This window comes from Vanacampus margaritifer, chromosome 12 (assembly GCF_051991255.1).
Source record: "Vanacampus margaritifer isolate UIUO_Vmar chromosome 12, RoL_Vmar_1.0, whole genome shotgun sequence".
NCBI classification, from domain to species: domain Eukaryota; kingdom Metazoa; phylum Chordata; class Actinopteri; order Syngnathiformes; family Syngnathidae; genus Vanacampus; species Vanacampus margaritifer.
In genome coordinates this window covers 13,676,247-13,748,335 of record NC_135443.1, presented here as the reverse complement: position 1 = coordinate 13,748,335, position 72,089 = coordinate 13,676,247, and the positions used below count along the sequence as shown (strand labels likewise).

Genomic DNA, 72,089 nt, shown 5'->3' with positions numbered 1-72,089 from the left:
AGAATAGACATTTTAGATGATGCCCATTGTCCAGACATAATGTGTAATTAATCATTTATAGTAACATCTTGGAACACAAAGGCTTGGGGGGCGAGTCAGACTAATTTGTCGGATGTAAAAAAAAAAATAGACAAAATAGACTTGATTATAATAACGATTGCTTCTTGTTATACATTCATTGTGCTGCAAATGCAGAATAGGTTCTGATTATTTACATGAATGCAGCGAGCTTTCACTTGTGTAGTGTTAGATTTCTAAAGACACAAAGATGTAGAAGTTCATCTTGCGAGGAACAAGAAGGAAGTAACCCTTCTCTCTTTTTTCATTCAGACTCATTTACATAAATAATTGAGGACTGTCTCGAACAGGCATATGTGGTGCCGAAGTAAGAGTGAAGCACAAAGGATTTCACTACCATGAAGTGGTGAGAAAGCTTTATGGAATGCTGCTGTTGTTTTCTACTTAATTGACTAAGAGATAAAATTCTTACTCTGTGTCCTGGCAGCCGCTTGGTCCTTCCAGGCTGACCCACAACAAAGTGAACATCTGCCATCAGCTCATTGTTGTACATTACAGAATTTCTGAAAACACAAGAGAGAAATGAAAGGACCATGAGAAATGAGAAATAATAATAATAAAGTGGAGTCTGAAACAGACTGTTTGTATATGAGTGCTAATATCGAAGATTTTTGTTGTAGACTGATATAATCCGATTATGTTTTTTTTGGGGGGGGCTGATATCGGACCAATATCCAATCGGATCGGGACACCCCTATTAATTTCTGAAGTCAAGAATAACATATTTTATTTAATTAGGGGAGGCATGGCTCAGTGGTAGCGTGGTCATCTACCAACTGGGAGGTTGTGGGTTCGATACTCAGCCCTTGTGACCATGTTGAAGTGTGCTTAAGCAAGTCACTGAACCCTAATTTGCCCCCAGTGGACCTGCATGGCAGCAGCCAACCATTGGTGTATGAATTGGTGAATGTGAGACTTTATAAAGCACTTTGGGCACCATATGTTGTAGATTAAGAGCATATAAAAAGGAGTTTGTTTACCATTTACTAGATTTGAACCATGGCTAATTCATATCCATATAAATAGGTATCATCTTGGGATAGCCTTGTTCAAATATTTAAAATAAAATAAATAAGATAATTTGGATGTTGCCTTCTTTTTCTTCTTCATTGTATTGGCAGATACTCCAAATCAAGTGACATGGACTCGGGTGCAAAAAATTTGATCAGAACATCCCTACTTTGTAGTTGTATTAACATTTTCTCCTTCTTTTACTGTAACGTGTGACGTTCCATAAATGAGAGAAAAACTGAAAACTATCTACAAAAGGCCCAACAATGAAGCTTTGTTCATGTATTATTGAAGAGAGGAGCTTGTCACTGTGGTAGGTAAACAAAATATTCTGGAGAGACAACAGCAAAGCTCGGTAAAAAAAACAAAAACATTTTGGACTGGACAGCTGGGTTTTTCTGCTGTCTGGCCAAAGTAAATATTTTGCCTTTAGGAAAGAACAATCTGGGCCTCGTGCCCGTCCAGCCTATGTTAGAGCGGCACAAAGGTGGTGTGAATAAGTATAGAGTTTTTTATTTTATTTTATTTATGTTTCTTTCTTCCTTGTTGAGGCGCCATAAAAGTGTCTGTTGCAGTTGCCTACCTTTCTCTGATGGTTGAGTAGAGTCCTTGCCAGTTACAGTTATGGATGGTGTTATTGTTGTTGATGTTCTGCTGCTGGTACTGCTGCACAGTGTTGGCAGGTGCCGGCTTTTTGGTAGGAAATATGTCCGCTGCCATCTTCTTCTTCTTCTTGTTCCTCAGAGTGATAATCTCATAGCAGACCGGGGGCAGTTTGGGGCTGCCACTGGCATTGCCTTTCTTGGAGCTTTTGCTTGACTTGCTTTTGACTGACTCAGGCAGCATTAAAAAGAAAGTCAGACATTTCATGTTCCTTCCCTTGGCATCGACCATGAGTGTGTTCAACTGCTGAGCAGTGGAAGCGCGCGCAGAAAGGACATTCACCGGGAGGAGACAACTGCGAGGGAGGATCTGGGGAGATGACAGCGCAGGTTGCACGACTCGACTCCACTCGGACGCAGTGCAGCACTCACTAATCCACTTCAAAACTTGCTTGTCTTTATTTCTCCAAAGAGCCAAGTCCACACTTGTGATCCACTTTTTTTCTAGGTGAACTCCGATTTGCTCTTGGGAATCCCATTGCTGGTTCAGGGTGATGAGACCCGCTCTTGAAATAGCCCTCTGCTGAGGGTTGGTCTGACAGCCCCAGATTTAGTGCTGCTGCAGTGGTTCTCAGACAGACAGCAAGGATGCCTCCATCCCCCTCATCTGCCACTCTTACTCCAGCTGTGTCTTTCTTTACAGCTCACTCTCTCCTCTTTGGAGCGCTTACATGTTCTCCTCAACACTTGCTTCTCTCGCTTCCTCCGTGAGCGCGGTCGTCATCCCGGATGCTGCGTTGGTGGATGCCGCGCTGCTCTGCCCGCCGCTCGTTCTGCTGACTAGAGAGATTAAATGGGAGAGCACAGAGGAGACTGCGCTCCAGCCCCCTCTACATACGCCCCCCCGCCCACAACCCGCACCCTCACCGTACACAGAACTCCTCATAATGCGGCCAATGGCGACGCATGACTTTCTTGATTGGCTCATACAGCAGAGTGCAGCGCATGCTTGAATATGTAATCGTCAAAGTCTCAATTAAAGAGACAGCTATCTGCCACAGGAATGATCGATTCCCTTCCTGATCTACTTCCTGGTTGCATTATCTAAAGCTATCACGTTCAGGCTGTAATTTGAAAGGGCAATGCTAATGTAAGGCTCTTTCGAAGGGTAATTTGATTAATTGATGCATTTTCTTACATTTCTGTTTTATGAAACGTGCAGATCATTTTTATTTTTCACTTAAAAAACCTTCTTGGATAAGACAACGAAATTTAATTTATCTCAGGCAATTTATTAGTGCTTCACTAATACCTGTCTTTTAGATCTTATTTACCAAACTGTTTTTAGAAATGTAGCTATGACCAAAATCATTAATCTTAGATCACTGCAATCCAAACCATGGCCCGGGGGCCATTTCCGGCCCGCCGTCCTTTTTTTTTTTTGCGGCCCGCAACATATACTATGCTATTTAACTCATTCACTCCCAGCCATTTTCACTAAAGCAACCCCCTTCAATGTTTTAGTGAATTTTGACAGATTTTGCAAGGTCCACAGAATACCGTGTTCTATTATTATAACAACAAGGAACCTACCAAAATAAAGATTAGAGTCTCTTCTTTCATCAGGAAAATAACTAGATTTGTATCTGTTTCTGTTGTGAAGCAATTAGCATTAGAATATAGCTAAATTTCATCATTATTCACAAACATGTTGAAAACACTGGCAAAAAGAGCTTGTTGCAACATGGCCCTGGCTGATCTCTTATTCTCTGCTGCCACCTGGTAGCCGTTTTTTGTAATAACTATGATTACGATCTCTTCATGTCAGCTGTAAGCTGTATCAAAGCCATCTGTATGCTCTAGCATTAAAAAAAAAAAAAGCATTTAAAAACGTATAAATACGTTTTTGGGAGTAAATGACAAAGTATTAAAAAACGTTTTGGGGTTTGAATGAGTTAAGTAAAAAAGAAGTGTGGGAGGGCCACAGCGAGAAATGTCGAAAAAGTTGGGGCGACATGACTAATGGTTACTGCCATTGCTACCTGAACTACCGGTTAACTTTTTTAAATATGCAAAGACACAAATTTACTCAACTTTATTTATAAAGTCCTTCGCCATCGCTGCATACAAAGTGCTGTACATGGAGTTAAAATCAATAATGCAATAAAGACAGGTACAAAAAAAAATTAATTAACAAATAGCATAAGAAGGTAAGTGAATAAGTACATGAAATAGATAATAATACATTAATAACACAAGATAACTTTAGTAAATGTCATAGGTAAGTAAATAAAAATCAATAAATTAATAACATACAATACAGCAGGCGTCATAAAACACTGGAACGGCACTGAGTTTCATGCTGAGTCAAAAGTCAAAGAATAACGACGTGTTTTAAGATGCTTTTTTTTTTTAAATTGGATAGAAAGTGGTATTGAATAATATTTAATGGAAGGTCAAGATATGAATCTCTATAAATTGATCTGATGTTTGCTAAGGATTTGTTGTTGCTTTAAATGTAATTAATTTGACAAGTTTGGGTTTTGGAGATGATTCATGCTATAGCCTACATTAATAAACAGAGGTGTGCACGTCAATGAATTGTGAGCGTCCGCCAATCGTCAGCAGTCGGGACACCCTTCCGTCATTGTCAGTCTGTAAACCAAATTGTAAGCGTCAATCTGTAAATTAACAATCCTCATCTAATTGGTCTCCGTCAATGTTTGCGTCATTCATCAGTGAATTGGGCATCCGTCAATGTTGTGCTGAAGGACAAAAACCCACTTCTGCTTAGTCCATCAATTTTTCAAAGATCCCCGTTAATAGTCAACAAAATGGCATCCATCATTGACAGAATACCCAACTGTGTTAATAAACATAACAAAAGCTACAGCCATATCAAATCAAATTGTAATTCCCTTTAATTTAACCAAATCCAATTGCTCCACTTGAAAACTTCTTTGTCTCGTATCATACACCATGTATCGAAATATGTATCAAAACATCTTTAATTCAAGAGAAATAAAAAAACGTAATTGTATGAGTCATTACTCGATAATGGTAATAATAATTAGTATTGTTCCGATACCGTCATTTGGCCCCCGATACTGATTTCGATACCCAACTTTGCAGTATCGACCGATGCCGATACCATACCAATATCTAAGTTTTTTTTTTCCCCAACATAAAAAAGCTGTCCTGCCATTGGTTCAGAGAATCCAAGGGCCAATAGGATATCTTAGCTCGGCATGCAGTGAACATGTCACACATCAGTGAATGTTGTACATGAGCAAGACACAAGATGCTGTATCCAAAGTCTTATATTAGCGACAGAATTAATGGTATCGGCATGTTACCTTTTAGTACTCACTGATACCGATATCACTGTTTTAATGCAGTATCGGGGCCTCTGCTGATACCAGTATCAGTATTGGAACAACACTAATAATAATGGTGATATTAGTGACAATTAGGGGTGTTAAAAAAATCTATTTGGCAATATATCGCGATATTACAGCGCGCAATTCTCAAATCAATTTGATATGCGATTTTTAAACATGAATTTTTTATGGGAATATTCAACAAAACGTCTTACTCAGGGTTAGGATTCACACATTAAGCATGGAAGAATGTTATATTAATGGAACATTAAGCCTTAATATTTTATTTCAGTGCTGTTCAAATATGAAACAGAATGCAACCTGTTTGCTAAATGCAGTGGCTCAGTTATAAGCCTGAATTTTCTGAAAAATAAATACATTTTCATACAAATCTTACAGTGTACATGTACAAGTTTACTGATTAGTATTTTCTAAATTTGAGTTAAAAAAAATCGCAATAATCAATTTATAGATTCGCAAGGAGATTAATCGGTATCGAATCGAATCGTGACCTGTGATATGAATCGAATCGCCAGGTACTAGGCAATTCACCCCCCTAGTGACAATATATATTTTTAACACATCTTAGTCTTTTGCCACATATTTTCCTTAATTGATTGCATGTATTGCATTGCATGGCATGGATCATCGGTAGGGTGGTCGTCTCCCAGCCAAGTGGTAGTGAGTTCAACCCTCAACCCTAGTCACCATGTTGAAATGTCCATGGGTAAGAACTTTTCTCCCAGTGGGACTAGACCTGATTTCGAGCTACTTCTTTTTGAGGGGGCAACTTCCTCTGCTGCAGAACGAACCAAAAAATAAAAGAAGAAGAAACAAAGAATTGTTCTTGTAAGTCATATCTGCAGAGGACTAGACTAAGCCATAAATGCAATGCACTTTTGCACAATGTATAATGCATGTTTTTTTGCTCCTCTTGTGCAGTTGGCACTTTACACAGTGGGGATTCTATTTAAAGCAGCAGAGTTAAAATGTTTTAAATGTTTGTGTGAGATGGTACGAGACTATAAAATGCTGATATTGTAATATTTATACTACACTTGAAATGTTACTATGCTTGAAATGTAATTTTTTTTAATATTTACTGTGCTTTAAAAAAGGTTAGAAGCAGTATTCCTGTCATTAATACTGCCTTGTTGTGCTGCCATTTGCAAAAACAAAAACCTCAAAGAGCAAGCCAGGGTGGAAAAAGAGTATTTTTTTTACCCACTTCTTTGTTCCGCAATATTGATTTTTCCATAATCCTCAATTAACTGTCTCAGTGTTTGCTGCACTGGGGAGCATTAGCCCACAAAGCCCCCTTATAGAGTACACGATGTAGAACGGAGACATTTGCTATGGTAACATGGGACCGACATTACAGGGCACGGTGCTCTCAAACGCCGGGCCACTCGAGATGTTACCGTGGAAACCACATCCACACGCTTCAGCAGGACAACAACTGACTATAGCGCAGTAAAAAACAATTAATTTGCACACTCTTCTTAGACGAGACTAATGGTTTACACCACGCTGTTTAACTAACAGGTTTATGATCAATAGAAAAACATTATGTGCAACTGTCATCCCAAATGACCTCCTGATTTCTTTGATTGCATTTGATCTCATTCATTAAAAAGTTCAATGTTGCTATTCGCACATTTGGAAGTTAGGTGACAGTCACAGCATCAACGTTCATCTCACACATTGTTACCACGGAGTGGCATCCCCCAAAACAGAAGTGTGATGGTGTAGTAGCAGTTAATCTTGTCCATCCAAATGTGTTCTAATTGTGTTCCTCTGCATTCATTATTTTATGCTCTATGAGAATTTGATCATGCTGATATAACCACAGTATGAGTGTGAGCGAGAAATAAATAGGGTGGTTTTCTGCTATAAAAAAAAAAATGCATGTAAGGCTCCAATGTAGTGAATTTCTTGGCTTGTTCACACTGTCAAACAAATTAAAATGTGCTTTGTTCTTAGTATAACACCCCTTAATTATTTTCAATGTGTAATCTTAGTGTTTTGGAAGCCAATCGTTAGACTGAAGGAGCAATCTCATATGCGGTGCTGATGGCTGCCTGCCAGTTTAGAGTTTGAGCACAGATAAGAACTCAACTTGCGGAAGAGCTTTTCTGCGTAGAGACACCTGCTGGGTGGTTTGGCAGAGAAAGCATGAGGCGAGAAAACAAACTGTGATGCAGGCCTGGAAGAAAGATACACACACTCATGCGCACACCCGCAAACACACTCAACTGTCATTAATGCCAAAAGCTCTGAAAAAGTCTTACATTTTGGTGCTTTTTGTGGTGCTGAGCTGCCATAAGAGGTTGCCGAAGCAGTGACATTTGCAGCGTTTCAAATACATACTGAAACATTTTTATAATTTTTTTAACAACAAAAAAACACACATTTTCACTATCAAAAGGCAAAATTAACAGGACTTTACCAACAAATAGCACTCCAATTATACTTCAGAGTGTATATTGGAGGCCAGAGACTGTAAAACTGGCCACAACTGAGAAAAATCTATTGAACTTTATTCTGTTGTGGTTTTAAGACTACAAGCTCCCTCTTTTAGTGCATCTGTGACTAAAAAACAACAACATGTGTTTACATTATGTCTGTCGATGTGTTTCCATTTCATGTGCATGTGATTTGGCTGTCAAAAGTGTCTTGCTTAGTGGTCTATAAATCACTGAATGGTTTAGGTCCTGAATACATTAAATAAATGCTAATAGGGTATATAATCCCAAAAGGGCTCAGCTAGCACAGAGTTCAAAGCAAACATGGTGAAGCAGCATTTAGCTTTTATGCTGCATGCAAATGGTGCCAACAGAAGGGAAATCAGCCCCAAGTATGAAAACTTTTAAAGCCAGGTTAGAAATTATGCTTTCCCCCTCATATGATTAAGGTATTTGAAAAAAAATCTTGTTCTTGCACGGTATGTTCTTTTATTAATATTAGTATTTTTTTAATTATTATTTTTTTTAACTTTGTTTGTTTTAAATATTTTTAAGTAAGTTTGTAAATGTATCAATCACTTTTTGTACTTTTAGATATTTCTTGGGATCAATACATCATATATAAACAAAATGTATACCAAAGTTTTAAGTATATTTTTGTGTTCATGTCATTTTCATAACTTGTCAGTGCAGAGTTATAAGCCATCACATAGAGGTAGTGAACATGTGACATGTCGCCCCAGCAATGGGTTAATTGTCACACTATATGAAGTAAGATGTCACACTGGATTTTGCAACTCATAAAACTAGGACAAAATGATCCTTATTCTTCTGTTGTTGTTGTTGTTGTTGTTTTAACAGCCAGAGAAATTGTTTATCATTGTTCTTGAAAATAGTCATTGAGCAAACTTTAATATAAAAATGTTATGAAACAGATTGAATAAAAATAAATAAATAAAGCATTTTAGGTAATGGATGTTCTGACATGTGGGCATACTGTAGGTCCAACAACCGGAAAATCCGTTTTTAAACAATGAAACAAAACCTGGCAAACTAATTTCCTCACTCTTCAGACTCATCTGAAGAACAATTCTGGCATAAACCGAGTTGCCAGAGGTGCATTTTTCATTGGCCCATTCTTTGCACATGTGACAACAAACCCCAAAATGACTGAGACAAGTTGCCCCCAAACTACCATGTTGGCTAATACTTAAACTAATGCTCTAGTTTAAAGTGGCAAGATGCCTGAATCTCTCCTCTAACAAGTCCACATGTTTTGCTGCTAGAATTTGTCTATATATGACACCTGTTTCAAAATATATGAAGTTGAAAATTTTTACTTTGGGTTGTGCAAAACAGATGTGCTATTCCCTTCTCAGACACTTCACAGCCCCTGACCATTTATACTTAAACAATTAGTATTCCACTTTTTCGTTGCGCCTTCTGGTGGAGAAGGAAATTGCAATGTGACAACTTACCCGTGATACAACTAGCCTACTTTTAATCATGAAGCACATTGAGTTACTGTACCTTGTGTATGAAATCATAAATATGCCTCAACACCTGACATATTTCCTTTAACCCCATTACTCCAATTATTTCGAGTCTAGCAATTAACCATATATTTACCTTTTATAGTATATAAAGTGCATTCATTAAAACTGCATGCCAAAGTGCTGTTGTGGCAAAATTAAATAGGTTCAATGTTTTGAAATGTCTTCCAGTGTAGTTTTCAAATGCTAAGAAACTGTTACAACAATTACTGTAAATACAAAACTAGCCTTATGACATTGAACAAGAACATGAACAAGCCAATCCTTGTCCTTCATTTAAAAAAGTCGAAGTCAAATGATTTATTAGGCTTGATCACATGACAGTGATACTATGATTGAATATATCTTTGAGAAGACTAAAATCGATACCGCAATCAGGATTTTTTTTTTTTTACTTCTAACAATGACCGTAAACATGTTAGATTATGTTAGTCATTCCTTTGGCGTATAATTAATTGTGTCACAGTCAAAAGTCGTAAATGTGTCATTTCCCTTGCTCAGTCATAAAGTAATGAAGCCTCATGGGAACCAAAAGCTCATCTAAATCACATCCATGGGCACTCTCATATGGGCCATTTTCACCATGTGGTACTTGTCTATGTTTGGACACAGTAAGTAATGACACATGTAATGAAGACCTTCGAACCCATGCCCACTGCCTGCTCACACGCTGACTCCCACGTTTTTCAACATTGCTCACTCTTTATACTGTTCTGCTCTCATATGTGAATGTATTGCCAGTCAGAAGGGTGCCAGATTTTACACATGTGTTTGATATGACCTGCCCTTTATATAGTTAGATACCGTAAATAGATGGTGCGCCTCCGTGTTCTTACTGTATTCAAGTTACTGAATTATTCTGTACCAACATCATTCTCTCCGCAGTTTCTCCCCAAAGTCATTTTTTTCTAGTCATTGTAATTAATCAATGTCTTTGTACAACTCCCGTCTGTTATGCCTGCTTTACTACCTATTATAAGAAATAATTAGAACTCACTATTTATTGTTTCCCTTCCCAATCATTGTAAATGTCCACAGGGTATACATATGCCATCACCGACAGTTGAATATAAGGCATGGTAACAGTTGTTAAGTACGACCAAGCCTAAAACAGAAATTGGCCGTTTTTAGTATTTTAGCATACATGGCCTTGTGTTTAAGCGACACTATAACACCCGCTGCTCGGACCAAAAAAATATGGAAAGTAATGTGTTGACAAGGCTGTTGTGTTGAGTCTTGGCAGCGATCCCACGGATGCTGTAAAAGCTGACCATATGGCTCATTCTGGAATGTGAATACATGTGTGCATCGCATGCAGCTGCACTCAAGGAGGCTTGGTCATAAAGTGGACTTCATCAATTCTTTACTTCATACATTTGCCGTCCGAGTTGTGCTCTCTGGGATAATTTATTTCAAGGTTCTTTGCAGAGTTGTGTGTTCTTGAGATAAAAAAAAAAAAGAAATAAGAAAAATCCTGACGAGGCAATAACAGATTTTATCATCCCAATAAAGTAGGGTGAAAGTGGCAGTGGGAGAAAACAATGGGCAATGATGGGCTCAGCTGTCCAGCGGTTATAAATGACATTACAGCAGAGGCATAGAAAAGCCTGGAAGAGAACAATACAATTTAAATACATATTGAAAGGCTTCAAAAACAGTATATGTCGCACAACAAATGATTTTTAAGATTAGGTGACTGGATTTATTTCACACTGCTGTTAGGACACTTTGGTACATTGGCCAGATGCTGTCAGGTGAGCACAAAGTGTTATATTGGAACATGAAATTCCATAGTGTGTGTTGTGTGTATGTGTGTGTGTTAATCAACAAACTGTGGGGCAAGAGAAGGTCAGGAGGGAGATTGGCTTTTTTGAACTGAGCGTAAACAGTCCCCGCAGAAAGCTGTGGAAAAGCTAAAAAGTGAGATATGGTTTTGCGGAGCACATGGGAGAAGCCGTTCAAAGCCCATTCTTAATCCATTTCTACCCCATAACACCCCCCAAACCCCCAACCACCCCTCCCCATCCTTTTCTATCCGTCAGCCTAATCTCTGACACTGTGTTAACATTAAAATGTTCACAGCAATTTGAATCCAGTATGTCACCAACACCTCTTTTTATTCATTTTCACTAATTACCTTGTGCTGCAATGAAAGCCGATGGCTTAACCTTCTCACAGTTAATGTTTCCTGATTGCCTCAGCTCCATGTGGGGGGCAAATGACCTTTTCTGAATTTATTACTGTATCTACCCAAACAAAATGGCACTAATCACAATAATGTGTTGGTTGCGTGTCATTCTATTACAACTCATAGCAATAAACAACAATAATGTGACGGTGTGAATGAGACTGTGATTGTTGTCTTAGTCTGTCTGTATCTCTGTCTGTGCCTTGATTCACTGTTGACCAGTCCGGTATATAGTCTGACTTTTGCCCACAAATCAGCAGGGATTGGCGCCAGTTCTTCATGACACTCAACAGGATGAACGCTATAGAAAATGGGTGGATGACGTAACAGTGACAGTAACATTTTTGAGTTTTGGTTCTGGTCTCTCATAAATGTTCCTCAATTTTACTCCATTCTTGCTCTTAAAGATTTTGGTTTGTTTGCTTTCTGTAGTCTGAAACCCCCTGGGTTGGTTTCAGTGCCACAACAAACACAAGATGGCTCTGATTTGTCAGCAGCTAGTGTAACAATGCAAATAAGGGAGGTTGTTTTCTGTGTGAGCTCAACTTGAAAAAAGCGTTTTCACATCGCAGTTTGCGGGTCAAAATTTGGATTTTGCGCCTCCTTCAAACAAAACTGAAAATCACAACTTTAGAAGTTTTTCCCAAACTGCAGAGACTTTCCTAAAAAGCATCGCTGGCCGAGGCAAGCTTAGCGGTAACCTAGCTAGCAACAAGCCACTGGCTAAAAGTGTGGCTAAACACATTGCCAACTCGCTCCTGAGTCAGTAATTATGACCTCCGTGGCAGTGAATAAGCTACAAGTTTTGTTTTCATAAAGGAAGATGATGAAAGATGGAGAAGCCATGCTAACTGCTAAGTTAACCTAAGAGTGGCACGGCTAGTGCGACTGTGCAATTAACACCAACATTTAGTGCTTGGGTGATCGATGACACTTTTCACAGACTTCTGGCCATTGAAGCAGAGACCATCCAAACTTTGAACAACAAAATAGCCAACAAATTAGTAAATGTTTGGACTCCTGAGAAAAAGCTTTTGGCTACTTGCTAAGCAAACGGAAATGAATTATGCTACGCTATGCCATACGCCAGCCAGGAGGAGTGGCCTAAAAGCTTAAAAATACATCTATAAGCAGTTCGGAAAATGAATGAATGAATAAGTAGTCAAACATATATTTTATATCATCAGAGGTGGCAAATCTAGTTTCTGCTTTTCCGGGAAAAAGAAAATGCTCCACAAAATTGGAAAATTACTCCTCAAATGAAGTCATTGATTAGCAAAACTACTCCTCATAGAAAAACTAAAATTCAAGCCGTGCAACTGAATGAGAAGCACAAAGAGATTGTAACAACTGTAATTGAATGGTTTTGTCTGTTTGTGGCAGTTAATCAATTACAATGATAATGTATCAAATTAAATATATCAAAATTTAACGGTGGTGCGTAGCCATGTGGCTGTGTAGGCCGATGTGGGATCTGCAGGTTTTATTACAGTACAGTGCATGATGTACGGGTAGGGTGCGAAGGTGCATCCTGTCCTCCCAGGACACACCCAGGATCCTTTGCAGGCAACAGATGTGGAAGTCCTCCAAGGTTCTTTTGCGCCTCTGGTGGGGAGTACAAACTGCCTTGCACCTCTGTCCTGTCAGCTTGGCGGATGATGATGTAATCAAGGAGTGGGGGTGTTGCCAGGAGGGTTTTAACGTGTTCTTCAGTTGGAATAAGGTGTTAGTGATGACCAGCCTTTGATCAGAGCAAAGAGTGAGGAGGCAGAGACCATTTTCATTGAGCTCGCCAACATCGTGCTGCCGAGCACATCCCTCCATAACGCACCGTCAGGGCCCACTCTTGCATAGAAATCCCTGATGGAGAAATGAGCTTGTCGGTGGAGGTTGTTGTATTTACGGCCGAGCGCAGGTAGGCGTAGGAAAGTTGCTTGCACTCGGGGTCAGCTTCAAGTGTTGAGGCATTTGCACTGATGAGGGTGACATGACTTCATCCGAATGAGGTATCATACTCTTACTTTTCGTCATGAGTGCATTATCCTCTTTTACCCGCTGAAAAGTAGTCAGTGGTGTTGTCTGTTTACTTTTGGAATTGAAATGTTTTCCATATCCAAGTGAGATTACTTCATTCACAACTAATCAAACAAACCACAACAAAGGGGAAGATGAACTAGAGTTTGAGCGAAGCAAAACAAACTCAACTAAACTTTATTTTATAATAGTGCTAATGTGAAAATAATCTTCGTACATTCATTTGTTTTGTTGAAAATCATTACATTGATTTCTAACTACATTCTCCTTGTGTGTTAGCTCGACTATGGGAATTCCAATTTGGTATGATTTCAGCTAGTCTAATGCGTTTGCAATAGACTTTTCTCTCATGTAATGCAAATATAACCTAAAAAATAGGGATGGTCGAGTACCTTATTTCAAGGTATTGGTAATCATGATGGTAACTGATAACAGTATTGGCCGCCTTCTTGTGGCCATTTTACAATCAGAAACTAGAAATTAGAAGAAAAGAAAATTGCAAATAATTTAATGCAATTTTAAGGACATTGCATATAGGGGCATATAGAACTTTCTTTAAACAATCTGTCAATGTTTTTTTTGGGGGGGAGGGGGGATTCTATGTATGTATCAAATGCTGCTTGTATCGGTACTTGGTATCTATTGGTATTGGTGACTACTCAAGGGTTTAGTACTCGTATTGGCGTCGGTCTGAAAACGTGGTATTGAATATCTCTAATAAAAATCATGAGAAATGGAAACCGAATTACAAGTCATATTTGTATTCATGTGTCATGTACCATGCATGAGGCTGCACACCATCAACGTAGAAAATGGTTGTGGTTTCAAAAAAATCTTCAATGGACAGCTGTCAATCAGTTTAATCCTTCTAAATCCAACCATTTAACCTTCACTTCCTTTGGATGAGGAGCCTAAACTGACTAAACAACACAAATTATATTATGCATGTCATTTTTTTCTCCTAGGTTTTGGGTTATTGATGATGAATCATACAGTATGTGATGGACGTAAACGTATCATTTCATAAAATGTGGCAAAATGTCTGCAATTGGTTGATGTACTTGCCTCTTGCCCAAAGTCACTAAGGCTGGCAAAATGTTATGATACACATATCTAATTCCTAAAAAATGTTTAGTCCATACATATGAAGCATTTGCAGTCACATATTGAGCAAGGTTTCTTGTACAGTAGAGCATGTGTGTTCTTTTGCCGCTGTATTTCACCCCTGAGTGCTGTGAAGCTGATTTATAATTGGCAGGGGCTCGTGGGCCGCAATCAGCATTACAGGGGCATGACAACATCCAGCTGTCCCCGACGTGCCGCCCAGGTCCAATGTAGCGCTTGTCTGCTCTGCTTCCTCACTCAGATGAAAACGTGCCCACACAGTGTCACACGCTGATTGTGCATGCTACCACACATGCACAATCAGCAAATGAAATATGGAAGTCAGTCATAGGGAAGAGATTTGTAGTTGTGATTGTGATTCAGATTTCATGACAAATGGCGGGTGTACAGGAATCACAGGGCACTTTTTTGTGAACTGTTACCATGATGCCTTATCGCAATCCTAATGTTTTTTTTTTTTTAATCATCCTCGTCCTTGTGCATCTTTCATCATTTCAATTAATCCTAACTTTTTCCCATAGTCAGGCAAACAACTTTTTATGGCGCACAGTGGTGTGTGTGGCTCAGGGCCTCTCTTTACCGTTTTATGCTTGTGTGGGTTTTCTCTGGGTACTCTTGTTTCCTCCCACACTCCAAAAGCACGTTAAGTTTAATGAAAGACTCTGTGGTGTAAATAAGAGTGGTTGAATGTCTGTGTTCTGTGATTGATTGGTGAATAGTCTTGCCTCAGGTAAAGTGAACTGATGTCCTGGTTTAATCATAAGTCTCGTTTTTGTCATGGTTCGGTTCTGTGAGAGTTGTTTTTTTGTTTGTTATGGGTGTTCTTGTTGTGTTTGTCTGTGGTTGGTGTTTTTGTCATGTGTTCCTGGTTTCTTCCCCTGTCTTGTTATGTCTAACCACATCCACCTGTGTCTTCCCTTCCCCAGGTGTGTCTCATTAGTGTTGGTGTTTTAGTCTGTTGTGTTTGTCCAGTCAGTGTGGGTGCATTGTCTACGTTATGTGTGGAAGTTCGTGTGTCAGGTCTTCGTCATAGCACAGCCAAGTCATCTTCGTCACCGCCAAGTCATCTTCGTCACCGCCAAGTAGTGATGGGCAGATGAGGCCTCATGGGGTGTGTGGCACTATCCCTAAACTGTGTTGACACAGTGTTAGTGTATCACTTAATAGCGACATCTGCTGGATTTAAAAAAACATTGCAGGCAACTTCAATAAAGACTGTGGAGACAGACGTGGTTAATTTACACATTTTAATTAAGAAACATCATCTTCTTTAGCATGTTTGGCCCGAGGCGATTTCGTCTCTTTGAGACAATTTCTCCTGCTTTGGAGAAAACCCTTTCACACGGTACCGACGATGACGGAGTACATAAACATTTCATCATTCATTGATTTTTCTTAAAGGGATACGCGCGCCGACACGGGGTTTCCCCTCTGTGTGCGCGATACACGCGCTGGCGCTTCCGTGTCATTTGACCCATCACTACCGCCAAGTCATCTCCGTCACCGCCAAGTCATCTTCGTCACCGCCAAGTCGTCTTCGTCACCGCCAAGTCATCTCCGTCACCGCCAAGTCATCTTCGTCACCGCCAAGTCGTCTTCGTCACCGCCAAGTCATCTTCGTCACCGCCAAGTCGTCTTCGTCACCGCGAAGTCATCTTCGTCACCGCCAAGTCATCTTCGTCACCGCCAAGTCATCTTCATCACCGCCAAGTCGTCCTCGTCACCGCCAAGTCGTCCTCGTCACCGCCAAGTCATCTTCGTCACCGCCAAGTCATCTTCGTCACCGCCAAGTCGTCTTCGTCACCGCCAAGCCGTCCTCGTCACTGCCAAGTCGCCAAGTCGTCCTCGTCACCGCCAAGTCGTCCTCGGCACCAGCTTCCACTTGCTGCCCGGAGCTAAAAAGATTGGATAATGGTGAGTGCATTGGATTTTTTAGCGCTGTTGAACTGTCAACTAAGCTAGCGTTTAGCATTCGCTAAAGTAATAACACAATATCCGGTAACCACATTGACTAGCAATTAGTATTTATTAGGTATTTGATGTTCCGTGATTTTTTTACTGTCTTGGTTTTTAGTTTTAAAAATATGGTCACCCTAGTCTCAGGTCAACTGTTATAGGATTTAGTTTAGCTGTGACCCTCAAAGAGATACTGTATTGTCCCAGGTTGAAGTCTACACTCATTATTTGTCTGGCAGTCTGGCTCTCACGTATTCATTTTTTCATCATTTTCCATCAAGTGCAGTACATATTATTAATTATACTAATACTTTTGTTCATTACTCAACCTGACTGAAATGCAGTTATCCACCCCAGCACCTTCCCGGACCCATTTTAGGGAATTGTATATGTGGTAATAATATGGGAGAATATTTTAAAATATTATGATCGCAACAGTGTTGGTGTTTCAAACAGTAAAACAAATAACAGCTTGTGGAATTCCTCATCTAGTTCCAAAATAATGTGTCCTGCCACAATATGGCAGGGCTCATAACAAGCATATTGCAACTTAGTTTTCATATTGAAAATGATAGCAGTAAACAGTGTGAAACAATATAGAGTCATTAGCTTATATGAATCTTGAATATGTGTTGTGTTTTTAGTTTGCAGTGGTGCAAAACTGCTTTTTTTCATACTGTGATGTGGTAGCTGTGTGAATTTAAGATATTAAAAATGCAAAAATCGAAATATGATAGTAGGATCATTGTGACTGCAATATTAAAATAATGCACCTCCAATTAATTTACGTGTCATTGTAATTGAGCATTATCATAGCAATTTATTTTCATGATAGTGTTATCATTTGATGGTGCAGGTGTACCTAATGTTTTGTCCAGTGAGTATGCTTTACAAGCTCCCACAATATGATCCCAGCAAATTGAAAGAAGCTTGAAGCATTACACAGTGTTCCTCAGTCAGATTGAGCACATACGGTACATCATCAAATCAGTGACTCACGGAAGCGTAACATCTTGAGCGTGTTCTCTTCACCCTCCCCAGTTGCCCCAAATAATTTACAATCTAATAATGCGGATCTCATATTGCTTATCTGTAAAATGGGAGCCCAGCTGGCAAAATCGAAGCTTGAACTGTGCACAAAAAAGGGGGGGAAAGATACATATTGTTTTTGTTTTGGCAATGGTTTGGTTTGATACAGCAGATTTTAATTGTAGCAATGGTTATGAAATACTGTAATGTTCATTCAGTGTGACATATGCTGCGGTCTGGTAGAGTTCTACAAATACATATGTGCCTTCAAATTACCATAAAACTATTCTTCTGAGAGGAAGATGGGTTATTTTTTCTGCTATATAGCAAATGCATAGCTATACTATGAGCCTCTTAACACTGTAGTCCATTCTTATACTACACCCACAGGAGCATTTTTGAATACTATATCGAATTATGGTTCATATATAAACATCTGGGCTGAATAGCAGTCATTTTAACGTAGAAAAAGAAATATCCATATTATATTTTCGAGGTTACTTTGTAGTGATTTGAGTCAGTTGACTGTCATTTAATTTGAATTGAATGTGTAATGTACGGCAGTTTATATATCGATGTAGGTTGTTAAAGATGTTTCATGAACTCAAGAAAAATTCTGTTTTGATCTCCTCAAAATACAGTACATATAATTTTAACATCCTAATACTTTTATTTGAGGCAAGCAAGCAGTGTATTTAATTCTTCCTTCAAGAGATAATATTCAGCCAAGGACATTTTTTGTTTTTTTTCTTTCTACAATGAATATCCTGTATACATCAAACTCAGTATATCTTTTACAGTGCTGATTAATATCAAAATGATCTTCACTGTATATTGAGGACTACATCGACACATTAGATTTACATGATAATTATGGCTTACACAGATGGGCAGTGGCTCAGAATATCACATTCTGCCACAGATGGGTTCGAGTAGTTAAAAGCTGGATGCATCTCCACAGGTTGCCTTGTATTTCAGCATGAATTATTTGGAATGAGGATGATCTCATATGGTGTCATTGGCTCACCAAGGATATAAATAAAATAATCCCACGTTAATTTTATGTCATACCAGAAAAAAACAGATTCTGATGACTTGATCCCTAAAAAAATGGGAAATTTCCCAAGTCACAACCCGTTCAAGAAACATGAAAAAATAATGACAGAGGGAGACAGAATGGAAAGCCTGGCGGGTCGCCTTTTTTCACTTTAGAAGAAAAAGAAAAAAATAAGTAATAAATTGCGTACTTATCTTTATTCCATTCCATGTATCATGTAGTGCAGTGGTTGTACTATGAACAAAGAGTCTCCCGGTAACCGCACTGGCGGTGCTGAAGTGCCATTTTCTTTTTCTCTTTCATGTTAAAAAAGTGGAAAAGGCCAGTTGCAGCCTGGAGGCTCATCATGCCTCCTAGTAACCGAGCTTGACTTATCAACCCAACCATGAATCCGATAAGATGCACTCATGACGCAAAATTGTCCGTGTCAGACATGTTTTGGTCCAGGTGCAGAATGTGCATTACGCTTGGATTTGAGGCGCTTTTGGCCGATGCTGTCCTTCAATGACTCACTTTACAAAATATTACTGATCTGTTAGTCAGCGACATTTTTTTCTGTCCTCTCTTCACTTCAACGCACGTAGTTTGAAAGGACGATGTATTTAATCATGCCACAGCCATATTTGTACTCTGCTGTGCGTTGTGTGCTGTCTTTATCTCATTTTATTCTCAGCGTCAAAGGCAGATTTTCTCGCAGGGGTTGCTCGCAGACATTTGAATTAAAGCTGCAAAACTATTAAAAATGTATGGTCTGACCTATATTTTTCATGCAAATAAATAAATAAAGGATGATGCAAATCTTCAGAAGTGGGACACAGGAAGGACTAATAGCAGGAGACCTACACCAGTCCTGTCTCACTTACCCTCACCTCATCTCCTCTCTTCAACCTGTCTCACACAACATTGTCCCCTCGTGGCTGTGCTGGAATTGGCCTCTTTTATAGCACTTTGCCGGCATATAGTGACTCACCTCTATTTGCACTCAGGGCAGCACAAAAAATGACTCTCCTTGCATGCTATAATGTGATGCTGGACTCTGCGTCCTTATTACTGTACCTTCACCAAGAACGTTTTAACAGGATATGTTTGTGTATACATTTCTCTTTAGTAGTTTTATTGTTGTTGAAACCAACGTAAAGAAATATATAACGTAGTCTGTAATATGATCAGCTTTTATTGTTGTTTTTTCAGTGTTTGATCATTTTTGTTACTTGGATCCAGACATTTTAGATCTGAATGGAATGTCCATGTTAATAACATAGATTGCTGTCAATTGAGGTCTATGTTTCTCTGGCAACTTTAAAGGTAGAGATGGCCATTTGATTATACATTTCCTTAATCGTGTGTGGAGAAATGTTCATTTAATAGTGTGTTGTTATTGTTTAAATATTATTAATGACTGAGCTTGTTCACCCATTAGGCGGGGGGCACAAAATCTTGGGGGTGGGAAAAATTTCACCTTTGTTAAACATATTAACTCATTCACTCCCAGCCATTTTCACAGAAGCAATCCCTTTCACTCCTGGCTGTTTTACTTGATTTTGACTGATTTTGCAAGGCCCACAGAATATTGTGTTCTATTGCTACAAAAACATGGAACATACCAAAAGAAAGATTAGAGTCTCTTCTTTCATCGGGAAAAGTACATTTTATTTCTATCTGTTTCCATTTTGCAGCAATTAGCACTAGAATATAGCTAAGTTTCATCATTATTCACAAATCTATTTAGAAATGTGAGTAATTAGCTTTTTTTCAGCATGGCCCTGGTTGATCTCTTTTGCTCTGCTGCCACCTGTTGGCCGTTTGTGTAATAACTACAATTTATTCAACCATTATTTGCAGTTGAGAGGCTGCATAAAAGCCTACTGAATGCTCTAGCATTAAAAAAAAGTTTGTTTGTTTGTTTGTTTTTAAACGTATAAAACATATAAATACGTCTTTGGGACACTTAAAACATTTAAAATAGAACATATTTATACATTTTTGGGAGCAAATTAGTTAAAATTAGGGATGATCGATACCACTTTTATTCAGACCGACACCAGTTTGAGCACTCAACTCTTGAGTAGTCACAGATACCGATGCCAAGTACCGATACCACTAATACTTTTGATACATAAAATTTCTCCCCAAAAAACAATCTCAGATAATTTTAGAGAAAAACCTATATAAATAGTTGCAATAAAGCATTTTTTCCTTAAAATTGCATGAAATTAATTGCAGTTTTGTATTCATCTCATTTGATCGTGAGTAGTACCAATACCTTGAAATGAGGTGGGCTATCAGCCCGATTCCTATACATGGTAAATGTACTCGTCCATCCCTAATTAAAATATATTAAAACTATTACTATTAACTCTTAATGCCAATTCAAATTGTTTCTGCTGTAAGGAAAGGAGAGGAGACTGAATTAAAATCCATCAAAATGAATAATAAAATAAGCTTAGTGAAGTGAGGCTACATTCAAATCATGCTGCAAGTTTCAAAACTGCACACTTATGATCAAAAGTCACTCCTAAAAAGTAAAATAAAATAAAAAAATGTCTACTTTCAACCAATGCTACTGAGTCATAAATTCGGGGTTAAATTTAGATGTGATGGAATCATCCCATCTGAGCCCAGAATGAAAAATGGTACAGTCAGGTCCTGTCATCTAAAACCATCCTCTCTAATCAAACTGCTCATTTATGGGAAAACTGGGAGAGAGAAAAAATCACTTTTGTAACATTTCACTCTTGGCGCAGGTTTACAGTCCACTCAGTCTAGTTAGAGGTGATGTGACCTTCCCCCTTCCATTGAGTTACACCACCTTTTTCTAAGCTTTTGCTCATTTCCGGTGCCACTCTGCTTGTCTCAGTGGATTACTTCTTGCCTCTACCATTCACACAATGTCAGGGACCACGGCAGTGAGAATAAAGGCCACAGGTGTCTCTTGCTGCATGATGGACGGTGCTTGTCCGACTGTGGCAGCCTCCACTATTCACAGAGAGGGAGGGGGAAAAAGTGGAACACAAACCCCTCGACACAAATGTGTACGGTGATGTGAAGCCTTTGACCTTGTCATAAACATACAGCAAAACCCGTCTCTTTTAAGGGGAGAAAAGGGGCTTTGAATCAAGGCATTAACATAATTTGTCATTTCGGTCGTATACATGAAAAGGTCATCTTGTTATCTCTCGTGGTCGCGTGCAGCATCAGTTTTCAGCCTGAAATCTGTTTATAGATGGACCGACTCTCACAATGGAATGGGAGAGTAACCTTTTACTTGATGTTTTCTGCAAAGGCCATCTTGTGTCCAATGCAACTCATAAAGCAGCGTCTTTTACTCTCGGAGTGTACATAACTGTGTGTAGCTCTCCTCTCGGGTGCGTGTGTGTGTTGAGGCAAGGCTGCTGGCTGCTTTTGTGAAGCAGAAGAGTGTATCCATGCTGAAATGGCTAATTGAGAAGTACAGTGTACATATTACCATGACATGAATAAGTACAGGTTTATGCCCCATACGCAGCTTGTGTGCAGATTCTTGCACCAATGTAGCCTGCGTATTGCTGATTATAAAACCGGTGAGAGTTTTATGAGAGCGGGATTATCCCTTTTTTGGCTTTGTGTTTGCATTGTGGTCTCGACCCTGCGGGACTTTTTCCACCCTCTTTCGGCACCTCTGCTTTTGCCACAAGCTCGGCATCAAAGGCCCATTAAAAGCGGCCTCTTCTAAATGAACTTGACAGCAAAGCCAAGGCGTGTTGATGTGGGTGGACATGCAAATCAATATTTCACATCGTCAGCCGCTGGTTGGCGGAGCATGGAGGCACAGCCCATGTCTTATGTGATTTGGAGCACATGAGAAAACCGGTCTCACGATTGTGGATGACATTCGTTCGAGTGGGCGTGGCACATTAAAATGTTCTCATTATTTGTGGGCTTGGATCAGATGGTGTGTCGTCACCGCAACCGGCATTGTGCTAACTCTTTAGCGCGAGTCGGCGAGTCGACGCCACGACAGTTGACGCAGCCTAAAAACAAATGTATGAAGAGTCCATAACATGAAATCATACTTGATGCTCTGAATATTTTCTTGGCACCCTAAAAATCTTCTCCAGTGATTTGATGAAAAGCGAACACAAATGCGGGTTGTTGTTTTTTTTCCCAGTTGTCGGTTCAAACGCTAACAGCACAACATTGCCAAGCTGTCGAAGACATTTTGAAATGCTACAAGGCTGACAATTATTTACATACAATTCAAAGCAGATGGACATCAACATAGATATTTATACAGAGAGCCTTTACTCTGAGTGGCTACCGCAATGGTCTCTATATTAAAGCCCGATTATAAAATGACACATGGCTTATATCATACCTGCGTGTCTGATTTTTGTAACAAACCAATGCACGTCAAATTCGCTAAAGAATTAGATTAAACACACCTAAGATGGCAGCTACATGTGCATCATGAAGCAGCCAAGGCTCGCTCTAGCTAGCTAACGGTCTCTGTAGCTAGCTAGCAAGTAGCATTCAGTGTGTTTGCTGAAAGGATGATTTATTTACCTCTATTATATAACACCGAAGTGTGCAATGACCAACCCAGATTCCACCGTTGGCCACAATGCAACGTGAGAGTCTACTTAAGGTAAACCATTTGAAACTATTCCAAAGTTGGAGCAATGCGGCAGCAATGTGTCTGCTGATTATAATACGTTTTCGGATAATTAAATGCCAGGGCTTAGTAAAAAGGCTTTGAACGCTGTATGGAGTAGATTAAGTGCTATATAAGTCTTCTCCGTTTACTATTTAGGTAAAATTTGATTGATTTTCTGGAAATAATGTATATTTCACCCATAAATACATCAAATTGAGTCCATCATTTGCTGATGTCAACACGATTCACTCTTTCAAAGTTAGCTGCTGCTAACAGGAAGATACTTTACCAGAATGACATCATACCAGAATTGTTTCTGATGCCTTTTAAATAGAAAGGATCACTGCAAGCGAAGCAGATGGAGGGTATAGGCGAGCATCGGATTGTGTCATTTAGTTATTCAAACCTGCCCAAGTAATATGTCACAACACGAGGGTGGTTGATGCAGCCTGGCAGGCCAATGAACAGCAAACATGTCATTTAGCTGTAAATTACGTTACACCCAAGGTCACCTTGTGTATAGGGGGGAGGAAAACACAGGCTGATGGTGTAATTCATCTCAACATAGCACAGATATATATCACATGCAGTAGAATTACTATGTTCATTTCAGGTACTTAGTATGTATTTATCCATGGTAAGTCACTTTTTGTTGTACATATCAATTTATTTAACGATAGCTATTACCCAAATAGCAAGAGAAGCGGGGGTTCATGTGGCGCTGTTAAATCTCTGTCCTTGAATGACTTTCAACTCCACACCATGCTCCCTCAAGGAGACATGTCTTAGCATAATTCCAAGAGCTTAGAAGTCATTGATATGTGCTCCCTCAGCTCTGACAAGCCCACCCTTCCAGGCAAGGAAGCCCCATCCCCCCATGTGCCGGCTTATTGCCTGGATGTTGCCAAGTCTGTGCCATGCCAGCTTTGGCACCCTTGACCGTTAACTCTGTTTCAGTCACACTTCCCCCTCCCCCAGAAATACTGAACAGGAAACGTGCAGCGGTCATACCAACGTTATGATACATCAATGGAACAAATGGCATCCTTACTTGCTCAAATCTTTTTGCCACATTAAACCAGAATATTACAATATCTTGCAATATGTCTCTTGTGCATGGGTGGTTTGGCAGATATGGGTAAAGACGGGCAAGGTCAAATCCATCCCTACAGTCCCCAGCTGGCACTAACCCAGTCGCAGGGGTGCCTGCGAGTTGGAGATGTTTTCATGCTGGATGCACAATTTCTCCAGCGTTTACTCTCCTGTCCATTTGCATCACTGACAGTCAACATGGAGCAACTGTAGCAGAATACTTTTTTTTTTTCTTGGCAAGTTTGAATCCATGTCTAATTTTAGGCAAGCCATTTGTTCAAATATTTAACAAGACTTTTCTTGTTCATCATCATCATTTTGTGTGTGTGTGTGTGTCCAACGTTTTTATTTTGGGCGGGATATATAACTGCATATTAAAAACCTGTGGTAAACGCATATCTACAGTATATAATGGTATTATTTTCACCTAATTTATGTAGCCCTTAGTCAGATTTGAAAAATCCTTATTTGACTATGTAGCCTTAATCACAAAAGAGTCCATTAACGTGTCACACAATGACAGTACTTTCAAGGAATGTATATAAAAGTAACTGAGGGCCCCACCAATCAATGTGGAAAAGTGAATGTTGTTGGGTGATTTAAAACTGTAGTAGAAAATGAAGTACAAATCCAGGTCGTGTCCCAATCTGTAGAGTGGCCTTTTCTGATGCTTCCTTGAGAATGATAGTGAACTTGCACTAAATGGGGAGACTGAAACGTAGATAAATGCTATACACGTGAACCCCATTTATACCATTTACCACATGGATAGATTTAAACAATGAATGTAAACATACTCTAACCTCACATAATGATGATGAACGGAAAAAATTCTGTCAATCTAAAATATCACTGGAAGAATATAACTGCTATTTTTTGGCACTTAGACTGTTAAGACAGGTAACACCACCTATAAAAAAATATATAATAAAATAAAATGGGGAGCTTCCACACAGACATGAGAGACAGAATTCACAACAGTCACGAAAGAATAGTGACAGGTAAATCATCTTCATAGAGGAGTGAGCGATGAGGCTAATTTTCCAGGATGATGACGACCCTGTCACCCAATGATGGTATATGGTGCACTAAAGAAAAGTGTTAGGGGACAAGACGGCGAAGAAGAGACAAAGACAGAAGCTGAGCTTGTTTGCTAGATTGTTACCATATACGAATACTGCATTCAATTAAGCCCAACCCATATTTGTATTATATTTCCCTGATTGGAAAGTTATGAGGAAACACAATTTCCTTACTTCTAGCACAATAATATTATATATATATATATATATATATATATATATTATTATTATTATTATTATTATTATTATTATATATTATTATAATATGCGATACATTAAAAACAGTGGATATAATGTACCGATATTGAAAAAGGATACAATTGATTTTGAACATTATACGATTGGAAAGAGCAGAAAAACACATTGTCTACACTCTTTTGCTATATTCTTGCGTTCTTTGTATTAAAAAAAAAAATACTTCCTCAATATTGGCAATGGTATGAACTTTAGGCTCAACTGTCTGTGTGAAGTGTATGTTGCATAGCAGTGGTCCCTAACCACTGATACGCAATAAAACACGGTAAATACACGTTAACGGTAAAAAGAAAAACAATTTATTCATTTCCATTTTTTGCGGCACTTATAAATCAGTCCCAAACAACCACCACTGTTGATTACCTTCCAAAGGGAAATATAAATAAGGCTCGTGATTACATGATCAAGAATTGTGATTATTGCGGTGACCAGCTGTGAACTGTAAGGAAATTGTCCAAACAGATACGGCGGAAATTTGCATGACGGCAGCCAATCAGAGTGCAGGTTTTCTTTCTCTAGTTTGACGTAAAAATAAAATAAAAAACACAAGGTCACAAGTATACAATGACTGGACTGTTGTATAATACTGAGAGGGTATAGCGCTTATCTTGTATGACATACATACTGTAGCTACCAGAAGTGGGCAAAACCGTCAATTCAACAGCCCGTCTTTTGGCGAGTGCTTACGCATTCATGACGCGAAGCCTCACAAAAATACACAGACTGAGAAGGACCGTCTGTACTGACCCTGATCAACTGATGAAACCTCCGATTGAAAGTCTGTGTATTTTTACGAGGATTCATGTCATAAAGCCGAAAATGCAGACACAAGTGCCCACCTCTGCAATTAAGTTGTGGTTATTTAGCAGGAGTAGAAATTTATATTAACAGATTTCTTTGGATTCTTGTCTGGTGACTTGCTGCTAGGTAGAATGTGTGTAGCACTATTATTTGGGCCTCAAAGCTTAATTCAAAAAGAAATTATTTGAAATAAATGATTAAATAATGGCACTTAAAAAAATGCATGTTGGCTTTGGATAAATGATTAAAAATGAAGGCTGTTCACATCCACGTCGTTGCAGCTTTCGGCTTGTCCCGTCGGGTTCCCATAATGAGTCACTTAAATGATTTGTTTGACACAACCCACCATTTTTTTTTATCTGGGCTAGATTTTGGGGCACTGGCCAGAAATCAAACCCTCACCATGTGCATCGTGATAAAACCTAACACGTATTGGTGTACATATTCTTGAAATTATCCTGGATTGTAATCAACCTTTTTTTTTTTTTTTTTTTTTTTTTACGGATTATCACAAATATAAACGCTGCTCTCCCACATCAAATGCTGGCAATAATCTAGCATAATCTTACGCCAACCCATGTAGTGCCATTTTAATAAACATTCCGTCTAATAAAAGCAAGGCCGAGCATGGGATTCAAGAATGCTGCAGGGAAAGTGTGCCTGCGTATCTTCTATTACGTAAGGCCAGTATGTCTCCTTCCTTGCAAGCGTATCCTTACACCTGATGAATGACCTGGTTTCGTTTATCTCAAGAGACATCTGTGCACATGAAGATGCACGAAACGTCAGGCCTCCGTTTCCCCTCTTCAACCGCCTGTCATGGACTCAATCCTGCCTTTAGATGTGCTCTCCTTAGGGGATGAATCGGAGAAGATGCGATGCGTCAACCTCCTCTCTTTCTCTCTCAGAAAGTATCATCCATCCTAATATTTTGTCATCCCGCCTTTTTTCTTCCTGCTGAGATTAGCTCTCGTTTTTCTTCTCTTCCACATGCCGACTTTGTTCACGCCTCTGTCTCGTTTTATCTCTACCAACCCCCCCTGAGCTCCCACGCCTCTCTCGCTCGCTCGTGTGTTGGTAGCAGCGCAGCAGCTCTCGGAGCTGAGGGACGCCCGTGATTAGGACAGAAGACAACTGGCTGTAAGACAGAGGCAAACTCAGAAATGGGTCATCATTGTTTCTCCGCAAGACTCTACAGATGAAAAGCTCGAAGACAAGAGCAGAAAACGATGTGCAGTACACCAGCGTCAGACTGAGACATTTCTGGGTCTCTGAAAAAAAAAAAAATACTCATGCAAACGAGTCAGTGCTGAAACATGAAATTCAACATAATATGAGCTGAATAAAACATACGGCTAAACCCTATTTCTCATCTCTGAACCCTTCAACGTAATAATCATCCATTAGTCTACTTGGGCTTCACAGCAGTTATGGAAAGAAGGACAGTGGTCATGAAACACGAGAGAAAATTCATTGCTTGTCAGTTTTGGCACCGAGTGCCGTTTTTTTTTTTCTTCCTCCCACTGTCTCTAATTCTTGTCCTCTGCAGTCGTCTCTCTCTTGGCGCTGCAGCCCTTTAACAGCCACTCTGACAGGGTCTGTCCCACTGGCCTACCATTCAGCACTTATCATGTGCACCATTTGCTCTCATCGGTCCCCTCTGTGTGCTTCTTCCAACTCCTCCCTGTCACGGCGCCTTCAGCATCTTTCTATAAAACAACTTTGATCGGTGTGTAGTGACTCGGTGTCAAGCAAACGCAAGATTTTGCATTAAACCTGATCAATTTGTCCAAGTCTCAAAACTGTGATAAAACAATCTAGGTACACACAAAACCGATAGTCAGAACTAATTAGCACACACCCCCTTCTTGGCGCGACTTCGATTTGTTCGTATTACGCCGTGACCAGGAATCAGTGTCGTTTTTAGGCCTTCTTTTGTGGGTGGTTTTGTATTTGAAAATAAAACCCCACAAAGACCAGCACTGGAGTCGATCCCATGACCACGATCCCCACTGGTTGAGAGCCGAGTGCACTCGCTGCCACTTAATCCCATGCATATCCCACTGAGGGGCAAATGTTTGTGAAGGTAGCTAATGTTGATTTCTTGTCATGGTTCGTTCTTTAGATCCGGACGTCACGTCAACATGTGATCATACAAAGGCTTTACAAAATGTACAATCCGGATTTATTTCCCCTTTATGTGTGATCAAAATGCCATCCAAGTTAGCAGTTTCATGCAAGTCTTGCAGCGTTATTTAGGTACGTTCCTCCATAAAACCTAGTTACGCCCCTGGCCAGGCTATATATCAGGAAAAATAATGCAATAATAATTTGTATTTATTTACATTTTCTCTTTAGATGCAACAGCAAAGGTATGGCGGGGGAAAAAAGTTAAAGAGATATTCACACTGCGGAAATTATTCATAATGACAGAAATAACTATATATAAATAAATAAACGACATTTGACGGAATACAAAAACATGTTTGCAATTGAGCCACCACTAGGAGTACTAGGAGTCAGGCCTTTTTGTTTTTCTTTAGCCACAATGCACTTTACTGCAGTTTATAGTCTGCGTCACGTGCTTCTACTGCAAATTGCATTTATTTATTTGTATATTATAATGCTCAAAACTTTCAGGAAGAAATATTTGCAAACAGTAAAAATGTTTCTGGTAGTTTTTATGTTGGGTTGCTTTCTAAAAATAAATATATAAATACAATCTATTTAAAAAGGTGCATTTGCTTGTTTTCACCAACAAAGATTCAGGGGATTGTGATTGCTACTGAGCATACCAAGTCCTTTACTGCCACCTAGTGTGTAGCTTGACATTTGGTGGGAGAAAACTGAGCCGTATTATATTGTGTTATGTATTAAAACATACATATACAGTATTCTTGTTGTTGTTTAATAGCAAAATGCAAATAATCAGTGTAATGTTTGTTTTCCATCAAGGAACTGTATGTGACTTTTTAAAGTGTTTTTCAATACAATATATGAATTCATTTTCATATCTATCTTCCTTTCTTGTGTTCAATTTGTAGTGCAATTTCTGCTACTCAAATTTAAATTAATCTGGCCACGTCTATTTTTTTTTACTCTTATTACGGCTTTGATCATTTTTCATCTTACTTTAAATAAACCTTTTTAATATACACGGACCAGGCCATTATTTTCTCTACATTTCAACAAGAATGAACTGGAGATTGAATAATAGCTGTAATAATAATGCTGACCTTTCTCAGTCGTTGCCTGTCAGTAAGGAAGTGGAAGGTAATTTTGCCAACATATTTATCTCATGCACAGCACACATTATACTTAATCCTAATAGCCTTTTCATTAGTCTTTTAACTGCGTAGCATACAGTGTGACATTGTAGCTCAGGTGCTATAAAGCGGTTGAATGCCTGATTTAGCTTATATACTGTACATTCATTTTAGATGATTAAACCCTTATTAACCTTACAGTGAACTCATCATTCAGTCATATTTCCCTATAATTAAGATATCTTGTAACGCCATGTCATGAGAAATTGTGGAGTGATTTATTACATTTGATCATGCTGATTCTGCTGCTACCTGATTTAAAAAATAAAAATAAGTGTATGTATATGAATGAAATTTCCGTTTTGGCCATCCACCCTTATTGCACAATTTATTATGTATCAGGGGGAAAAATCCAGGACTGGTGTCAAAAAACTCATATTGTATATTAAATCCAAACTAAGTTTCCCTCTTTTAAAGTAATTCTCCTGGAGTCAAAAATACTTTCTCAGCCTTCTCTTCTACGCCTTATACACTTCATGAAGGATTCTTTTGGCATTTTCTGCAGCTCCCATCTTGCTTTCCTCCACGTTTTTAAAATTGGTCTGTTTGATCAATCTGATTGTCTCGATGAAAAGTTATCGAAAGCTTTTTATTTCTTCACATGCTGTTGCCGTAGCGATGCACTGTTTGTAAAGAAACATTATGCTGTTTGAGGGTCGAAACATGGGCGAAAACTCATGAAACTTTGCACACACATCGAACCTGTCAAGAGCATCAATATTTTACAGATTTATTGTGCAATTTTCAATAAATGGCTCAATAGCACCCTCCACGCGTTTTTAATAAGCATTCCCGGTTGTGCGTTTCACCTACATTTGTGAAAATTGGAAGACATAAACATAATTATCAGCCTAAGACCTACAAAAAAGTATTTTGTAGCCATATACCAAATCTAAATGGCGTCGTTAGACCTATTTACGGGGCTCAGTACCCTAACATGGAAGTACCCCGACGTGGCCAGGGTCGCGACTGGCGAGGGAATTTTATAGGTGCTTGCAGCTCTAATGTTTTTGTTTATTTACTTACTTATTTATGTATTTATTTATCGCTGCACCACCATGGCTGGAACTTTTATATTTATTTATATGAGGTTTATTGTTGGTAGTTTGCCGCCTGTTAGTTTTTTAAATGTGTGGGAATATTCATACAAACCAGCTCTGCATGAAAATTGTATCTAATTAGATATCATAATGAACAGGAAGAGAGATTACAGCAGTGAGAAACATTTTTATTTTTATTTTTTGGTCTGGCGGCATGTGTATTGTGCCAGTAGATGGCAGTATATCCTCAGGTTTTATGGATTTGCAATATAGGCAGGAAGAATCCAGGAGGGACAGAAAGGTCAAATATCACAGCACATCTGAACAGGAGCGGGTCAGCACATAAATATCTCCTGGGACTTTCTTAAGTACCGAGTGCAGCTACTTAGAGTGAGATTTGCCAGAGGAAAGGGCAGAAGCCTCACTTCCACCTCGGCAAAATGAAATCCAAAGCCCCTGGGATTTGACAGCGCCCCCAGCACAAAATCATTATTGAAATGGCTAATGGTTACAACCTTACTGGTTTGATGATTATTGAGACAATCCGTTTAAATAAGATTTTGATTGGGTTTTAAAGGAGACATTATGCTTTTTTTCACTGTTTAGACAAAATTGTCAGAATAACATGTCACTCATCAGGGTGACCAGATTTTTCAAAAATTAAAAACTGGGAGTCCGGGAAAGTGCAATTTCACTGAAAATCAAATGCAGTACACAATAAACTCTCTCCAGGAAGTATTTTGTAACAAATTTAAGCGCTAGTCAATCTGGTGATTGGAGGTTCTGTTATTGCTTTAGCTAATACTAAATGCAATGTTGGTTGACTGTTCAACAGCGCAAAATAAGACAATGCAATCGCCATTATCCAACCTTTTTTTGCTCGGTCCCAACAGCTATTGGAAGCCAATTTTGCCGTTTACCTCACACGGGTTTCGTATTGTGGCAACTACAGCAATAGGCTAGTAGGACAACATTTCCAATGGTTCTTAGACACAGAAGTAGGAAGTTTTTAGTTCTGGTGATGAAAACACACCTGCTAGCAATTAGATGTCCATGAGAATGTAAATTTGAATGTGAAAGAAATAAGAGTTCAATTCCTTTCGAATTGTTTTATCTTATGACAACTGTGCAATTGACATTCACATGGCCCAAACCATTGGCTTGCTGACTGTACTAAAAAATGAAAGAAAGAAACGGGACCTCCAAGGCTGCAAACCGGTCCTGTCTCATTAAACACAGTTGTATTGACAGGCCCATAACAACTAAATCTTTACAGGTGTAACACCATTTTTTGCTTCAAACATCCGTATATTCTAATTTAATACTGAGTGTTTATCTAGTCTTTGGTAAACAGTAATTGCCTTGCTTCCAATCAGACCTGTATGCATTTTATTGGCTTGTGTTGGATTTAGGCAGGAAACCAAAGCTAATGCCCCCTTTTGCACTTCAAACGTATTTGAGGCACCCTGAAATGTCGAGGGGTGGGACAAGAGTTGAGGTGCTGCACGGACTGAAAGAAGAAAGGCTTGGCTGGGGGGGGTCTCAGGAGTCAGCATCTGCAGCTAATAGGACGAGAAGAGAAATGAAGCTACAGCGGACTCACCTCAGAGCTTATCGGTGTGCGCTGGATGTTGCTGAGGCTGTTAAGGCGAACCAGATGTAGTACAGGTTGTGCAGTGCCACGACGTGTTAGGTACAGCCTGGGTCAACCAGAGGCGTCTTGGCAGTCGAGTAAGAGGAGGCTGATGTTCATTTAAATGTGCTGCAGATGTTTCTGACAAGGTCTTAGGGCTCATCTTCCTGACTTGCATAGCCTCCACGTTCCCATTTGGACGTTTTGCCTGCCTGCAAGGAGTGGATGGTAGCAGGAGTGTTACATCCTGAATGTGTTTTCTGGTTTATGTTGGTCTTCATGTCTTTCTTCTTTTGCCAGCAGCAGTGTTTATAGGATGGTGTCTCATTTTCCCCAGTGTTAATTCATTTCCATAAAGACAGCCATGACACATAGTCTCCTCTGCCCTGCGTGTCTGCAAGCGCCGCTCTACTTTTCTGAACTTCATCACCCATCCGGGTGGACTGAAAGAGCAGAAAGAACATTCCTGTTGTGTCTAATTTTAACCATAAACATTATGATCACTGTCAGTCTTTCTACTTCTTCATACATCCTGACATTGCATTGTGTTGTGGTTTTGGATGACTCCTCGCTAAACTGAGCTAACACTTCCTGAGGTATGACATTATGGTCTATCTGTGTCAGTTTACAAGTTGCGGCCTGGTCAACTTTATTTTCCAATGTAGGCGCTCCAATTTGCCAGAATCATATTTCTCCTTCTTTGTGACTGTTTCTGGCAACCAGTATCTCCCATCCGCATGACATCGAGCTCCATTTCTTTTTATTGCCACATTATATTACACTGGTGAGTGACCAGTGACCTTTCTCATCAGCGGGATGAGAAAAACTGGTTTCTTGTCCTCGGGCTCTTTGGACCCCCAGTAGCCTTGGTCAGCGGCTGGTACTGTTTGCACTGTCAAGCTTGCACGAGCAACTGGCTCTTAACGAGGGAGAACGAGATTGAAATGAGGCATTTCTGCAGCCAAGGGTTTATTCCCACAGCCCGATGGTTTGCATTACAATATACAAAAAGCCAAACGCGGCTTAACTTTCAAAGAAAGCTGTACGTGTGTGTTCTGCAAAGAGAATATAGGATGCACGGCATTCAGTCATGTATGTAACTAGATTACATGTTTTCTGATACTTCCAGGAGTTCCCCTGCGCAGCATCAAGCATTCATTGTTTCACCCTTAGGAATAGACTGACAGATGTTTGACAAGTATGCTCCACACCGGTCTACTAAGCTAAGGATTTGTATTCTTTGATTCTTAATTTACAGCTCTCTCAAGTGTCATAAATTTTGAAAACAAAAAGCACATGGAATAGTGAATGCATGTTAGTGTGACTATTAAGGTTGCAGCGATTGAGACCGCGTAGAAGTACTTATACTGTATTTCAGGGTGACCAAACGTCCTCGACAATGTCCACTTTTTTATCCGGGGCGTGTGTATTAAAAAAGTTCAGGTTTTGTGTGTGTGTGTGAGTGTGTGTTATTATTCTTATATATTGATTTTTTTTTTTTAAGTAGGTCAGGTTTTTTTTACATACCTTACTTCCTGAACATTCAAAAAAGCTGATGAAGTGTCCTGGCAGCCCATAAATTTAACTCACTGGTAGAGCTCTGATCTCCCAAACCAGAGATACAGTCATGGTGCGAGTTCAATTCCCCACCATCAAGGTCGATTGCTGGAGGTTGTTTGCTTAAAAAGTGGATCTCAGGGCAAAAAAAGGACATTAGAACATGATGTCATAATGTATTCATTTATCGAGTAAGACTTCAAAAAAGAGTTATGTTTTTTGTTTCATGTTCTACCCATACAAAGGAGGCATATGTTAAAACAGTTTAATATAATGTATGGCATATTTGAGTAAACATAAAGTATTATTTAGAATATTCCCAGGCCGAGCAGAGTGTGCTCTTTTTTTAAAAATCTAAATATGGTCACCCTCCTATTTGACTACTTGCCGAATAGCAGTATTTGGCAATGCCATAACAACTTGCAATTGTGATGAAAATGTGTATTACTTAAACCAACTATTGTTCAAAACAGAAACATAGCAGAAGTTTCACTCAATTGTAACACTTTTTAGCTAACAACTTGTCAATACAGACATTTAACATCCAACTCCTTGTTTTGCTACACATTTAATTGTAGCCTATAGTACAACGCAGTGTCTCAGTCTGAACACTAGGGGGCACTGTGTAAACAGATTACCTAAATAAGAGACAGAGAAGAAGAAAAAAACATGTCTCAAGAACATAGCGTCTGGGGGATATAAACAAGTAGGAATGGATGTCATGTTACCTCTGTGTGTTAACTACAAAATAAAGTGAAGTGAGCAAAAAGAAATACTGGTACAGGATTGTTTTTTGAGAGTACATTATGTAAACTTAAGTTATAAAATGAAACTTTATCATGACCAAGATTGAGGAAGCCTGCTTTAAAGCATCTCCAAAGTATGTCAGGCCGATGTAGAAGTCAGGGTTGGGGAATCCAGGTCCAGGAAGTAAAAACCCTGCCACTGATTGGCCTTTAGTCACAGGTGGTTCTACTTTTTATTTTATTTATTTATTTTTAATTTTTAATTTTTTTGTAGGTGCTTCTACTTAACTGGCAGGTAAACAAGCTCATAGAAGCACCTGTTGAGTAGAAGCACCTGTTGCTAAAGTCAAACTGTTTCAGGGTTTGTTCTCTCTGGACCTGGATTCCCCAACCCTGGTAGTGGTACAGTATCAAATTCAGAACAGATGTACAGTATTGGCACCAGTATCAATCAGTATCAGTGTATCCCCAGTGACATGTGTTCTCTGCATGATACATGATACAGTTTTTACAGTGAGATGTAGGAATGGGGCTAACATTACCACAAGGCTTTGAGGTTGTGTCTACAATCAGCAATTATAGCAATAGTGCCACAACAGAATTTTTTTTTCCCGCTAATAACCAAATTAAATACTCCTTACCACCATTTTCATCACTTTTCAGTTTCTTAGTCTCTCTGTGTTCATCTCACGAACCCCTATTGCCATCAGATGGCCATTAGCCTGCGCAGTGATGGCGTTTCCGTAGCAATCACATCTCTCTCTGCTTGCAGGGGATTATTAGGGTTAACCATGTGCTGCAGGATAAGAGGGGGTTGATGTGAGGTGAGGGTTGCAGGGGGCTGGCGAAGCACAATGATCTGAGCACTGGTTTCCTGAAAAAGAAGGTCATTCAGTTCTTCTTCTGTGGAGTTGACCACTGGTGATCCGTTCACCTCCATAAGTCTGCAAAGAAGATTTCACAGAGAACTTGTCAGTGTAAAAATATTTACTGCATGATACACTCCACAAATACCCCCTATTAGTTTTTATATTTATGATGAAGAAAGCGTCAACATAGGAAATTAGCGTTAGACATCACGTGAGTGATTTACCCTCAAATAACGAAACTTTACACACAAACACGACAAGAACACATACACATGGTAATCCGAAAATAGTCTTCCAAATCTGTGAAAAATGAGTTGTACTGTATTTAAGTTTGACACTTTCTTCTTCTACTCTCATTTAAGTGTATCTCCATGCGTGCACCACACTGCCCCAAAGAGGCCAAAGTGCGCACAGCAGGAATGTAATTTCATATTGTCCCCCCACACCTGAAACTTGTAATCCAATGTCAAAGGGTCTACCCTGGTAAATCTAGCATGTCATCACCTGAGAGGGGCTCGTTGATCTATGTCTATGATTCTTGCTTTGGTTGTGAGAGCTCTGAGGTCCCAAACTTTGAATTATGTATGTGTGATTCTCGCTTATGGTGTGTGTGTGGTCAGTCAGTTTGGTCCACAATCGCTGGAGTCCTGCAGTTTTTGGAGGTTTCCCTCTTCCGACACAAGCTGAGTCCAATCAACAGGATCCTTATCAGGCTTATGCAGAGCTTGCTGATCGTATATCAGCTATGTTGGAGAAGGGGAACATCCCAAACCTGCAGGACTATTGCCCTCGAGGACCGAGTTTGCCCACTCCTGCCCTCGACCATAGGTGTCAAACTCCGGTCCTGGAGGGCCGAAGTCCTGCAGGTTTTGGATGTTTCCGTTCTCCAACACAGCTGATATATGATCAGCTCATCAGCAAGCTCTGCATAAGCCTGATAACGATCCTGCTGATTGGAATCAGCTTGTGTTGGAAGAGGGAAACCTCCAAAACCTGCAGGACTGCGACCCTCGAGTACCGGAGTTTAACACCTATGCCCTAGACCAGAGGTGGGCAATCTCGGTCCTCGAGGGCCGGAGTCCTGCAGGTTTTAGCGGTTTCTCACTTCCAACACAAGCTGATTCCAATCAGCAGGATCGTTATCAGGCTTATGCAGAGCTTGCTGATGAGCTGATCATATATCAGCTGTGTTGAAGAAGGGCAACATGCAAAACCTGCAGGACTCCGGCCCTCGATGCCCACCTCTGCCCTAGACCAACTACCACCTAAAGCAGGGGTGGCCAAGTTTGGTCCTTCAGAGCCACTATCCAGCCTATTTTCCATGTCTCCCTCCTTCAGCGCAACTGAATCTAATGATCAGCTCATCAGCAAGCTTTGCAGAAGCCTGACAACAATCCTGATCATGAATTGGGTTTGTTATTTTGTTATTGTTATTTTTGACTATTAAGTAGTTTCTGGTGTTATTTGGCAGGAGTGCCTGTGATACCTGTCATCCACACATAGTTGCGAGTTGTCCACCTCGACCACCACTAATCCACTGCCTTCTGCGTAACGACATGTAAATCCAAAGCAGCCATTTGGTCCGCAGCGCTCCTGGAAGACCAGCAGCATGACAGGAGACTGCGGTGACACCAGCTGGCTCAGGTTACCGATGGTCATTTTCTTTCTCTGAGCTTTCTCCTGAATACAGAAAAGACTGTCAGTTTACATTGTAAACATTATAATATGTGCATAAGTGCATACATTCAATGACAGATACACACTTTTTAGATACAATAAGTATAGTGATATTTAAAAAAAATAAAATAAAATGGTTCCTAACGGTAATATAAGAATTTTTATTCCCCCCAATTGACAATAAAATGTGTACACATGTCCTTAGCTTGACAATGAGACACATATGGTCATGCTTACAAAATAACGTGCATCTGCAAAAGCAATGCACAATTGTTTAAATCACATCATCACATGTAAACGTCGTTGTGATTTATATATCTCATATGTAATTTCCCTGCATGCGCAACTCTATTTTCTAGAAGGCAGACCATAACAGATACCGCTGTGGCGAGGTCTCCGGAAGATAAGAGTGAGTGTGCGTCAAAGCTTGGAGACCACCAAGACGTGATGATTAGCGTTTGAGGACATCACACCACAAGTTGCTTGTGGGGATCAGAAATAACTTGTGAGCCTGACCGCTGAATTCCTCAGTTCCCTTATCCAGCTTCTTGGCGTCCTACCCCCGCCCTTTCTCTGTTAGGCGTGTGAATGTTTTACAGCAATTGATGTCGCTTCGCCGGGGTCAGGGGTCGAAACAAAAGCTTTCCTCGCCTCAGACGAGAGAGCCAGACAGGATATAGCCACAGAAATGCATCTGAAGCTCCTTGAGAAGTATGTTAATGCGCATCATTTTATCGTAGCTGCCCTCAATGTTGGACCGACGCCCAAAGATGGAGGGATTTTACCCATGTTTATCCGCATGACTTGATCAAACCCTAACCCAACGAGGGCAGCCACAGGCCACTTAGACTCAAGATGAAATAAAAGATTGAAATATGACCCACAACAATCACCAAAGATAAATGGTTGTCTAAATAAGACTTTGAAAAATGGCTACAACTTGGTTAGCTAAACAGACTTTTTAATGCTATACAACTACTACTACGCAATATATTTCCTCTGCCATTAACAGTGAAAATAATTTTGTTTAAAAGGCCAGACCACATTGATGACAGACATTAGGTGATGTTCACCAGCTCATAGACTAAGCTAGAAAAGTGGCTGGAAAATCAACCAGGCATGGACTTTAGACAGTGTTTACAATATACACTGGAACTTAAAATGTTAAACATAATTAGAAAATATGTTATAAATTACAACAAAAAAAAAAGTTTACAAATAGTTAATTGCAGCCTCAAACTGTCTCATTATGAATATATCTTTCCACTGCATAATGTAGATCCTTTTGCCTCGATCGGGACGATATTGTGCTTGTATTTCTACAAAAACACTTGATTGCGATGATATCGCGCTTTTATTGCTACAAAAACAATCACTGAGATGCTCTTGCATGTTCATTGTCGGACCCAGAAGCGTCAAATGAGGCGGGCGGGGCTTTTGGGAATGCAAAATTTGCAGAACATTTTGACTTTTGGGGGATACTTTTTCAGGTAATGTTTGTTTAACTCCAAAGTCTACAATGTTTGAGGTTTTCCACTTCAGAGGTTCCACTTAGCATAATTTGACTGTCATTGTATAAATACAAACTACAGGGTATGCACATGCAAGTACATGCAGGTTCTTTTCAAGCAAGCCGAGACAAGCAAATAGGTTATTCTTTCAATTTCCCCTCTTTAAGAGTCTGTCTGAAGTTTTTTGTCCAAGCTAAGACGCTTATTTAAAATCATTTCCGCTATTTGTTGTGCTTCCCCTCCACCCTTCGCACTCTTCCCTCTGTTTCTCTTTCCCCTCCCTCTCGGCTGCTTTATTGATGCTCGCCAGTTGGACGAGATCCTTGGAGATTAGACAGCCAATGATGAAATATTTCCTTATTGTCTGCAATGCAGGGCAGCCTACCAGCCCAAATACAGGGCGGTCTGCTCCTTATTAGAGCAGTGGCTCCATCAGTTCCCAGGCTGCTCCTCAGTCCTGACCTGTGTGTTAACTCTGATTAGGTCATATGATAAACATTAACGCTGCCGCTTTTCCCACAAGCTCGGCACCTTAAAAAAGCGCGGCCTTGGGGCAGCAACGTGACACGGGGCACCATTCAAAGCCCAAGCCGCGTGTGTCCTTTCATGGCACCTCGTTAGGCCTTCTCCAGCGGGATAAAAGGCCCACATTAAAAAAGAAGTGGGCTCCTCCGGGGATAGATGGAGATAGTTTTACACATCCTGGCCCATTTCTCCACTGCGCTCTCCCAGTGCCCTTTGTCGCGCGCATTCCATTGTTGGTATGGTCACAGGCTCTCGGGTGTCAGGTCTAAAACAACATTTTCAGACGTAGTGCATGACTATCCACAAGTCCCCTTGCTTGTGTGCCCATACCCAAAAGGGGACACCCTGCACAGCTACAGCACAGTGACGTTAATGCGGCAGGCATTGTGTTGTCCCGTGATAGGATCAAAGATGATAGGGTCACTGACCTTGACTCCAGGAAGTCATTTATACTTTCAATGTCCCAGATCTATTGTTGCTAAAAGGACAATATGAGACCTTCACAGCGTTAAACTTGAATGGACGTCAACTCCCAGTACAACACTTCAATGGTAACCCCCAAAAAATCTTGAAAAAAAGTGAAATAGCCATTTGTGTTTGTCTATATAGTTAGCATTTTACTTCCTGGTACATAAAGAATTGGACAGACGTGTCATTATTGATTCTGGACACTTTTAACATTAAAACTTCAGGTTCAATGTGCACTGGGATGAAATATTAAAAATGTAAAAATACTTTCCTACACCTGTGCACGTAATCCTGCTACCTAATCCAAACCCTGCTTTTCATGTTTGGTGGCAGTAACAATGTGATGTGAGCTGATTTTGCATATCAATCTAAGTACATTTTTAGCAATAAAAACATTATTATTCCCACACTCAACAATTTTCCCACATACCAACGGACTGTTTCTCAAGCTTTCTACTAAACTTGTTCCAATGCCAACATTATGCCAGACCAGGCGAGTGCCAGACTTTATTTAATATAATATAATCAAAGTACCTTAATATAATTGTCCTGCAGAACATTTTGGAGATGTGCCACCTGTCGGTTGAGATGAACCATGGAGATTTCATCTTTAAACACTTGGCAGTTGAGCTTCATTTTCTCCAAAAGACGAATATCCAATTGTCTGGAGGGAAAGAGAAACTGTAAAAACAAATGCATGCACATGGCTAAATTGTGTGAGACATAAAGTGGCATGAAATGTAGATGCATATTAATAATATGCATATAATATATTATAGATCAATCAGATATGTTGCCTAATGTGAAATGATTTTAAGTGATGTGAAATTATACTATACTAATTATTTAATTAATGTCATTGGTAATGAATGTGGAATTTTTTGTGAGGGGCGGACATTTTGGCATGTTGAAAATCATTTTCAAGGTGAATTGAATCAGTTGCACATTTAGAATTTGGATGAGAATGATGTAAATCTGTTTTGTTAAACGTGTAATTTTCTTGGGGGGGGGAATAATTGAATTTTTGGTAAAGAAGAATTTGTTGAATGTAAATTGAAGGAGCTGAACATTTGGAATTGAAAATGGTAATGATGTGAATCTGTTATGTTGAATGTGACATTGGGAATGAATGCTTATCGGCGGAAATTTGGCCTCATTCGGAATGAAAAGGAAATTTTTGGGTGAACATTTTTCATTATGGAAAACCTGTGAATAAATTGAATGAGAAAAATATTAGCCCCCACGGTGTGATTTTTTTTTTAAATATGTTGAAATTGCAATAATGTGAACCTGATGAATTACGTGGAAATACATGCATGTCAAAAATTTGTGAGGAATGAAAAAATTAAGAATAAAGTACTGTATGTGTCAAGGTCTTCAGCACACATTTCGTCACCCTCATAAAATAATTGCCTACGTCATTTTTTATTTTTTTTTACAAAAAATATTGTTTTGCCTAAATCATCTCCTCATTATGCCAATGTTTTAATTTTTTTGTGTTTCCTGAAAAATCTGGGGGGGAATGAATTGGGCGATTATTTTAAGAAGGTGTCGATTTGATTCATGCTTTTCTGACAATGCCATCAAAACCAAGCATAATTATCTTTGTAGAGGCGGAAATGTTTATATGTCCCTAATCCACTAGCCACTTTGTTTATTTCTATATTAATGTGGCTGCAAAATACAACCAGGTACTTGACAAAGACTGTTTTCAATTCAGATGATCAGCACAAAAGACATTTTACTTTTTCCTGTGAGCAGCAGAGTTGTTGATGTGATCTCGGAGGGTCTGAAGACTTTGTTTCTTGTCGCTCAGCCTTCTTTGGAGCAGTTCCAGTTTCTGTTCCAGCTCAGCTGAGCCGAGCATTTCTAAATTCTCATCTCCGTCCGAGTTCTTTAGCTCAGAGCAAAATGCTACCAGGCCGAGGTGGAGCTCCTGCACCTTTTAGTCCAAGAGCGATCAATCAGTTTGCGGAGTATATTTCAAGTACTATAGTGCAATTTAGAGGATGGGCCCAACCTGGAGGATGACATTTTGTAGTGACTCCACCTGCTGGTTCAGCTCTTTGATTCTCTCCTCCTTTTGTACTCCAGTAGAGCTGTTGGCCTCTGGGCTGTTTTGGGTGGCAGTATTCTACAATGCAAAGACAATTATTATTATTATTATTATTATTATTATTATTATTATTATTATTATTATTATTATTATTATTATTATTATTATTATTATTATATGATTGAACATGTTACCCTTTTAGACAAATGCAACTCCAGCTGCCTGTCAGACGGAGATGTCAGCAGACTCCCAATCTGCTGATCCTGGGAGAGCTCTGCCGTGGAATCTGGAAATAAAAGCAGATGTGCACATGATGTCTTCATGCTGTTGTGATGAAACTCTAATGTAATGTGAGCTCTTTTTTTTATATACCTTTCTGCTCTTTCAGTGAGAAAAGGCTTCTGTCATCTGTCTTTCCCAGCATTTTGAGACACGAGTCCATTATTTTGCCCGCTGTTGTTTCTTTTGGCGTTCTGAGGTGAACTATTCGCTCTGATGCTACAACACACAAGTTTATTTTAGCACAATACATGTATGTCTTTGGAAGAGATGTGGATTACAGCCCGGACTGGTCACCAGCAAATATAGACACCCAACCATTCACATTACATCAACACCTCTGGATGATTTCAAACAACTCAACATCATATTTTCGGAACGTGAAAGAAAAGCCAATTTACTCTGAAAAATCCCACAAAAGCACTGGGTGAGCATGCAAACTCCAGACAGGAAGGCCAGAGTTGAGATTTGAACCCCTAACCTCACTGTGAGGAGGATGTGCTAACCACCAAACCACCATGCTGCCTCCTATAATTATAATTTAACTAAATAATATTGTCCTCCCAAATCAGACAACCACAGTGAATGCAATGGCATTTTTCTTGTCAGCTCTCTACAAATTGCAATTCTGTATGATATCCGGAACAATATCCCAGTCTAAAATATTTGATTTACACAGAAATGGGGGTTACGGTAAGAGTCCATAAACAAGCACTTCCTAAAAAGATGCATGACAAAAATGCCATTTAAATATGGACAAAATACAGGCTGTTAATATATTTCATTTTTCACAATACATTTCTCATTCAAGGATGACATAAAACTCTTGAACAGCAAACCAACATTAAGTGCAAGAACTCTTTAGTGCATTTCTTTATACAAAAAAATAACACTCCGATTTGTTAATATTATTGAGGTATTAGGTTTTTCCTGCATACCATTCTAAATCCGCAAAAATTAATAGGCCTACTCATATTATAAGGTCCAGTAAAGGGCAACTCAGCCACATCTGTCACCTAGTGGTGAATGGTGATATTACAACTTTAAACCACAATGGATGCATGGTTGCAGTTTCAATCTTCTCAATTTCATCAGCCAACACTTCCATTGCTCAGAATCCAAACCATCTTTATTGGCCAAGTATGTAGAAACACGTGAGGATTTTTTCTCCGGTAGTATGTATGAGCCACTCAAGTATTGTAGAACAAGCAACAAGAAAAACAAAAACGACATTACTCACCATTAATAGTCACCTCGATCAACTGTGAATTCCTTTGTGCTATGTAGTTTTGGTTGTTGTGTCTGGGATTGGAAAGGGGAAAAACATAGAAATAGTTTAACAATGCAAATGTGCATTGAGGTTAATGAGGCCAGTTTGTACCTGATCTTGACGGATGATCGGTTCATGCTCAGACAGTTCACGTGTGGTGAGGACTTGGATTTGATCATCGGCATGAATGTTTTTACATGATTATAGCCGAGGGACCCTACCAGGAAGTACACATTTAATAGACTTCAAAGATGCTGAAACATTAGTTGAGGTTATTGGAAGCGTACCAAAAGTGCTGGGAGGGTGCAGCTCATTATAAATAGCAGAAAGGAGTTTCTCCTTGTCTTGTAGTGTGTTGATGTGTAGGATGCCCAGCATGTTGACATCTATTGATGCTATGTCTGCTCCACACAAATTTGCCTCTGCAAGACAAATATTTCATGCAATACACATGATAAAGAGCCTTGACTCCATTTTATGAAGTCCATATTTTAAAACTTGAATCAATACACTTCTGAATAAAAAGCCTAGAATTAAACGTATTGTTATATGTGTTCATGTAATGAAATGCTATCGTAATCTAGATTCAAAATCTGTAAATTTTACTTTAATATTGTCATTATGTAGTAAAATGGAAATAAATACATTATAATTGCAAATTAAATACATTGTCATTAATTACAACGTGGTGCCTTGAGTTCTGAATTCGATTCATTCTGTGGCTTTTACCTCAAAACTCATCTCAAATATTTTCCCATTGAGATGAATGGTAGTGTCAATAAATTCCAAGCGCAAAAAAAGTGTTTTTAATGAGAAAAAAATAATCCTTTATATTATAGTGTGTAAAAATATGTAGTGATAGCATAATAAATCTATAAATCTAATGTAAAGAATATTTAAAAAAAAGTGTGTGTGTGTCATGATTAATTTATTTGATTGTGTGGCTCCTTCCTTGACCACCTGGGGGCAGGATAATATCGACATATGGACATAAATAGAAACAGCCACAACTAAGCTCAGTAACCTGCAGTAAAAGTCGTTTTTTTGTTTTTGTTTTTTTAGCAAAGAATAAAGAACATGCACTTGTGGTATTGTCATATTATCGGTCTACGTGTGTTGCACCATTGATTGTGTTCAATTATGTGTTGCTTAATGGGTAATAACATCCTGATACCAGTGCTTTTCGTTAGTATTAAAGATAATTGAACGTTCCAATGGCACCACCGTAGTAATGATATATTTTTTTAATAATGTATTTTATTACAGACACATTTAATTTATTCATTTAATTTTTTATAATTTTTTAAAATTCATTTTTTACTCCACATCTAAGATGCAGTAATATTTATTTTGAATGACAAAAGGATATGTTGATTGTAAAATCCAGAAAAAATTTAGATCAACATTATCAACATACTGTGACATCAGATTGTAAATTGGAAGGATAATGAACTGAATTATTGGATTATCGCGAAGGCCTTGACGACTTGTTACGCATGAATTCAATCTTTAGTTGCATGTTATAAATGCTATCATAAATCTATCACTTGATCTTTTACTAAATTATTATATAACCATTCAAATCTGAATACTTGAATTAAATAATTTTACAATTTTATTTTATGTCATTGAGACTAAATGGATAAAACGTATCCTATGTTGCTCCGTTAAGATTCAAAATGTCTGGCTTTGCTTTGCAGCCAGAAGGCAGGGAGGGACGGCAGACCTCCGAGACATGCGTCTTACCTTGGATGAAAGGGAGACATTTTTGCAATCCAATGCTAGTAAACCACTGGCACATCTCATTTGTGTTTCGCTCCTTGAGAGATTTGGCCTCTTGCCTGTTCACAGTCTGGAGGGCGAAGAGGAGATCAGAGCATTCAGACTCATGACTAATGTGCTTTCCAACCTGTGAATAATGTCGAACACAGTTATAATGATTTCATATTTGTCATTACACTCAATGGCCCCTTTTGCTGTGTGAATTCATGGGATTAACTGTAGCTGTGTGATGAATACAGATATGTATCAACATTACACTGCAATAGTGTGGAGAACTTTTCCGGGTTTCTTTTCTTTCCAGGTATTTGCATCTGGATCTGATACAAAACTTTGAAGAGAGCAGGCGCCAAATAATTGACATATCACGGCACCGGCGCAGTGGCGCCGCCCGTCTTGCCAGTGCAGCCTCCCATTTTTTTCAATCAGACGACTACTAATTGTTATGCCCCTCCTGCACGGTAGACAGCGCTATGTACCACAATATGTTGTAATCCACCTCAATAGGAGTCTGGAGACGAAGAATCTCCCGAGTCCCATTAAGACACTTCAAATCAGTGCATCAACATGACACGTTTTTGGCAATGTCATGTTGGTTTCCCCGTGACCGTGAGATGTGAGTGACTGTTTAAAATATCTTTTATATTCAGATGGATTGTTTTGAACGGACATCAATAAGTTAACGTTGTTTTGCACAAGCTAAAAATAAATGCATGAGCTGAATGACGACCAAAGACATGAAACAGGAAACAGAAGTAGAGAGCGACTTTCCAAATTAAAAGCATTGAATTTCAAAATAAGAGATATAAACATCACACACAAAAGAGCTTGAAGAATACACCTTAGCATTTACTCACTTAGTATATATGCCCTAACGAATTTAGTCTAGAAGTGGGGGCTTTAATAGTAGGATTTAATGAACATTATTATTCAATAATAACATTAGTAACACTATGTGGTTGTAAATAAAGTGCTAGGATTAACACATTTTCTTTTTTTAATAGGGTGTGTAGAAAACGGAACAAGAAAATATGACTTGTTCCTTAAACGAAACGAATTTCAATTTTCAAACAAATTGCAAATTTCATTCATGTTAAACACTGTTAATTGCAATTGTTTGAATATTGTACCCTTTTGTCTAGCACATTGTGGGCAAAAATCTCCTGTGTGCTATAATCCTACCATGCATTTCCTGAACCGGTTACATGTGCTATAATATGTACTTAAATATATTTCAACGTTTAGAGACTCCGTTAGAAATGAATTGTTTAAAAAACAAAAGTATTTGGCATAATCTTTGGATACGCATATTAAGTATCCTTGGCCCCTCCCTGGCCCCCTCATTTATAAAAGTAGGCTATTTGGAACTGATACACTTAGAATAGACAAATGTGAGTAAGTCATGTATCGGGGTTCCTTGAGATTAATGTTTATATCTGTAAAACATGTAGTAATGACATAAATACTGTATATGTAACAAGGTCAGTGAAAAACTTTGAAATACTCTACTGCATTATAACTACACAACATCTGTAAAATGATAAATAACTGGAGTGTTGTTCTCTTGTCAAAAGGTGAAACTAACATTTACCGTCAGGTTTTTTGAGTGACACGATTAAAAGAAACTGAGACCAAGAAATCTTGATGTGTGTCCTCACTAATCTGAAACACAATGCAGGTGAACGCCACTGGTTACATATAGAGATCTCATCTCATCATAGAGGATAAAGAATAAGACCGTCAGTACTTTTACATTGAATTTGTTGCTGCACCATTTGTGTTAAAATATCAATTATTTAAAAGGTGGTACAGTATAATGTATGTGTGTCCCATTACATGTTAGCATAGCATTAAGATAGTGGGCTAACGGCTAAGCTATGTGTTTGTTTTAAATTCATAATGCGTAGTTCTCATAGTTTAATTTGGTTTGACAATATACTTCAACTTTTGAAGAATTGCTCACTATTGGCCAAAAGGCTGTTTATTGACACGAGTTGAGTTTACCATCACCATATCCCATACTCATGACCCAAGTTTGCGCTCGCAAGTCAAAGCACAAAAATATATTGAATAATGTATTGAAAAACTCGCAAGTTGGGTCACTCGTATTTCAGGGCATGACTGTATTTGCAAGTTTGCTTGCAATAATTCCATTCAGCCTGTGAGCCACTGACATCACCAAACATTTGCATTCTTCTTTTCTGATGTTTTTTTATCCACTTGTTAGTTTTTCTTCTCTCTTTTTTTCTCCACTTTACCAAGTGAAATCTATGCTCCATAGGGCTGAAGTCCACTTCTTTGCCCTATGTCTTGTTGCATAACGAAGGATCTATCACTCTCACTTGTTCGACAGACAAAAATAATAATTTTGCTCATGCCATCATGCGTTACATCAAGGAAGATTTATGATTCAGTCATGGAAAAAGCTATGCAAGCCTAAACCATGAAATTATCTTTACCAAGTTTCACAGATTAGTTTGTTATTGTTGAGGTTTTGGATCATGAACAGTTCCTTTCTTTAGCAAATCGTTAGCCTTCCCATCACTTTGGTAATGGTTCATCTAGTGACTTTTTTTTTTTTAAATGCTTGTCTCTGCTTTTTTGGGGCAAATTCCAGCTGGTCTTCCAATTATTCTTTGCATGTTCTGGTCTAGTCTCCTTTTTGTTCATGACATCTTTTGTAAACCGTAAATGATGACTATTACATTCATGCTCTTTGGAGGTTGTTCCTGATGTCACTTGTTGTTTTGGGCCCTTTTTTACAGCTCCCACATTGTTTCTATCATAAACCGCGGTTGTTTTCCATTGTATTATACCCCTTTGACATTTGTTACTTAGTACACCAGTGGTTCTTTTCAAGACATTCCAAATGTTTGTGAAATGGCTTTGATTGATCTTCTCTTTGCTTCATGAGTGTTAAAATTTTCACCAGTAAACAGAACTGTGGCTTGTTGTTAACGCCTTTAACTTGTGTAAATTTAGTCTTCACAGTTAATAAGAGGTGCTGTCTTCCAAATTGTTTTCAATCCAGATGTAAATTACTACTACTAATAATAATAATAATCATCATCATCATTATTTTAGAGGGAAATTCATACAACTTACTCAGTATATACACACTTGCCAAGATACATATCCGCCAAATTCAAGAACAAAACCTACGACTTACTAACCAAAATAAACCCACTCCTCACTCACCTAGCCGACTTACCTACTAAAACCAATGCTTGAACCCTCTACCTAATCTTATTTCCTGCCTAGTCTTTTATCCATCATCTCCTATCCATCCATCGTATATCTCAAACAAATAGTGATCATGGCTTAAGATAATAATTACAGGGGTGCTAATATTTCAAATTTGTGAAAATGCACTTCTTGCTAAGGATGTACATAATCTCACTCTGCAAATCCTAGAAATTTAAGACTAAACACCTGAGACTATTTTCAGAGCGATTGCTTTGACAGCTCTAGAGATCAGGGAAAAATAAACAGAGCGTAATCTGTAATTGCAGTCGATCTGGGTCGTGTGCTGATGCCACCCTGAAGGTTCGTCTTCGATGGTACACGGTACCTTCTCTGGGAAGTTTCCATTCTGGTCCTTTGATTTGGTAACACATGATGCTGAAAGAACACATAATTTTATGGTTAAAAATGGTGCATAATGAATTAATTTGTTCTTAATCAAATCATGAAAGACCCACCAACAGTTGTACGTCGTTGCCGTGGAGACCTCTTCCCTTGCACTTGCTGGTCCGAGGTCTGGGTTAATGCGTGAAAAGAGTCACTCCCAGTTTGTGTGTCCCCTAAACTGCAGGAGCGAGTGATTGGCCTCTACAACATTAACAGAACAAACCAAAAAAGGGTTGTACAGACTAGTCAACTTGAGTCGACTTTACTACCCCACAATAAAAATTGACGGTGTAGCGTTGACTAGTCAACAAGCATGCGTTTTTAGCTAGAATAGCAGGAGGCAGAGCCACTTTTGGCAAATGAGTGCAATGAAATTACTCCATAATCTTCATTGATTGATTGTCTTTTCCCGATTTATTAAGTGAGCCTTAACAAGTAAAAGGAAAAGAAGCCAGACTTGAGCAGGGTTTTGATGTCATTAGCAACTATTTGACACCACTTGACTTGCATCACATTAGTGGTGGATTTGAAAAAGAGAGATTGACATTAAATATCATGTGTAGCAATACACAATAAGAGCCTTAGTCAGATCATGGAAATGCTTCTGAGGAATGTGTAGAGACTCTGTAGATACCTTTTAAATACATTAGTGGTACATGTGTGGGTGGGTCTGAACAAAAACATGTGACATTATGGGCAACGTCTTGGCCTTCATACCCTCTGGTGAGTAAATGCATCCATTGTGGGAGCCTTAAGAGGAGGCCAGCCGGTAGCGGTCTTCAGCATGTCAGAGCAGCTCACATCGCTGTTGCTCAAGTCATCTATGTAAAATGACAACATCTTGATTAACTAGACATTTGCCATTTCTGGAGAAGTTGCGTGTGAAGGCGAAAGGCTGAAAATAAAATAACTTCAAAGTATGTGGAATGAAGTGGAATTAAAGTTGAAATGGTTTGAACCGGTCATTTGAAATGAATGGCGGGCTACCAGGGGTCGAAATCCCCCATAGGAATGAATGGTGGGCTACCAGGGGTCGAAATCCCCCATTGAAATGAATGGCGGGCTACCAAGGGTCAAAATCCCCCATAGGAATGAATGGTGGGCTACCAGGGGTCGAAATCCCCCATTGAAATGAATGGTGGGCTACCAGGGGTCGAAATCCCCCATAAGTATTTTGAGAGAGGAGTAAATAATCAAGAATATGTCCTAATATGATTTATTTTTATGTATTTTTTAGGTGAAAAATGATGGCACCTTGAAAATTGTTCCCAAATGGGATTGAATGAACCGAATCACTTACATTTCAAATGAGAATGATGTGAATCTGTTTTGTTGAATGTCTCATTAAGAATGAATATTGTGCGTATTTTATAAGTGAAAATGTTGAATGTTTGGTCATTGGTTAATTTTGGCATGCTGAGAATTGTTCCCAAGGTGAATTTCACGAGCTGAATGATTTAAATTTTAAATAGGAATGTGTAACGGTAAATGTGCCATTGGGAAGACATAGTTAACAGCTTTAGGGGAATGAGTGGGGAGTTGTGAAAAATGTTGAACTTTGGAAAAACTGTTAATATTTGAAATGAGAAAAATACTAGCCTCCATGGCGTAATTTTTTGAAATATATTGAAATTGGAGTGATGTGAATCGGATGAATTATGTAGAAAAAGATTTATGTCAAAAAAGTGCGAGGAATACAAAATATCCTTCATCCTTCACACCAAAAATCCATTCTGGTTAGTTCATTATCAGTTAGTAAATGCGTGGGAAAACAGCTAGTAGGGCATTCTTTGTGTTTTGTGTCATTTCTTTCAGGTCACAATGCTTGTTTGTAGAAAATGCATTGTCGCTGATAGACACAGCTTGATGAGGGTTGCTTGGCAACAAGTCAGACAATAACAACTAGTTGATGACGTACTTTTTTGACGACTCAAATTCCTTCCCACAGTAATGTACATTCCTTCATTTTCCGAATATCACATGGTCAGCGAGCCAGTGCCATATTTGTATGCTATCATAACAACCCAAGAGTATGACATTTAACCCAAGCATACACATTCATTAGCGCAAAACCTGGAAAGTTGAATGAGGCTGTATGAGCGTGACCTAAATTTTTCAAGCAAATAAACCTTTAAAGTTCTTTTGCGGTGTTTTCACAAAACGTATTCCAAAAGATGAAAAGTTGTCATGCATAATGTCACAATACATGTCATGATGTCATGACTTTTCCTGCAAATGATACCTCTAAATGTTGCACCACACTTGAGATTTCACATAGCTGTCATTAAATGACATCACGCCGGCAGTGGTGCGAACATCTCTTTATATTTAACAAATATTCAGACCCAACTATCAACAAATTAATGTAAGATACCGTGTCAATGGAATTTTGAATGCATTCATCTAGAAAAACTTAACTTAACTTAACTAAACTGCAATTACAAGAGCCTTTTTTAATTGTTTACCCAACAAATAATTCAGCCAAAGTTATGCAACACATGTTTTCCATTTCAGTTTTTTTGAAACGTTAGTTTGACGTAGGTAGGAGTGCAGATGCAGTCAGCATCAGATAAGACAGTTAACGGGTTTATGTGTATCAGTGAAGGAATCTGGTCTGGAGACAGGAGGAAAAGTAGGAGGGGGGCAAATTCGCTGGCACTCTCTTCATCACCTGGCTGGCCTGTGAGTCCATAAGGAGGGTCAAAATGTCAAGTCTACAGTCACGAAAACAACATGCCTTCTCTCCTCTTTTTGGGTCACCTCAGACCAGACAGTGAAAATTCTGTGGAACTCCCTTTCCTGTCTTGCTCTATGACTTCTTTTCACCAAGGATTGCAGAATTATCTCATGATGGCGAAAGAGCCAATGGAGTGTAGCCGAACACCCACAGTCGCGCGCAGACTTCACACAGTCTCTTGTCTGAGTCCAACCCAAACAAGAGGACAGAACCCTTTGGGCAGGCTCAGCGACAGAGCGCCTTGTTGCCTTATAGGGTGAAATTAGTAGGGAAGGAGAGATGGACGTTGTTCCCAGCCTTAGCAGTCTCCGTCAGGACATGTCAAAGCTTGAGCGAACTCTCTCACCCAAAACTGTTTAGCATTGTGTCCTTGCATGCCAATTCACACATTGAGCAATCAACCCTTTGGCTGATTTGATGGATCAGCAACAAATTGTACAAGACCATAGATACCCATCTCTTTCATACACGTACTGTGTGTCAATACAATAATTCCCTCAGAAGTTAACTTTAATATATTCTACACGGGACAAAAATATAAATGCAACACTTTTGTTTTTTGCTCCTATTTTTCACGAGTTAGACCTCCATCCATCCATCCATTTTCTTGACCGCTTTTCCTCACAAGGGTCGCGGGGGTGCTGGAGCCTATCCCAGCTGGCTTCGGGTAGTAGGCGGGGTACACCCTAAACTGGTTGCCAGCCAATCGCAGGGCACACAGAGACGAACAACCATACTCACAATCACACCTATGGACAATTTGGAGTGTTCGATTAACCTGCCATGCATGTCTTTGGAATGTGGGAGGGAGGAAACCGGAGTACCCGGAAGAAAACCCACGCAAGCACGGGGAGAACATGCAAACTCCACCCAGGAAGGACGAAGCCCGGACTTGATCTCACGTGCTCTGCACTGGGAGGCGGACGTGCTAACCAGTCAGCCACCGTGCTGCCATGAGTTAGACCTAAAAACCTAAAAAAAATAAAATAAAATTTACAAATCACAAAAGAGGCCATCTCATTCAAATATTATTCACAAATCTGTGTTAGTGAGCATTTCTCCTTTTGTTGAGATAATCCTTCACACCTCACAGGTGTGGCATGTAAGGATGCCGATTAAACAGCATGATTATTGCAAAGGTGTGCCTTAAAAAGGTCACCCTGAAATGTGCCGAAAACCAGTCAGTATTCAACACAGATTTGTTACCAATATTTGAGGGGAATGGTCTTTTGTGTATGTAGAAAACATTTGACATCTTTAAGGACAGCTCACAAAAAAATGGGAGCAAAAACAAAAGTCTTAGGTTGATATTTTGGTTCAGCGTATGTTGAAATATTGACCGTTAAAAAGGAAATGCAAAGGTGGATGTATGTGAGGGCTCTCTTTCAGTATTATTGCTCCTGGCTGATTTGAGAGAATAGAAAGCGCTCATTGAGTGACAACTGAGGGAGGAGAGCATGCTGAGTCACAGGAACTCAAAACCTGGGAACCATCGGTCCAGCCAAGCACTGGGACTACGTGTACAATAGCTAAAATGGGATTCAAACAAAGGGGAACTTCTGCAACTCCCAAAGGAGGTGTTCGAGGCACTGTAGCGATGTCTCATAATGACTGCAATTTCATCTGAATGGGGAACGCAGCTCAACAGCTGGATGATGTCGACCATCATCTGGTGCCGTTTACCTCGCCTCTCTGGTTCCAAATGGAAACAGACCTTTTAAATTTGAATACAAATACTTACTTAGTACATGTGTCTGAAGAAAAACTCACCCAAGTTGAGCTCAGTGAAAGGCAAAAGTTTTATTCCGCTGTTGAAGTTGCCTGAAACACAGGAAGGTTAACAGACGTTTTAGCTTGCTTCCAACTGAAACCCACTGCTACTATTACTAATATTATTATTGGTTATGTGCTTTAGAGACAATCTTCAAGTCAAGTCTCTAATGGTTGTAACCTCAGCCTTCCACCATCTGCTGCATGACATCTGCTCACTCAGCTTGTAACCCTGTGCACTCAACAAAGAAAAGCTTGGAAGTCTGCTGCTCTTGTCATATTTCGATTTTCTTTCTTAGTAAACATTTGTGCTGATTTCTTATTTGCTGCAAAGGGTTGAGTACAGACTTCCTTAAAGACTGGACAATCCTAATTTGAATCCACATTCTTTAGATACCACTCCTCTATACCTGACAGTAAAAAATGTTTTGTGCATTATTCATTGAGGATAAACATGTTAACAAAATGCAGCTTTATCTGGCTCTGTACCAAAGTTTAATAGATTCTTCCTTTGCCTTACCACTTTGCCAAGTTTTGCATGCCATCAACCCTAAGGTGTAATTAGCAGTATTAGTGTGTAGTTGTTGAAATACTTCACACTAAGTTCTGCATGACTGGATAGAATCACAAAGCTGAACATTAATCAGAAAGTGTCAAATACAGCTATCAAGCGATAGTTTTAATCAATGAACCATGACAATCAGAATGTGCGTGTGTAATAATAAATCAACATTTCTACACTTACGTGTAAGTATCTTATTGAGGGACCTGATAATGTTAAGGCTCTAATACAGGTTCTCTATCTTAGATGGTATTATGCTCCTGCTGCAAAGTAAGTTCCGTAGAGTATGGTTTACTCTTAACAGAGTAAAATTTACACTTGGAAGAGAGTAAAAAAAGTCACTCAAGGGTTGAGGAACAAACCCACAATTTTAGGTTGGGAGACAGCCAATCTACTCCCTAAGCCATGCAGCTCCCATTGTGTTAGTATATCGCTCGTCACATGGAATCTTCATAACTCCAAGAGACCATAAACAATGTTTTAGCTGTCCTTTTGGATATAAGCAAACAGTAGGAGTGGCATAGCTCAGGTGGTAGAGTGGCAGTCTTTCAATCTGAAAGTTGTGTGTTTTTTCCTCAACCCTTGTGTAAAATCTCTCCTTGCAGAATTTACTTGGAATAAAATCTTTAATAGTTTTTTTTTCATGGGATAGGCAAATTCTCTTGTACACACTAAAAATATTTTGTGTAAAATTTACTCTAAATATTTTACGTTCCAAGTGTAAATTTTACTCTGAGTGGGACCACATAGATTCTATTTATTTAGAGTAAAATTTACTCTACGGAATTTACTGTGTACTTGTGGTGTTTTGGCTAAAACTGGCAGTAGTGCTTCATTACAAGACATATAATGAGCTTGAATAATATTTGGTCTATCTTGTACTTGAAAATCAGTAGCGTTGTTAACAGAGTGAAACTCACATTTTTGAGGGCGCACAGGGAGGGTATCCACCTGATAAACACGAGACAAAATGGCCTTTGATTTTTGTTCATCACCAACTTTGTCTTTTATCGTCTCCCTCTCTTCTGTTAACTGGTCACGTTCGTCCTCCTCAGAATCCGCGACAATCATCTCACTCTCAGTCATTTTCAATCCCAGAATTGCCTCTTCTGTCTCCACATTATCGTCATCGTCTCTATCAGCAAAGCTGTCATCACTCTCTGCAGTGTAAACCACACTCTCTTCTGAATTCATATCAAAGAACTGATCATCATCAATCACATCAGATGGAGTGGGCGGAATCAAATTGATCTCACATTGCGCCGAGAGGCTCCCAGAAGCAGGGGTGCTGTCATTGGCACTTCCAAACAGAAAGTGGTCCTCTTCATCTTCATTCTCTTCCCAGCTGTTGGAATTGTTAGCCTGTCTCGCTCGAGGCTGAAGGGGCAGAGAAGACAGATGCCGCAGTCGTTTCTTCTTTAGAGCCCTCGGGCAGGCTGACGCAGAACTAACCGAGCGGCCCATGTTGTTTCTCGGAGTCACAGGCTCTTCCTCAAACAGACCGAAACCGGTATTAACTATCCCCAGATCTTCCACTGTAATATGGATAGTCTCTCTATCACCTGATCCCCTTTGATCCACATGCAGAGGGTCTCCATTTATCTTCTCCTGCTCCTGATCCCCATCTTCACCTTGCAAGCATGAACAACAGAAGAGCCTATGACAAAGACGCTGAGTTCTCCTTTGGAACCAACGAGTCTGCCGTTTCTTGGGATTCGCAACTGGACTTTCCATACCGAACGTTACTGGTTGCTTACCAGCGTGAAAGACCTCTGAGAAAATTCACAACCCTGCACATCAGGGTTTGGGAAGATGAAGCATCTGCAACACAAACACTCATTTGCAACATGGGTTGCTAAGGGAAGGACAGAAACATTTCATACACTGCTGGCCAGGTGAACACTTGAAATGAATGGAGGGTCTAATCAGTGTCCTTTGATATGTTAATCATCATCATCGTGTGGACAATACCGATTTTAAAGAGCTGCAAAATGCAAAAAAGATCAGATTGTAAATTTACTTTAGGGGTGTAAAAATTTGTGCGCTAATTATGAGTTAATTTAAAGTTCCTTTAGGATTAATGACAGCCCCTTACTGGGAAAGCCTGTACTGGGGGAATTCTAGTCACAACGCAGCAGACATGTCCATGTCAAAATTTAACAGTAATAAATGTAATAATAATGCATATATTTGTGGAGACTGGGGTCAAGTTGTATTTTACAATTTAAAAAATGTGCAGAATTTCATAAGTTACTTCATGTTAAAGATTAGATAGCTCTTAATATGAAAAGAAAAATGCACTGAGCTGTCATCAACGTCTTACAAATGCAATTATGCCATTTAGTGGCAGAAAAATGACCTCAACACAAATCAATATCACACTCGTTTTTTTTACAGTACTGCACATCTTTTTAATTTCATGAATTCTTATGAAATTACTGTATCGATGACTAAAAGATTCTGCCATATTTGTTCCCACTTTTATGTTAACAAGAGGAAAACTTGTTTATTGTGCGATTAATCGTGATTTAACTATTGAAATCATGAGATTAATTACGATAAAAAAATTTAATTGCCTGACACCCCTATAAATTGCATTTATTTTTAAAATGTGCAGTTTACATAGATTTGACAAAAACAAACTGCTACTTACTAACTCACTGCAAATTTGTAACCTCTGCAAATAGATTTGCAATAAGTGTTGATTCATTTCAAGTAAAATGATATTTTCTTGTTTGGACTTGTGATATTATTATTACAAGTGAGCAATCGGTTTCCCCGTGGGTCATCCATTGGAAGCTTACCAGTTTGTTTGGAAATAGGTGAGAATATGGGCCAGCAGATGCTTGGCTGAATAACCCCTATGACGCCCAATTTCACATGCCCTGTCCTGTTGTCTGCTGCCTGATAAGCCATCCAATAACAGCGCAAACCCATTTTACCACACCGCCCACATCGGAGGCTTCTGCAAAAAGATGATATCTATGATTTGCTTTTTTTCTCACGCCCATAAGGTAGCAAAGGGATTGGAAAATAGGACCCTTATGTTGTATCAACCTCTTACCTGCTATTTACTATTTACATGAAAGCATGCCACTGCTCGTTTATCCAATATTATTTAATGAGCCCTATGATATTTTGATTTCTGCGTCAAAATGACATTCCTAACAAGCATATAAATTCCTTTGAGGGTTTTTATAATGAATATATTCAAATGTACCTACTTAAGAAAACGCCGCATCCTGGATTCTCCTTAGTTAAAGTTTGATTTGATTTCATTAGAATAACAAAAATCTGTCCTGTGATTGTTATTCATGCAAAGGCCAAAATTATACTATATTCAGTTTTGATTGACAATGACAGAATTAATTAATTTTATAATTTCTAATTTATATTTGTAGCACATGCAGGACTAGGTACTTTGAGGCAGATACCAGCATTAGTCCAAAGCCTGGGTGGCTTTCCTCCCATAACATCTCTAAGGCTGATGGGAAACTATGTGGGTTAAGTTTACCTCACATTACAATATACCACAACAAAGCAAAAAAGCTGAACGGAACACAATTGGCGCTGTGAGGAATTTTGCAACCAGGAAACAGATGAAAGCTATTTGGTAAAATATGAGGCAGTTAGAACTCAACTGGACCCGTCCATCCCGTATATGAGCGAATCCTAATTGAAGCTTCCCTTGAGAAACTCCCAATCAATACTGCATGCCCAACAAAGGGTGGCAGTAGAGAGCAGGCTTACAACACTGACAGCACATAAACATAAACCAGAGCACACCACTTCTTCGAACCACCTCCTCTGGTATTCACAAGTCTGGATAGAGTTAAACCACACAAGTGCTTTTCATTCACAGCCCTTTAAAGCCAGCTTTCATGATATCTTGATCCACTATTTGAAAATATATCAAGTTTTGTCATAATCCTCTTTACATGTTGTTTTAATATATCCAAGCGGTAAGGAAACGTATGTAAGATTAATGTGCTCATCCGCTTTTTTATAGCTAATGTTTGAAATCAGCTGAAAATCAGGCACCAAACTGACAAATTCATGAAAACCGAGATCCTTATGACAAACGCTGGGAGACAGACAAAGCAGACAAAGATGAATGCAACACAGCTGCTATTGTTTGGGGCCACTTTTCAGAGACATGAGTGAGACAGACGCAGAAAGCTATTAGTCTCTACTCCCACAGTGACGATGTAAATTTCAAACAATCCCAATCATTTGCGTTTAACTCGGCCTCAGTGTGATTTGTTTGATTCTCTCCTTGGATTCTGCCTCAGTGGACGTCATGGTTATTGCGTGCTCACGCGTACATCCTGGAGTGTCCGAGTTTGCTTTGAGTGGGTCTGGATGGCCCCCAAAAAACCATGAAGCCAACATCAACACTAGGTTTTTAACATGGAGAACGCCCTCACCTCTCACTATGTTGCACCAGTGGGAAACATGTTCAACACTTCCTGTCACAGTCAGCCCGCCTTCGCCATCAAGATCTGGAAAGTCCGGACACTTCTGCGGCCAGCATGACCTTGCTTTGGACTTGAGTTTCTTCCATTCATAACACCCTCTCTTGTCTTTGCGCGTATCTTCTGGTTTTCCACCATTGAAACATTCATGGAAGTCAGACTTCCAGAGTGTGCCAGATATTTGCCGCTTCCCTTGTGGCTGACATTTAATCGCATGAGAAAAGGCGTTTGGTGGAGGGAAGAAGAGGGCAGTGACCTTGAGAACTCGTGGGTTGAACTTTCCCCTCTATTCCCCCACCAGTACTCCGCTCCCTAATCAATTACTGTTGGCAGTCAGGAGACCACCAATGATTAGCGGGAGCAAGGCAGACGTGGTTTGGGGGGTTGAAGTGTGAGGAGGGGGCACATGAGTGGGGTGGGGGTTGGGGAAAGAGGGTTAAGAAGTAGTCTCTCCATGTGCTTTGATCTAAACTAGCATGAGAAAAGTGAAAGAGCCTTGAACATTTGTATTTATCAGTGACAATAAGAATGAACACGTCAGTATGCACATAAGCAAATGCCAAATATTGTTTACTGACAGGATACCAAGCAATTACCAAATCATTTAGGGTTTTTTCTGTCTGTGAGAATGAGAGCTGTTCTCACGGTCAGTGTGGCTACAAAGCTCAACAAAATCACTTGTTTTAGATTGGCTGATTGTCTCGCTTGGATCTAAGTGATTGATGTTTAATTGGATGAGAGGAACTCTTAAACCACACCCACAGACTACTATTTTGCTGCTTTACCTTTTTTTCCCCCCTACTTTCCATCTCTTATTTTGCAGCCTCTCCCCATTAACTTTCTAAGTTTATCTCCTTTATAGAGCTAGGTCACCAATCAGCCATCACAAATGTCATCATTCCTCCGCTCTTGTTTCATGGCCAGAGGCAAAACAGCGCAAATGGTTTATGTTTGAGTGGGTGAGCGAGATATACACAGACAGGCAGATTAAATAAAGAAAGATAAAAGGGGACGAAAGAATGAAAAGACAAGGGATGGGATCCAAAGAGGGGCGGAACTGGCTCGGGTCGGACCATACACGACAGCACCCTGCTGGACTGCAACAGGCGGCTCGAAACCTGCCTCACGAGATGCGACTTTCCCCAGGGCGCTCCGCATCTCATTTTTCTCCCAATGGTATTATGAGCGCCACTAAACACTTTGCGTCTCCACTTTTCCCACGGGAACACCATTTTGTGTCTTTGCCAAACACTCCGATAAAGTTATCTCACTTCGCTTATGTTCCCTTTCCGGATATGCCCTGTTGAGACTAGCTGTGAGAAGATAATGTGAAATCGAATTATGTTTTATCTGTCAATTCTGAGCCAAGTCTGATTATCGTCACTGCATACCACCAAGCAACGATAGCTGGGCTCTGACTCGGGCAGGTTCGGAATTTACTGCGTGGTATTGTTTGTCGGGCTAGGTTTGCGTTTTGTCATGGGATGTTTTTCACAGGCAGACAAGGGTGGTCACTGCGATGCCTCATCGGGCAGGCATCTCAAAGCTCCTGTCACGAGAGTTTAGAATGGGCAAGATCAAGGACAAAGGCTTCCAAGTGGCAACTTGTCCGTTTGAGGTCTCTGAAGAGATGCGCGTGCTTTCAAAGAAATCACCGCAAATTAATTTTAACACTCAGTGAAAAGACAGATTAGTGCCGAGACGCTTGCACAAAGGGTGTTAAATTCGATGAGCAGCACGCTTGACAACAGGCCAGACCTGGGACACATTAGCCTCAGCTGCCAACAGTGACCTATTTTCACCAAAGACGAGGAAGGATTTTTCGCATCCTCTATTGTATACAAGGCCCTGCAAAGCACACCAGCGGCGGCTCATCCACATTCCCCCATTTTGGGCAACATGTCCTTTGAAGCCTCTCGTGAGATTTTAATTAAGTGTGGCAGGTGATTAGATGGCCCATATTGATCTGGGGTGCAGATGTTTCAAGAGCCAAGCAGGGCAAATAGCTCTATAAAGAATACAAACACGGATTTTAACTATTGTGGTGGAGACTTCAGTGACAGACCCTCTCTCTCTTCAAGCAAGAAAGAAAAGTGATTTCAGCTTCAATGATCATCTTTTGGAGAGGAAATAGTGAGCAGATGGCAACAGTGGTCACAGTCCTCAACACGATCAGAACTGTTCAGGGACGGCATTTCTTTGGGACAAATTTACCGTAGCCTCATGGGTTTTCATTGAAGTGTTAACACAGCGCAATAGTAATATTTCCTAGAACGGGTAAAAGTATTTATCTTGATAATGTACAAGCTAATTGTTTTGTCAATTCTTGTTGAAAGTGTCAAAGTACATACTCATAAATCTATGCATACATGTGAACAAAATTTTAAAACCATGAGTAAAAATCAAATCTAGCATGCTTTAACTTAACTTTTTCAGATTTTATACTTATGTGATGAACATCTGTCAGAGATATAAATCATAAATCACTTTCTAAAACACGACCCACGATGCTACAAATTGCACTTTGTTTGATTTTGAATGCATAACGAATGCAGTTTGTAATTCATACAGTCGGAGTTAAATGTTTGTCAAGAGCGTGTCCCACAGCTACTATTTTTGGGACCACAATGAAAAATCATATTGAAATGGTTACAATTTGTTATGTATTCAAAGATTTTATACTTAATAATCGGTTTCACACCATGGCAGATAGAGATCATTTATCATTTGGAGATGCCGGAGGATCCGAACAAACTTTTTATTCAATACACATTAAAGTATTCAATAAAATCTTTTGCTGTGTCTCTCAATACTATTAGAGCACATAAAACAAGTCATTAAAAAGGGTCAAATTTTTGTTTATTTTTTTTACTTGACAATGATTTTCATGTAGTGAGATAATCTACGACAGGGATTCTTAGCGTTGCTAATGATACACAGGCTCCCTGTAGTGGAATGACTGAATTTATTTCAAAATTATAATATCAGAATGAATGGAAAAGCGAGGAAATGAAGGGAATTTGCATGCGCTTCTGGTTAGCCATGCTTTGCATTTAAAATCGATAGACTGTTACGGGAAGAGTTGGAGGAGACTAAATGATGAAAAGCTCAGCCAAAATATCATCACGGCTTCAGTCTGTGTCATGTGTTTGTGAGGAGCAGAATGTAAATTGCATTTCCCCTTTAAATATTAAAATGATAATAAATAAATTTTAAAAAAGAAACGTTTGTGCAAACATTTACTTGAATCATTACTTGTATACAGATTATTATGTATATATTTTTTTGAATATATTTAAGCACAGTGTTAATGTTCAAACTGGGTTTGCAAAAATGCATATGCTTTTTATTATTATTATTATAATTTTTTTTAGAAATGAAACATCTGCCACGTTTTGGGCCTACTGCTCTACTGTATTTTAATGATGGTCATTAAGGTGGTACTTGGAGTGATTAGTACTTTTTAAGGTGGTACTTGGTGTAAAAAAGTTTGAGAGCCACTGCAGCAAATGTTTATGCATCTAAATGGCTGAAAGTCTACATATTGGAGGGTTGTAGATGGCAGCCCTGGGAAGGTGTAAATCATATTCCGTAATTGTAGTTATTGGCAGTCACTGACCAAATTTTACAGCCCCTAAAATGTTTAACACTTATACATTTTACAGTATCCTCAAACACAATGTTATTTTTTATTTAAACAAAGAATTTTCTTTGGGAGCAGAACTATTACATCTGGCACGGCTGATTCGCAATCCAGTCAGAAAAAGCTTGTGTTAGTGTTGGACCAATAAACTTGGGGACAAATAAATCATTTGGGTGTCATTTGGGAGTTCTAATTTATATAATTTGTGGTATAGTCATTTAAGCGGCATGCTTGTTGAGTGACACCACATACAAATGATGTTATTTGTCATCCGTGATGGAATATGAGTGCTCTTTTCCTCCAAATGCGTACTTGCCTATGAGGGCATTAATGCTGCTCAAACAAGCCACTTCAGCCCTTTGCTAGATCTGACCTTGACCCCATATATATAATATACAGTACTATATGTCTGGCAAGAGACGCTGAAGTCTTGCGTGACATAATGCATTATTATTATTATTATTATTTCTGTCATTGTTCCTTTTTCTCTTTCAAAGCTGTTCTAATTGAACAGACAACATTTGTGATTCATTATAAAAACTAAACAATTCAAAATCTTCAGATGGCAATGTCGTTAAACGGAATTACTCTTGACTCTTTTCCCTGGTTGCAAAACATGTTTTCCCAGCCACTTGTTGCTAGGCAGAATTTAAAAAAAAAATGCTATATGTAGCGCATACGCTGCTTATATGGCAAATTAGGAATGGCCCTCTCCTACTCTGTAATAAATATCAAATATACAGTATATTGGAAGGAAATGAAAATAGCTTAGACAGCTGAATCTGGTGAGGTACTGTTCGCAGAATGCTGTACCCCAGCTGGATTTGATGGTAAAATAAGCGAACACAGCCATGTTGATAGCGTGAGTAGGATTTGTACACACAAACCCTATTAACACCAATCACGTCACACCGCCTTTGCCTTATCCCAGGCTTGAATGGAATGCATCGTAATCTGACGGCAGACAGGAAGTCCTTATTGTACTAGCGCAGAGATCCCAGAGCCAGACAGCATACAGGAGCGATGTCACCCCTGGCCGGGACAGGCATATCTTTGTGCTAGCTCACCGCGTAACAAAGAAGCAAATAAACACTGTTACCCTCATCGGTCTTTAACTGTCATTTCAATTAGGCAGCGTAGTGATGGAAATCCGTGGCCTGTGTTTTTCCCAGCCGCGCCGTTACCTCTGACCCCCGCGGCTCGTGCCTGAGGTGATTTTCTTTATTAGTCCATGGGGTCAGTATTTAGCCCCATAGCCATCAGTAGCGAGCTTAAATCTGCAGAGTCAACACTCTGCCTTCCTGACTGTTAGCTGCATTAACACACTGAAGCCCCACGGCCCTTCCACTCCCACTCCCCAAACATCCTCCCTAAGGCCAGATAACATCTCAGGCCCATCCGTTCACCAAGCAAGCCAAAGTCTGTTGTGAAGCTGGGCCGGCATTCCATGAGGGTTAATCATTCTCATTACCAAATCAGAAGATTTAAGTTGTGAAACTTTTAGAGATGTCTTGCAATGCGAGGACGTCAACAGGCTGTATGAAGTTGATGAGGATCTTGAGCTTGACTATCAGGGATCAATCAATGGTTATCAGGAAGAGAAGTCAACCAAATGGGCCTAAAGTAATTTAGTGTACACTATGTGCAGGTCTGCTGACAACCGTGTAGTACTGGATGTCTTCACTTTTCCTTGGATTTTCCCCTTATTGCAAATAGAACTATGTTGACCAAGTGGTACATTTTCCAAGAAACCCAGCTTTTGGCGTTGAAACAGTGCATGTTTTCTTACTGTAAATCATGATGTTGTTTAATTAGAATCCTCAAAGTCTCATCCATTGTGGTTTCACTCTGAGATGTGTTCCTGCTTGGCTTTTACTTGCATTTTTCTCAACATATTCCATCAATTCGGTGACAGAGTAGAGACAAATGGTAATTACAAGGGGGCATAAATCTGCTCAAGAATAAAACAGACTGTTGTTATAATTCATGAAAAAAAGTCTTGTAAAGAGAAAGGTCGTTTCTTTTTTTCTTTCTTTTTTTAATCATATTCCCTCTCTTATTTCCACTACCTAACAAATCAGGAATTGCACTCTTATTGCCAATAACTGAAATCAGAACGTTAGTATACATGTATGGGCCTACAATTCTGACAATAAACGTATAGTATCAAGATTAGCCGCCCCCTGAAGCTGAGCACGGAGACTGCAATTTTATAAATGTTATTTTTTAACTATAGTTCACACTGTAAGCCTACAAGGGAATTTTCTGTGATGGAAAGACAAAGCTAACCTTTAAAATGGGGGTTCACGCTGGAGAGTTGAGTTCACGCGATAACAACCGTGTATGTAGAGTCCTATTGGTAAACAATAGCCACACTTTTGGACATTATTTCTGTGACTTCGACCATGGGAAAGTACGTTTTGTGTTTAAATAGTGTTATTTTGTCATGTTAAATTTATTCTGAGCTCGTTTTTTTTGTCTTATATGTCTGACTCATGCCAATGCTCGACTTCCTGTCCGGCTCATGTAATTTCTTCAGCTTCATGAAAATATGCATGCGGCGTCCGGAAAAAATAGAACGCTTGCAGAAACCTTCCGCGGTGCTACATCCATTCCGCACCGCATACGCACCGCAATGCGGCTGGTGTGAATTGACACGCAGATTCAAATGCTTTCTATTCCTTGCGGCGGCCGTACGGAAAACGCAACGCATCCATTCGGCAGTCAGTGTCAATTGGGCTTTAGCCTTGATTCCAGTGAGTCACGCTCTGCCCCTTTCTCGTATGGTGTTCCACAGGCTTTTATTTCGGGGCCCCTACTGTTTTCACTGTGTTTGCTGTTTCATCTTGAGAAAACATGCTATTTCCTGCCACTACAATGTGGATGACAGTTAGATCTACTGTATTTCTTCTCGTTAAGTACACTTTTGTCCTGACGAAATTAAGGCCTGGATGGCACAGAATTTTCTTAATTTCATTGCAAACAAAACAGGCCTCTGGTGTCTTATCGAAAGCCGGCAGTCTCCAACTTGGGTTTTTTAATTGGACAGATTTTTCATACTATTCAGTAACTTTGTGTAGGCAAATTGAGGGAAAGTGCTCATGCTCGAGATTGCTGAAGCAAGCCAAAGTCGGCATGCATAACAAACAAAATCATGTATGTTTACATAGCTCCATAATGCAAAAGTCCATTTGAGAAGGGAAAAATGACAACATCTTGGATCTTGCAAATCTAGCAATCACCATGATGAACAGGTGATCAGGTTGCAGGAGGGCGAAAGTGAGGTGGTGGTCGAAGATGTGTAAATGTGGACCTTGCATCTCTTTTTCAAATAATATCAACACTAGTACTTCTGCTGCTACAGCCATTATGTTAGAGGCTGTATATTTCGTCTTTTGAAATTCTGCACCCCACAAATTATAGTGCTCGGAGTAGCCACTCCTCCTCAATCTCAACCCCTTTGGCTACCTGCACTTAATCTCATAAGAGATCTTAGCTCCACAAAACCAAGTCAATTTGAGTAAGATGATGCCTTGCTGGTGGTGGTCTCTAAAGACCAGCGAGGACAATAGATCAAATACCAATGACGATGCTTTGATCCATTGTCTTTCCTCCCTTCCCGTCTATTACTACTGCCCAGTGCAAGTGACCCACCTCCCCTCCTGGTGCATGGTTTCCCTTCTGCCGGAGTGAAAGTGACACTTGTTCAAAGAGCCTCCGACCTAGATAACGTCTACTAAAATAAAAATATATCATGCGTTAACAGCCATACTGGTGTAGTAATCTGATAAAAGCCTGGAATTTCCCGACATGAGAGTGCCGCTTTGAATCTATGCTTGCGGATCATGTTTACTCTAGAATGAGGAATAACAAATGAGACATTATGAATCAAAGTTAGCATTGCTTTTATTGCAAAAGAAATCCCATCAATCTCTTTGTCTTTGGATACGAGCCTTTTGTAGTTCCTTTGTCTTCTTCCCTGACCCATTAAAAGCATTGGCCCTGAAATACGAGTCATCCACAAGGAGCTCAAAAAGAAGTGTGCTCAGGAGAAAAGCTTGGCAAATTAACTACATAATCGCTGAAGAAGACAGAAGACATCAATGTCATAATCCAGTTTTGCAATTCAAGACATGTGCGGACAATTGTCAAGGAGAGGCCACTTGAAAAACTCAATGCGACTTGAGACACAGATTGGGGAGGCCTGCCAGCTTCCATGTCACGTTTCCGCATCCAAGGGAAAAAACACACAAGAATTTGAACCTTTGGTATCAATCTCTGTCTGCGTGATAAAACCGTGATGACAGAGGAGTTGATCACTCACCGTGGGTGGAGTCCATGCATATTTGTCTGCAGTTCTACAGTAAATGTTGCCGTCTCCACCCAAACTCTAACCACTGCACATTCTCTCTCCCTGAGCTGTCTGCAGACATATTGCACACAGTGCATGTGCCCCGATTCCATCAAGCATTTCCATAAGACACGACCGCAAGGAGGCTTGATAATGAGAAAACAACATGTATGTGTTCGGCAAGAGTGAACAAGAGAAATTGTGCAAACCTTGCTCGAGTTATCGCTGGCTCCATTATTTTAGCCAGCTGGCACAGGCACCCTGGCAAAAGTTATCCCCCTGTGCGTAATGGATCATAAAGGTTCGCTGGGAGCCGAGTTGATCTAGCAACGTAACCCTAATCCATTAGTGCTGCTTTTCTGCGTAGGCAAGCATGGCAATGCAAGAAGACTTCACGCACCAAAACATTCTCCCAGTGCAGAAAAACACAGACTCAATGTTCTGTTTTCAGGTCTGCTCAACTCTCTCAGTAAGACTGTAGCCCAAAACCTCACATAATCACTGTAAAATGTTGGGCATGCTCACGGCAATCATCTTCATTTGCCGCATGTTAAACGGGTGGTGCACTTCTCCAAATCATTCTGTCTCTGAAAACATTCCACTGATTTTACATTACACAATTATTTGCTAGCAGCCATTAGAAAACAGGATTGTGTCCTCCACTCACATAAATAGTTAAGCCTATCTTAAGATGTATGTAATTCTTTTAAATGACAAATTCCCATTTCCTTTTTTTTTTAGGTTTTAACACAAACCTAAGAAATAAATCTTATATGATATATATTTATTAGTCTAATAAAGTCTATTTATTTGAAATTCATAACCCTCAGGCTTATGTATTTGGTATTAATGAAGTATAATTACTCTAAATTAATAACAATGAGAGTATTTATTTAAAATATATTAAGTATATTGTTTTAATTGCATAATAATCAGGTTACCTATACAAGATAAATAGCAAATTGTCGCTGCTATGCTACACATTTTTTATTAATTTTTTTACATTTTTATATTTTTGGGATGAAATTGAATGCAGACATCCCCAAAACGTAAAAAAAAAAAAAAGTAATTATACTTTATTAATACTACATAAACCTGAGAATTATGCATTTCAAATAAATAGGCCTTAGTAGACTAATGAATATGTATCATATCATGATTATTTGGTAGGTTTGTTAAAATTATATATATATTTTTTTTAAAGTAAATGGGAAGTTAGTATGTAAAAAAATTACATAAATCCTAAAAGTTAGGCTTAAATATTTTTGTGAGTGTAATGTTTTTACTCGTATTATAACCGAAAATAGTATTTGAAATGGAGTCCTCTTACCTTGACACCAGCACCATTCATATTATTATTCCATGTTAACGAGACATTATTGCTTTGCGTGCATTCAGTTGAAAGATGAGTGACACACTGCATGGGCATGAACACAAGGCTGGCTGGTTGACAGGAAAAGGATTAAACAGAATTAACAGTGTCCAGATGCAGGCCACATGCTTATGCCTTCAAAACACACTGACACACTGCTCTAGAAATGCAACAGCGTGATCCCAAGCGCTCCGTTGTCATCCCAGTGTGGTACCTTGTTGCATCGTGTCAAGTGTGTTGGATCTCCACAAACCAAAATATGATGTAAAAAAAAAAAAAAAGTCCACTGGATGCTGGTGACTGTGGCAGCATGACTGTTCTTGCACATGTGCTCCTTTGTTTTTAGATTTGTTGTTAAAAGCTGATTATAGAGGGCCAGATGGACCGCAGTGCAATGGCACACTCACACACACACACACACACACACATCTGTATGCTTGGATAACAAAGAGAGACAAAGTGGGTCACCTCTTACTTATGCCAGATTGAATTTTGTAAAGAAATTTATAATCAATGTCTTTACTATTTATATTCTATGATGTTTACCAAGTACTTCCTCTAGTACTGTTCCAATATATTAACTTGGAAGATCAAATATAAAAGACGGATACTTGGTCTGTCTTTACAAAATGACGATCAGTTTTTATTTTAGACCCCTTGTGGTGCTTCAGCACCAGCCCTTTTGCCCTGAAGAGCCCATTTTTCTTCCTTAACCCATTTAGGCCGGGAGCGCATTACCGCGTTTCTACCACTAGGTCCGGGAGCGCTGCTGCGTATTTCTACCTTTAAAGAAGGAAAAGCAGATTTGTCATTTAGATAAAAAAAAATAAAAAATCACCAATTCTCTGTCTCTTAGCCATTGAAATACATCTGAATTTATACGTGATAGTGATGTGGGCCTCAGGTTAGGGTTGGTTAGCTGTCATGGCAACATACAAGTAATGTAATATGTGACGGGAAATAAACGGCATGCTTGAAGACTTTGAATCAGTGGAACCAGTCGACAGAGATATATTGTTAAGACATATGTTTGTAGACATTGAGCATGTTGAAGATTCCAACGGCTGTGAAACGGAATGGAGTATGAATAATGATCAATCTCTGAGGTTATGTCAACATCGCCCCAGGGTTGAAGTTAAATATACCCGCAAATGCTACATACTTACAGCAGGTATTTAGTCACATTTTTACTGAAAAGCTATTATTGATACCAATATTTACAGTGACCGGACCCAACACACTCCAGCTAGGGCAAAGACGTAAGTAGTCTCATGTGACTGTTGAAGAGACAAAAACTTACTGGGCTGGATAGCAGAGTGAGGGGCTCACACATATATATATTTTTTAAATCATCAAACTTTACACAAGGCAAGTCAACAAAACAAACAAAAGTAAGGTGTGAATAATGTGAAAATCTGTTATTCACGCATTATTTTGTTTGTTTTATTGGATTTCTTTTTGTGAAGTTTGTGTTTGTTTGTTTTTATATATTGAAGGTTTATAATGATAAACATAGGCTTGTGTGAAAGTCACAGGTGTAAGCTCTCAAATGTTTTTGGAATGATGTTTCATGGGCTGAAATATCAATTATTTAGTAGGCGTTCACCACATTGTTAAATTTCCAGGAATACTTAAGGTTTTGGAGTTGATTCTTAAGTCGGCCATAGTTTTTAGAGGCATGTTTTGCCAGGCGCTTTAGGCCAAAATGGGTTCATCAATATTTGGAAAAAAAATGTTATCCGGCAGCTATTTTTTTGCGTTCTTGAAAGAATTGTGCCCCTCGTTGTGCATTGAGCAGGGGTGTGTAGACTTTGTATATCCACTGTAGCTTCTGTTCATCTTTGCAAATAGGTTTATTGACTGTCTTGATGGAGTTAACAGAAATTCACAAGCTAAATAATGTCTGTGGGCCTAATAGACATTGTCAGAGTGTGTTCAAAATATTAAAAATAGCTCTCATTATAATACAGTGCAGTTTGTGCAAACCTAAACCTAAACCTAAACCAAATTTTTTTTTTAAAATAATTACATCCATACATGCCTCATTGACAATGTTCATCAAAACTGAGCTTAATTGTTTTAGACTTCTTTGGGTTGTGCATTAGTATCTATTCTAATATTGTGGCATTTCCTGTGAAAGCAGTACAGAAATTAATAGTTTAGTGTAGGCTTTACCAACGTGGTGCCCGTGGTGATGGATCATGGGACATTGTGATTTTTGAGGAATGTTTTAGAGGGGATCATTTTGAAAATTTAAACACTGGCAGAGATTTATAGAAAAAAAATGTAACATAGTAATATTTATTGTGAGAACTCATTAACATGATCAGTGTATTCACATTAATGTATTTCAATGATAATAATATATCAATAATAAAATACAATAATATTATTGAAGGTAAAACGAGCACATTTGTTATTTCAGAAGTTTGTATCAAACTTTTTGCATTAATCTGTACCAAAGACGTAGTTCTCAGTTTCTAAAAGGTCAATGACCCCTGGCTCAGTGCAATTACTGCAGTTTTAAATGCAGCCTTGCTCCTGTGACTTCCAGTAACATTCTCCAGTGACCCAAACTCCAAACGTTCCATAAATTGGCTAAGGGATTTCTGTGGTCAATTAACACTGTGTGAATGGCTCCTGATGGATCGAATGGTCACATATGCAACTCAAAGAAATAAACCCAAAACCACAGCTCCACTCTGCTTTAGCAATAACAACGCATGCAGTGGAAACATTGTAAAATGAAAAATGGTTTGTAAAACAAAAACTACAATAGCAGCTATTGTGCTGGTGGTCACACAGGCACAATATTAAGAATAGACATTTCATTATAACCAACAGTCTCTCAATCATGAGTACAATTTACAGTTTGATTGGGCCCACTTTCGCATCAATCATCAGATGCTCCTGATGTAATGGGGGGGGGGGGCTTCTTCCAGCTCACTTTGTGTTATTGTTTCCATTTACAGTATCAAAGTTCAGAATAATTTAGTCTTTTTCTTAATCAAGACGGACGGGCCTCTCAGTGATTAACGTTGGGCTGAACCAGGGTGTTCACACCAATACGTTTCCTCAAGATTAGAACAAAACCTATTCTTTCTACTGAAGGAAAGAAATCAGTCAAAAACACAGTGAGTTATTTTTCTTCATCTCAACATCCCCCCCACCTCCCCAAAGTCCTTATTCTGGACAACAATGGGAGGGCCGTCTTATTTTAGAGAATTAAAAAGGAAAACAGTTTAACAGTAAAACATGGTTTTAAAAGAACAGCGGAAGTGCCACTTAGATATGACAGCAATGTAAATCAGTCAAGAGTTAGAGTCTTAGTCACGCACTGTCTGAGGAGAATCCATAAGTATGCACCATGTTTTCTATTTCCATGTACCCGTTACCATGAAAAATCTCATATTTTTTACTCAAGCTTGTGCTTAAAATTTAATCCTGGCTGTGTGACCGTTTTACCCGACAGCACACCGCACACAGGATATGTCGCTCTCTTTTTACCCCCCTTTCAGCTAATAAAGATTGTAATTTGAGCCTGTTTGCTAGTCATTGATATTGGCCTTAACCACATTATTATAAATGACGATGATGTTGGTGATTTGACAATTTTCACTATCAAGTCCATCTTTTTGTCCATGTTCAGGATTATCAGTATATAACTCTAAAGTGATGATGATGATGTATATAGTGTTGGGCGAGTGCACGCTATCAAGTATTGGGCTGATACACATCCTTTATTCAAGGTTTCATGCAAACATGTCTGGCAGATGCCTATTAAGATGTATAACCACATAATTTGATTAGGGGCCATTTTCTGGCCACTGGATTATTAGTGTGTACTATATATGTATTATATGAACTAATGGAAAAAAATTGATAGAAAAATGCCATTAATTCCATGCAATTTTAAGGGAAAAATCTATAATGGGGCTGTATAGGTCTTTCTTTTAAAATTATCTGTCCTTTTTTTTTTTGCTCTGGCTTACTTTTTTCAGCTAACGGCATCCACTTTTGGGAAGACCTTTTACAAGTTGTGTAGAAGAAGGGTAGTACAAATCAAACCCCTGATAGATTAACTAATGAATATGAGCATGTGTGTCATTTCTTTTATGGTACCTGCATTCAGTTGTGGTCAGAAGTTAACAAAAACGTATTATTGATACGAATGTAAAATTAATTAGAATTTGGTAGAGCTTTAAAAACAAGAATTAAGTGAGCAAATTTTAATTTGTTTGGGATTTTCCCTCACGGCGTTAAAATCAGACTGATCGTCTCAAATATATACAAGCACCTTGACTAATATTTGATTAATTGTCCCCAAGTTTACAAATATAGTTGCAAATTATTAGTCAAAAGATCTGAACAATTCAATGCATAACAAATAAATAAATACATATTTGAGTATCATATTGGTTGCCAAATGATGCATAATGGCTACAACAACTAAAAGTCATATTGATTCCTCT

The 72,089-nt window shown here is 39.2% G+C and overlaps 2 protein-coding genes across 5 annotated transcripts in view; both read right to left on the bottom strand.

Moving 5' to 3' along the window:
* Positions 1–2,565, bottom strand: part of LOC144061910 (BTB/POZ domain-containing protein 3-like) — an 8,853-nt gene extending 6,288 nt beyond the window's left edge. The window contains exons 1-2 of the mRNA XM_077582834.1: positions 1,673–2,565; positions 491–581 (exon numbers count right to left, since the gene is read on the bottom strand). Coding sequence (XP_077438960.1) covers positions 491–581; positions 1,673–1,983 — 402 coding nt within the window. The 5' untranslated portion in view covers positions 1,984–2,565. The remainder of the gene's footprint in view (positions 1–490; positions 582–1,672) is intronic.
* A 30,069-nt stretch (positions 2,566–32,634) lies between these two features.
* Positions 32,635–67,846, bottom strand: LOC144061945 (uncharacterized). 4 transcript variants are annotated; one of them, XR_013296323.1, is made up of 18 exons: positions 67,832–67,846; positions 67,576–67,688; positions 53,215–53,265; positions 49,425–49,528; positions 48,779–48,908; positions 48,649–48,698; positions 45,045–45,150; positions 43,586–43,720; positions 43,410–43,515; positions 43,269–43,330; positions 42,122–42,247; positions 41,944–42,035; positions 41,714–41,827; positions 41,439–41,635; positions 40,228–40,357; positions 36,999–37,192; positions 33,868–35,587; positions 32,636–32,783 (listed from the first exon to the last, which is right to left on the bottom strand). XR_013296323.1 is itself a non-coding variant. In XM_077582899.1 (14 exons), the coding sequence occupies exons 1-14, from the start codon at positions 49,545–49,547 to the stop codon at positions 35,350–35,352; spliced, it is 1,803 nt and encodes a 600-aa protein (XP_077439025.1). In that variant the 5' UTR covers positions 49,548–53,198; the 3' UTR covers positions 33,824–35,349. The 4 variants fall into 4 exon arrangements, 1 of the variants encoding a protein (XP_077439025.1); XR_013296322.1 differs by lacking the exon at positions 67,832–67,846 and having other exon boundaries at positions 67,576–67,822; XR_013296321.1 differs by lacking the exons at positions 53,215–53,265; positions 67,576–67,688; positions 67,832–67,846 and having other exon boundaries at positions 32,635–32,783; positions 49,425–53,198.
* Between the last annotated feature and the right edge of the window lie 4,243 nt (positions 67,847–72,089).

Bases quoted from the DNA above. Each gene is read 5' to 3' on its own strand.
- LOC144061945 (XM_077582899.1), bottom strand. From the start codon at position 49,547: ATGTTGTCATTTTACATAGATGACTTGAGCAACAGCGATGTGAGCTGC. The intron at 48,699-48,778 runs GTGGGTCTTTCA...GTGTTCTTTCAG, and splicing joins GCAACGACGTACAACTGTTG to CATCATGTGTTACCAAATCA. The intron at 43,721-45,044 runs GTAAGACGCATG...TTTGTCTTGCAG, and splicing joins ATGTCTCCCTTTCATCCAAG to AGGCAAATTTGTGTGGAGCA.